The 56,728-nt window shown below is 43.7% G+C and overlaps 2 protein-coding genes across 3 annotated transcripts; one reads left to right on the forward strand and one right to left on the reverse strand.

Moving 5' to 3' along the window:
- Positions 1 to 210: 210 nt before the first annotated feature.
- Positions 211 to 32,419, forward strand: CCDC186 (coiled-coil domain containing 186). 2 transcript variants are annotated; one of them, XM_042818161.1, is made up of 16 exons: positions 211 to 343; positions 11,480 to 12,187; positions 14,044 to 14,170; positions 16,065 to 16,193; positions 17,219 to 17,431; positions 18,700 to 18,819; positions 19,362 to 19,466; positions 19,808 to 19,906; positions 20,589 to 20,675; positions 21,285 to 21,427; positions 23,283 to 23,538; positions 24,059 to 24,248; positions 25,347 to 25,427; positions 26,450 to 26,660; positions 27,616 to 27,835; positions 28,535 to 32,419. In XM_042818161.1, the coding sequence occupies exons 1-16, from the start codon at positions 234 to 236 to the stop codon at positions 28,616 to 28,618; spliced, it is 2,883 nt and encodes a 960-aa protein (XP_042674095.1). In that variant the 5' UTR covers positions 211 to 233; the 3' UTR covers positions 28,619 to 32,419. The 2 variants fall into 2 exon arrangements, with proteins under 2 accessions (XP_042674095.1, XP_042674096.1); XM_042818162.1 differs by having other exon boundaries at positions 221 to 303.
- A 21,595-nt stretch (positions 32,420 to 54,014) lies between these two features.
- Positions 54,015 to 56,615, reverse strand: ADRB1 (adrenoceptor beta 1). Its single transcript, XM_042818410.1, has 2 exons — positions 55,347 to 56,615; positions 54,015 to 54,483 (listed from the first exon to the last, which is right to left on the reverse strand). The coding sequence occupies exons 1-2, from the start codon at positions 56,613 to 56,615 to the stop codon at positions 54,301 to 54,303; spliced, it is 1,452 nt and encodes a 483-aa protein (XP_042674344.1). The 3' UTR covers positions 54,015 to 54,300.
- Positions 56,616 to 56,728: the final 113 nt, after the last annotated feature.

The following is a 56,728-nucleotide window of genomic DNA, read 5'->3' on the forward strand; positions in this document are numbered from 1 at the left end:
CACATAAGGAACGCCGGTGGGGCTGCGGGCAAAGCGATGTTCGCTTTAAACTTTTCACTACTCCATGCGAGGCTCGCGCACGCTTGAGCGCCCCCACCTCTCCAGCTCCCGCCCAGCCCTCACCTGCCACCTGCGCGCCCCCGCGCACCCCTGCGCGCCCCCGCGGCCCCACCCCCCTGTAGCCCCGCCCCCCTCGGGTCCCTCCGTCGCGTCGCCCGCCGCCATCTTTGTTGATGTGTCAGGCGGCCGGGCTGCGCGGCCATGGGGCGGTTGGTGTGCTCTCTGTCCGCCTCGTAGCGAACGGTGAGCGCCCTGCGCGGGGCGGGCCGCGGCGGAGAGGCGGGTGAGTTCGGAACGGGGTGCCCGCGTGCCGCCGGCTCTCGGCCCCGCTGCGTTCTGAGAGTCTGTAGAGCGGGCCGGGTGAGGCGGCGCGGCTCAGCGCTCGGGGGCCGCCGGTGCCCGCGGGTCTCGCGGCGTCTTCCTGGAGGCAGGCGAGGGCACTGAGGGAGGCCGGGGAGGCGACACCGGTGCGGGGCGGTCAGCGCTGCGCCCGCTGAGCCGGGGCTTCCCTGTCCGCCTGCTGAGCGGGCCGGGAGCTGCTTTGTCTCTTGACAGCTTTCTTCGTGCTGCTAATTAGGTCGTGCCGTCTGGTTCTGCGGTGTTCTGTGATTTCGCTGTGCGGTTACGAAGATCAGCGGCTGGTGCGTTAGCAGGAAGGTTGTGTTCCAGAGCCGCTGCAGCGCTGCGGTCCTGTCGTTGTTTCTGCAGGTGGCATTTGCAGGAGCTGCTTGTCCTTCTGGGTTTGGAAGCTGGAAGCTTTGCTGTGACTTCGAGATGGTCACGGTGTTGGAATGTGGGATTGGGCTTACGTCCTGCCTAACAACCTGCCGGGGTGGGTCTGATAGAGGCGCGCTTGCAGGGAGGTTGTGCAGAGCAGGACAGGATCTCATGTAAGACTGAGATCTGTATGTAAGGTGGAAAATGTAATAGTGTGCCTCTATTGTAGGTTGACTGTGTGTTGTAAAGTTGGTTTTCAGGACTTAAAATGTGACAATCGGAGCATTGAGAAATCCACGTGACTGCTGTGGCTTGCTGTGTAAGGTTACAGCTGAAACAGCATGAAAGGCAGCTGTATTTTTATATTGAAAAGGAAAGGTAATCACTCTAATCACCAACTCCTGGGAGTGCTTATGTTGCTGTTCACTTTAGAGGTGGTTGAGCTCTGAAAGCATAAGAAACTGGAATTCTGAGGGTGCTTCAAGAGGCGGTCCAACCCAAGAGGTGGTATTTATAATGGTATTTATAATACCATCTATTTCATAAAAAAAAAAAGTAAACTTGGACTGTATTGCCTTTGAGTTCTTCTCTTTCTGAAATCCTTCAGTTGTCCTTTCTTGGCTTTAAAACAATATTTTCTATTGGTTTGAAAGGCTTACTTGATTTAGAATTGTTGACAGATATTTATTGGTATGGTGAGATTTGCTCTTTCAAAGCATTGAGAAGAGGACCGAGAAATCAAAGAATACAGAGGATGGTTTTTTTTTGTCCTGATATTTATGTTGTTTATCACTGCCTTAGGCTAATATTGAACTTCCTCAAGCTGACTTTTTAAAGAGCTGTGAAAAAATAATAAACTTTTTTATGGATACCCGATTGCTGTTAGGCAAAAGGCAATATGCTGAATGACTAGTCTGCAATTTTTGTTAATATCTGGGCTCCAACAGTTGGTGACATCCTATACTTTGTTCTGTTTTGGCTTCTTCAGAATGTATTTTTCTCTGCAAAAAACAATATTGGAAAGCCTACTGGATAATTTATCTTCAAACTGTAGACTGAGACTCTGCTGCCTCGAATGAAAGCAAAAAGTCTCCTTAAAACAAACCAGCCTCTGAAGATTGGAAATGCAGGAGAAATCACAGTTCTGACTTCAGGAAGTGTATGAAGTATTGTAGATAATAGTTCCTCTCATATTAATTATCAGAAGTTCATTCTTTCTAGAGCAAATGGTTGATTCATTCAGATTTTTGAAGACTTCCTTATTTCTGTTTTTCTGTTTGTTTTTCCCTCAGGGATGCTGGAGAAACTCTGCAAGATCAGATTTTGAAACAGTAGTGCCTTACCATCCTCATGAGTGGTGTTTTTCAGTATGCAGAGGTCAGGCAGATGGTAACGCTGTGGTTGGTTGTGTTCTGGAGATGCCCTTTGAAAATAGCCATGGATTGCAAATGTACTGGCACTTTTGGTGCCCAGCAAGCTAAGACCAGTATCTTGTGTGACACTACAGTTTTGTAAGGTGTGCCAGTGTCTAATTTGTACCTTACAGAAAAGGCTTATTACTCAGTGTACAAAGGAGAAGCCCTGTCATAGAACGTGTGCTTTGTCTATGTTATGATCTCAGTCATAATTTGCATTTCTTTCCTTCCCTTAATGCACTCTGTGTTGCATAAATGATGATATCAGTGTCAGAATGTGAATGCAGACATGACAGCGATAATGAGTAGCTGGCTGCTAACTTAGCCTTGTTCTGAACAGAGTTGAAGGCGTGATGCTAAACCTCCTGCAAGGTTATCGAGGCGCTGTGTCTGGTACTGCCTTTGCTGCTGAGTGCTGTAGGTGAGACTAGTTGGCTTGGAAGAGTTATGTACTGAAAAATAAGTGACAGAAGATTACAAGTCTGTGCGTAATCCCTTAATTATTGAAGTTTTATTTGTAGTTTCAGGTAGAAGGACCCTGTTAGTAAATGTTTTTCCCTGAGACACGGGCTTCTAACCTTGTGTCTAGTATGTGAAACAACCAAAAACCTCAGCCTCGCAGCATACCCAATGACTTGTGTTATAATGGGGAACAAATCCAGTCCCGCTTGTTAAAGCTTAACAGGTAAACTTTATTTTAGAGTTGTGCTGTTACTTGGTTCTGAACATGGAGTTAATGTGACCATGATATTAACCACTTGAAAGAGATCAAGAGAAAAACCTAGCAATACCTTGAAGGAATTCATTCAATGCTCAACTACTTAACTGGTGACTTAAGCAAAGTTGAAATATGAGTAATCCTTGTACTTGACTCATGCCAAAAGAATTGGTGGTGATACTGAGCTTTGTACTTTGACACTGCCTTGGGGCCACACAATCAGCACTTATATAAAGATTTGAAGAAACATAATTGGGCTTAAGTATTAAACTGATAAAAGCAGCGAAATCTAGAGAGTATCCACTGTGTATACACACACATCTGCTTCTCTCTCTCTCCAGGAATGTAAATCAAAGCAAGTCTTTGTGTGAGCTGCAGCAGGGAGCTGTGTAAAGTTACTCGGTGTTCCAGCACACAGTCAGCTTTGCTGCTTCTACAGTGAATCACACAAATCCTGTCTGCACTGGAGTCCTCTAGCTTTTCAGTGTAGATGGGAACGTTGTTACATCTTCCCTCTCAGCACTATTGGCTGATACTTCATTAAGTCCTGTGTATTTTGCTCAATTTAGAACCAGTATCTTGTATTAGGTCTAGGGTGAAAGTAAATTAATGGTGAGGGAGTCCGGTACAGGTGGGACTCAGATGTTTTCTTCTGTTTGCTACATGGTACACTGTTGGCCTACCTGTGTTTTGGTTGCACAGGACCTCATGGCAATCCTCTGTCAGTTCTGTGTGGTAAGCAGGCGGTGTTGGTGAACATCATCTCTCCTAAAGCTGTTCAGTTTCTGGCTTTCTCTTAAATATTTTGATGTTTTTTCAACTCTATTCCTTATTCTGCTATTTCATCACTTCTAAAACTGGGTGGCATGCCGTTTTGCTTATGTAACTAAGAGAACAGGTGGCTTTTTTTTGGCTTTGAGTTTATGTCAGTTGCTAGTTTGTGAAATGTCTGGCCTTGTGCACCTTTCCATCCCTGTCCCTTTTGATTTAGCTGAATTGCATAGTGAAGGAGGTAAGTTTCTCTTACTTCAGTTTGCCACGAGTTCAGAAACCAGTACAGATAGGGAAGGTTAGTGAGTTTTACAGGCCATTTGAGGAGACTAAATGTTTAAGGGTGTTTACCCAGATTTTTATGGTGAATCTCCAGCGGAGATTACTTTGGTGTGATAACATCTAGAAAAGCAAAATAAATAACAGCAGCAATTGGTCCAGTGCAGAGCTTGAGAAAGGACTGAGAAATAATGATTTCAAATTACAATGTAGAGATAATTGCTGTGAAGCAAGTTGAGGGGGGGAACAGTTCTATAGATAGGTGTTTTCCTTTAAATATACTGACTTTGTTTAGAGGTGTCATTGTTTATTTGGTTTACAGTAGAAGCTGCAGTGGCACTGTGACTATATTCATGCTGAGGTGACATCCATCCTGAGATTCCTACCTTTGGCAATGTGAGCTTCTTGTGTCAGCGGCACCAGACTTTTCTGTTCCTTATCCATTTGCCTGGCCTGATCATGGTACTTCATACCCTGCTGACTCTTGGCATCATCTGCTCATGAGCCATGGAATGCTTAATCACTTCTCCCCTTGTTCCCCACCTACACTCTGAAATGTACCGCTGCAGCTTTGGGTCATTAGTCTTCAGTCCATTGCTTAAAGGAAGTCTGAGTACTCTGTTGTGACAGATATGAAATGAAGATAGTTTTGTAAATTCAGGTTATGCTTCTGCTTAAAAATAAGCTTTTTTCTAATATTATGGGACTTTGAATGCTCTTCAGGTTTCCAGAAGTGGAGAGCCCATGTGGTCGTGGCTAATGATGTGAGAACTGTGGCTTTGTGATTAATTTTTTAAAATTGTGTGCATGCTCATTTGGTGGAGAGGAGGTGATGCTGTCTTTGCAAGTGGCTCTGCTACAGGGTCTCATAGCACAGCTATGGGGGAAAGCATCTATCCAAACATGATGCAGACCCTTTATTGTCGAAAGGAACTGATGTAATTGATTGCAGCTGACCATTATATTGTCTGATGGGTGGTTGAGTATGTCTGCTGTTCAGTAAACAACATTTATCATACTAACTTCTTGCTAACAGAATGTTTACTCCTCATTCAGAAGCTTATATGCCTCAGTGTCACCTACCTCAATACTTTTCACTCTTTTAAAATCCACTCTGCTTTGAACAAATCTTTGTTAAATGTGTGCACTCCAGAAGCGTTGCTCCTTCCCTCCCTTTCTTGTCCCCCTTTCTTGACTGTGTAGCTCTGCTTTGTGGCCTGAATATGTTCTTTTTCTGTTCCAGCAGTGATTTTTATCTTGTGGGACCTTCACAGCCAGTCTGTTTGCTTACAATACCACCCTAGGCACACACTTCTGTCCTTCTTTGCTCTATTTCTGGTAAAAGTCCAAATGTGGCAGTTCCCAGATGACAAGATACAGTTCTTTTTTTCCCTTATTGACAGTAAATTTCCTCTACAGCCAAACTTCAAGAATACTTCCTGTCATTCTGTCATTTAGTTTCCTTTAGAAATGTCCTGAATTTGGCCAAAATAAAGCCTCTTTGTTCTCCGTTTTAGAAGGTAAGAATGGCATGGCCTGGCTCAAACTGTGTGTTTTATGCAGTGTAACATTAATAGTGCATCTGCTTAGGAAGTTCCTTGTGGTCCAGGATTTAAAAGAGTTGTGTTTGTGTTTCTTAAGGAGACCGAAAAGACAGGCAGTTGGAAATGGCATGGCATTGAATCAAGTGTACCAAGCTGTCAGTGCATGTCTGTAATATTAGGCCAGCAGGCTGTAGAAGGTTGTGTTCCCCTTAGGGTTGTGCAAACAGTGGGAAGCACATGGGGAATTACTTTCATTGTGAGTTATTTTTCATTGTCAGTTATCTTTCAGTGGCTGAGAAATATGCAGCAGAGAGTGAAGATTTTTAATGGTATAGTGGATTGCCTGATTCTGCCCAAGGCAGAATGTGTCCTGAACATCTTTAATCAGTAGGGTGTATGTACTTGTCAGCAGAGGAAAAGGCAGGATTGCATGTTATAGAAACAACTGTTTTTTTTCCCATGATCGGTGAATGGACTCTGAATTGAGAATTTGTTTTCGCTTTATGATTGATAATAAGCAGAATGAAACAGAAGAGGAGAGCAGGAAGGAGAAAATGCTTTAACTTGGAAGTTAAAAAGATAGATCTTAACTCTCTGTTAATACAGAGGAAATGCAGAATTCTTAAATTTTCAAACAGTGTTCTTCTAGTTAAGTTGGATAGAGGAATTAGAATGGTGGTTCAATGTAGGTATCATCTGAAATGTTTTTTATTCATAATCTTGTTAATAGAGTTGTACCTGCAAGAAGCTCCCCGTTGCTAGCATGTATTCTGTACCTATGCATTTATTGATAGGAATGTCTGATCATGTGTTACACATTTGTTCTATATATACTGATAAATCTTGGATTAGTAAACAGGCAAATAAATGTTCAAAGATACCGTCGCTGGCTCTGCTAATTCTTTCTCTTTCCCTGTAAAAATAGAATTATGAGCAAGTACCTAGCTGACACAATGCATCATCATAGCAAGGATACAGTACTGTAGTTATCTGTGCATGTTATTTCTGAGATCACACTGACATGGTGTAGCACATTATGCGCTCAGGTTGCAGAAGTGAGAGCAAATCTTGTCTAAGGAAAAGAGCTGCTTGACTTGTCTGCTTAGCAGCTGGATTTAGCGGGACAAGTTAAGACCTTTATCTTACTGGCTGGTTAGTTTACAGATCAGGACTGTACTGCTGAAGTAGCTAAATATTAAACATTATTTGACTTGATTTTTAAGTCATTTTAAACCTTGAGATAGATTGCTTGCAGACAGTGGAATGTAAATGAACATAATCCAAATGAATTCCACTAGACTATAAGTTTTGACTTCTTACATGCAGTAGTTTTGCAAGCATTTTTGTACATTCAGACCTTATCTGAGGTCAGGGCTTAATAGTCTCTTACAGTGCCTGCTGCTGAAGCAGACCTAGAAGAATTTTTGTCTCCGTCACTTTACAGGATTGTGTGTCAAGGTATTCAGTGTTCACTCTAGATCATCAATACCTGTCTTGTAGCAGATGCTTAACTGAAGAGCTTGAATGTCTGTTGCATCAGGGTTTCTTATCACTTGATTAGCAGTGTATAGAGATGTTTCTCTGTTCTAAAGACAGTGAGTGAAAAAAATACTGCTCATTTCCTGAGTCTCTGCTTGCTTTCACATATGGATGTGAGACATGACTTCCTTTAGAAGTTGCTGTGTTGTTCATTCACTGTATCTGCAGGCTATCAAAATCTTCCTGATTTTAATCCCAGTCAGTTTTGCTATCAGCAATTTGGCAGACAAGCACATCTCAGTTACAGTAGCATGAGAGAGTTGCAAGCCTTCCAGTGGCAGCCATGACTGTTCTGTGTGCTATGGCAGAAGTTAAACTACTTCTCCAAGTACCAGTGTAATAGCTAGACTGGACATGTGCTGATGCAGATTTAAATTTAATTACTGCAAATCCTGTGAGATAATGGTGGAGGATTGCGTGCTTCTTTGAAGAACACATCAGGGAGAATCAAAACAGTCTCTACAAAAGAAGAAAAACCAACCTACCCAAGTTTTGGTTTTTGTGAACGTGACAGTACTGCAGTGTAACAGTGCAGTGAGGCATTGGGTGGGTTGTGCTCTGTTCCTGGGCCCAGTGGGGCTGCAGGAGAGGCTGGCTGGGTGGCTGTTCCTCCTTCTCCTATCACCACGTTTTGAATCGGGCATTACCTCTTGCTTTGCTTTCTGTTTCTGCTGTGGGAAGACGCAGGCAGCTGCCTTCTTGGCATTGTGCATTAGGACAGGAACCTGTTCCAGATGTGTGCAGGTAGGGAGATGTGAGACAGGCTGGGAGGAGGGCTGCTCAGACCCTCTGTATGAGTGCCAGGCCTGGCAGGAAGCCTGAGGGCCAGCGCAACTTGGCACGTGTTGCACCAAACGTGCTGAGCTCTCGGAGATGACTGGGTATTCCAAGCATGTATGCAGGCATGCTGGGGCTGGGTCTGTCTTGAAATGGTAATTGGAGACGTTTCCTCCTTGGGTGTTCCATAGAGACTCGGTGGTGGTTACATCCGGCTGCGGTGCGGGCAGCAGAGGGCCGGTGTGCTGGTGTCAGGTCTCATAGGGAAGTGATGGTAGAGCAGGTACTTCTGTGCTGCTCGGCTTCAGTCACTGAGGAAGGAGGAGCAGGGCAGCTGCTTGAAGCTGGAGAATTCAGTGTGTGCCTGGCAGCACTTGGCTTTCACTGATTTCTAGGTGCAGGCCTGCAGGCACCTTGTGAAGATAATGCTAAGAGCACCAAGGTATCTTCTTTTCTCCATGCAGTATTGGGTAAGAAAGTGAAACCCTAGATTTTGGAAGAGTCATTTATAGCAATATGTTAGATAGTAGAAAGTGGATACAGAATATAGAAAAGCCACCAGCTACTGTCTAATTAGGTACCTGGCTTGGGATCTGCTATATTTGCATGTTTGATGTGAATGGGTAGCATTTCATTTCTGCTGGCTGCAGCTAGCTTTGTGGTGTCGATGCTGTTAAGTTACTTTAGCATGAAGAGTTTTGTGTATGAAGTGGGAGCCTTTTCTTGACAGTCGTTATTGCAGTTTTCTGTCTGGTCTTATCTACTCTATTTTGGTGCCTGATGTGGATGGTGGCAAACTTGGGATATGCAGGAGACCTATTTGATGGTCAGGGTGGACTGGAATTGGCAGTTACTCCAATATGAAGATAAACTGATGAAGTTTTATTTCTATTTCAAAGATAGTAGTTCAAACATGAAAACTTGTCCTATTTAGTGATGGTAGGAGAGGAGAATTGTTTAGGGCATGAACAGCTTCATATAGATGTGAGTGGATAAATGTAAAGTCCAGTATTTTGGCATTGGAAAGGCTGGGAATGCTTTTAATGTAGTAACTTGTATTCTGGGCAGCACTGAAATGTTAAGCATTCAGTGTTTCTAGACTTGCTCTTAATTTACTCTTCATGCTTTAACAGATCAGTGCAGTCACTGTTTGAATTCCCCATGAGTTAATTCAGAACCTAAACTTTGTTCACACTTGATGATAGCCCATCATATGTGGAGTCAGTGGTGTGTTATTGCTCTGCAATTACTTGAATTATGCAAATAATTTTATTTCTGCTTCCAGAGACATTTGTCTTAGTCTCTAACGTTAATTCACAGTTATATTTGCTGAAGGAAATAAGATGAAAAATGAGTGTTCTTGCTAATATACGGTTTCTATTTTTCACCTGTTGCTGTCTTATGAGGAGAAATATCATCTGGTTTGCTGACTGGACTGGAAATTTTAGATATGACAAGCAACCTGCAAGTTCCCATGCCTCATCTTACCACTTCTTGTGGGAGTTAACTGCGCTGGGCAGCAGGGAGCAGCTTTGAGGCAGTAACACATCTAACAGCGACGCATTTGGGGGATTTGATAATGCTTTAGGAAGTACATCAGAAAGGGCTTAAAATAAGCCAAAGATTCTCTCTGATCATTGCAGAGAAAGTGCCAGCAAGAACTTAGACAACATTGACTGCCATTGAAAAAAATTGTGCTTTGGCTTTATGCTAACACTGCAGTTTTCTATGGCCAGGTCTGCTGAGTGTGGGGACTGCAAGCTGTCTGTGACAGGAATGTGAACAACTGCATCACTTGCACATTATTTCATGGTTATTGACTCTTAAATCCGCTGGTCTCAAATCATTATTTTTAACAGCTTTTTAATGAAGTAGGAGCAAGTTCTGTTTGGCTGCTATCAAGCTGAATAATTTTTCTTTTAGCTGCATTCATTTTCTTTGCTGATCCAGGCTGTCCGTGGGTTTGGTTTGTTTTTAGAGCAACAACAGCATGCTGCCGTTTTGTTACTGGGAGAAGCTATCAAAAAGTAGAGATACCCAAAGAGCAGTTGTTTGGGCTGTGCAAACAAAGTGGATGGATTTGTTGGCTCCAGGACTGACTGATGTGTAAATATTTGGAAGCAAAGGCGTGGGGTGATGGATTTTGCTAATATCCTTGTAAAGCTTGGGAAACTTTCACAAGTTTCACATGGTTTGTTATGTTGAAAACACCCACGTTCCCACCTCTGTTTTCATTTGTTGCTTCACTGTTGTTCCTATTGATTTGTCCTGTTGGGTGGACATCATGGACAGGATGCATCATTCAGATTTGTTTTATAAACCAAAGAGAAGTTGTCTGCTTGTTACTGTAAGGTGTGGAATTGTCTTTTGATGATTTGTGACTATCACCACAGCGTGTTCCCTTTCTTACTCTCAGCCCTACGTTCAATTTATAGCTTCCTCTTGTTGATGAATGGATGCTGGGTTTGGGGGGTAGGAGTGGGACTCATTTGCTAGGATTTCCAGGTAGAAACAGCTCAGCTGAGGCTGCAGCTTTTTTCCTTATCTGATTGTCTTCCTAATAGAGAAAGATGACAGTGGTGGCGATAAGTCACAGTTATGATGGAATTTGTGTGTCCCACTGTCTTAGTGGTACAAGGCTCAGTACTTAATGTTGGTTAATAAGGCAGAGGCTCTGGAGAAGGCAAGTGCTACAAAGGGTTTCCTTTCAGGTTGAGTCCAAATGCAGTCTGCAGTATGTAGCTGAACGGCTTTGTGCGAAGCACGAGAGAGAAAGCAAGTATAAAAATGCCTTTTGTTGCAAGATGGCAAAGTTGTTTTTGATGTAATTGTTGGAAAAGCAATGCTGAATTTGTAAATTAAAGAAAAAATGCTTCTGTTTATACATAGACTAATTTATCCAGTATTAGCAGGATGAGATTGAATCTGAAAGTTATGACTGCTGTAATGAATTTCTGCTGATGGAAATAGTATGTTAAGAGCTTTGTGTGCTTGCTAAAAATGCCAGCAGTCTTTCCAGACACCTGACCATCTGGGATACTGAAAAAGATGCAGCATTATACCCAAGCTCTTCCAAAAACGATCTGGCTATCTGGATCACAGTATGGTGTCCTTCTAAAAAGAGCCCTTCCTACATAGCTTTTCAACTCCTCAAGTTTTTGCTCTGCAAGCTATTTTTTGAGAGCACAAATCTGCTGCAGACCATCTGTGCTTATCCAGAGGGGTTTCTGTTGCTTGCAAGTGGAAGGGGAAAAGAAAATGTCACCCTGAGCCTGTTTCTTCTGAGCTGTTGGGTACAGATAGGTTTGGCTGTGTGAATGAGTAGGTGGGGATGTGACAATAAGGAAGTGTATTGTGACCTGAATGAGGGAGTCACCCTGTTTTGTTTAAAACAAAGAGTGAGGGCATATTACTGCTTTCAAATCACACATAGAAAATGAAAGCATGGTTTCTGGAATTTTTTTGTTCTTTTAATGTTTGATTTTTTTTTTTCAGGAGTGATTACTTGGATTCTTTCTGGATTAAAATAACTAAAATCACCTGTGTCTAAATATTTTTGCCCGTTGCATTTTTCCTTTCGGTAGCCTTTCTTTCTCCTTTCTCAATTTTCATTTTGATTTGGATCGTAATATGTTGTCTAATGTGAGTTGTTCTTCTAGATTCTGCAGGGATATGATGGAGGAGTATTCACCAGGAATGCAGAGCACGCTGGAGCCGCTCGGTCTGTCAGAGGAGGCCTCTTACCAGTCATCAAGTAGCAAGAAGTCGGGTGACACAGCTGGAATGAAGGGCTGCTCAAGCGTCAGTTGCACTGGAGATGATGCTGGTGTTTTGGGAGCAGAACCGAGGTTGTTGTCCTCAGACCAGGATTCAGCAGCTGCTGACACGAGTGGTGGTGGAGGCCCGACGGAAAGGCAGGAGCAGCAGTGTGCCGCTCTTGACCACAGAGAAGGGCAAGCCTGTAGTGCCAATACCTGCTCTGAAAGAAGGGTGGAAGGCTCCATGGAAACAGGGTCCTTTTCTAGTGAAGAGTTTGGACGAGATCCAAAAACTAATCAGACAGAACAATCATTAATAGAACTACTGCAGGAGCTGAGGGAGGAGTCGGACTTTGTGAGAAAATCTAGTGATAAAATCTATTCGGAAAGCCCTTATGACACAGACTGCACAAAGAAGCTTATTTCCACAATACAACAGACTTCTTCACAGGAGGATTTGCTGAAGGAAATAGAATCTGAACTCTTATCTACGGAGTTTTCCAAAGAATGCAAATGCCCAAATGGTGTGAGGAAGGGTGAACATGCCTTGGCTGTGTTTGATAAATGCGTGCAAGATAAATACCTGCAGCAGGAGCAAACTATAAAAAAGTGAGTGTTTCAGTATTCTCGTCAGAAATATGGAGGTGTATACCAAACAATTTCAGTTGTGTGAATGTGACATTGTGTTAGGAAACAGCTAGTGTTCTGTGAGTTCAAAGTACAGTTAATGACTTTTAAGAATTTTCTTTAAACGAGGAATTATTTTTACCTATTGTGTTATGTACTTGTAAGGAAAAATATGTGCTTAGATCAAACTTTTACGCCTGCTTACAGAACTGGAAATGAGTGTAATGTTCCTCAAAAGAGACGTTCTTGTAGCATAGTAGGGGAGGACAGCAAAGGGACTGAAAAACAGGTGCAGAGACTCCCAAAAAGTAGAGACAGTGTTCTCTGGTATCTTCCCAGTTAACCTCTGGCATAGAATGCGAGCGGGGGAAGTTGATGACAGGAATGCTTGGATATGTGTGGTTAGGTGGTCATTAACTGTTGGGGAGGAGTGGGAATCTGAACTGTTGGATGTGTAGATGGTTCTAACTCCAGAAGATGGTAAGTGAACAAGTTAGGTTTAATGTATTTGTTGACAGTAAACTCAAAGGCAGGCCAGAATTTTTCACAGCAGTGGATCAACTACTTACAGACAAATTTCTGTGCAGATAGATGTAATTATTGCATACATACAGTTTTTTTTAATGTAAATCTATCTTCAGTTTCTCTTTCTTTGCCAGCTGTTATCCCTGGAGTAGTGACTTTTAGGGACTCGCTTCAAGGGTGCAGAGCTGCTGTGGAGCACTTAATATATTTGGTTCAGAGGGCATTCTGAGTGGTTGATTTTTGTCCCTTCACTTACGATCAGCAGAACTTCCTTTAACCTTGTTTTGGAAATAGCCCAGCTGTCTTTTATGATCAGAAATAGTATATAAGTGAGCAATAGTTGTGTGAATCCCAGTCTGCTTTTAGGATCTGTGATCTTGGAGTAGTCATTACTTCTGAACTGCTTTTTAATCAAAGCTTTCTTTCACTGCTGGTGGTTTTGAAGTCTTTGTAATATTAAGGCCTTGTTTGTTCAAAGATATTTCCTGAAAGGGAAGCTAAAAGCTTAAAGATGAAAGTTTGTATCTGAAGGGATGTTTCAATATCTTGTTTGGGTAAATGTACGTCTCTTGCAAATTCATGCAGTTAATTTGCTTAGGTCCTTTTGCAAATATCCACTATTCACCTGCATCTTCAGACACTTAAATTCATTTCAGACTATAGCAATTCTGACAGTCCTACTTCTGAGTTTTGTGTATGATTGCCTTATGTTGCAGTGCTAGAAGCTCAAGCTAAGCATGTTACTGTTGAGGTGTTAGCTTAAACTCAGGCTTCAAACAGCTGCAAGGAAACAAATTGTAGCTAAAAGAATAAACACTTTAGGAATATGAGCATGAACACCATCATTGTTGTATATGGAGCAGGGTTCCATTTCTTACCAGCTTCTGAACTTTGAGGGTCACTGAACAGTTCATGCCAGCTCACGAAGGAATACAGTACCTGTATTTTCAGACCTTTGACTGGGGGGAGCTGTGTGGTTGGAAGTTGGTGTCTGTGAGTACCTTAAAATATTAACCTTTACACAGCTTGCTGCTGCTTCTGTTAGTTGTGTGGAGGCATCAAATGTCTTGCTTCATCATGGACATTAGCAGCCCCAAAATGCTGGAAGCAAGCAGTTTTCTCACAAGGTGCTGGTTTAAGATTCAGCTTTTAGTCTTACTTTAGTCTTTTCATTTTGTAAGAGTTTGGTGGATTTAGTTAATGTTTCTGGCTGTAGTTGCAATGCATTTCCAAATCAGGAAGAAAAAACATGCATCTTAAAATTAAGACAAACAAAGGAAGTAGCATATTTTATTTCTTTTTTTTCTTTACAGACTGATTAAAGAAAATAAAAAACATCAGGAACTGATTTTAGAAATCTGCTCAGAGAAGGACAACTTGAAGGACGAATTGAAAAAACGGACAGAAACAGAAAAGCAGCACCTTAACATTATTAAACAGGTACAGATAACAAAAGAGAAGTGGCAGATTGTATCCTATATGGTGCCAGCATTTAATAGGATGTATTGGTAGCACAGGGATGAAGTGGGAATGCCCATGCTCAGGCGTCCTGAATGTTTTACGAGGGTGAAGCCATTCTTCCACCCATTGAGTATTTACTGGCTAAAAATGCTTTGCGTCTTTAGTTGAATGGTTTGAGTTCAAAACCTCAGGTTACATGTTCAGTATCTGGAAGTCTTTTGGAGTCAAGAGAGTCCCAGTTTAAGTTATGCATACCTTGGCTGTCTGCTAAAGTCAGTGTATGTTTGCTAAAGGCATCTTGTGCATTTTGGCAGAATGGCAGATTCAATCCCTTATCCTAATAAAGTGATTTATTTCTTGCATGTAAACATAAGGGGATCTTACGCAAGTGTTTCATCATGCCTGATTTCTTCATGGTAATCTTAAGTACTGCATCTGCTAATAGAAGTGAGTGAGTGTATTGTCTGTAGTAAATGCTAATAATATGTGGAATATCTATGAAGACTAGAGCATATTAACTATGATCTTACACATCATTTTGGTATTAGCAGTTAATGCATACAGGTATTTGGTGAGTGAGTGGTTCAGGACCATGACAGGCCAAAGAAGAACATGGGTTTTGCATTTTTGTGGCTGGCTTTAGTGCAGGAAGTATCAAAAATACTGCAACGGGTGTCACTGCTTTCTTATAACAAAATTTATGAAGGAGTTAAACTTCTGTTTGGAGTCAAATAAGTAAGATGTGTGACACTGCTTGCTTAGAGGTGATGTCACAAAATAATGGTTTGGAGTGTGATACTTTTATATCGTATCTGAATAGTGACTGGAGCTGTGTGGTACATTGGAGTAAGATTCACTTGAGGTTTTTCTTATTTATGAATTGTGTTTTTAATGTGATAATTCCTGACTTAAGTCTTTCCTGGTAGCTTTCAAGTAAACAAAAGATTGTCCATACTCACAACTGCAAGCAAAATGTGTACACTTGTAGATGTGAAATGTTTTCTTGTGCTAGGGAATGATCCACTTGCAAAATTGTAGAGCGTGTGATCACATTCGTTGTGTGGTAACAAATATTGTAGTTTGTTCTTGTCTTTTGTCATAGCTTGGAATTGCACAAAAATGCAGTACTAGCCCTGACAGCTCTACTTTTTTACACCCTTTCCCCTCACAATAAAATAAAAAAGGCAGACTTCAGTGAATGGTCCTCCCTGGAACAAGAGAGTAATCATTAAGGAACAATTGGAGCAACCTTTGGACAGCATTGCAGTTTATGTAGCACTTACCCTTGTGCCAGTGCTGCACTGCTTCCTGTTGTACTGCACTTGTGTGGCTGTGCAGTGGATGTGCTTTGGGAAGTGTTCCAGTTGGCTGTCAGTAATTGCTCTGCAGCTGGATCAGGACTCTGATCTAGTTTGCTGGGTGGCTAAAAATACGTGCCAGCACAATGACTAAGTGCCACCTTTGTATTTGCTGAGTTATTTTTCAATGAATTAATTGCTGGTTCAGTTTGGATGCGTGACGTCTCTGCTGGCACAGGGTTATGGCATGGGGATATCAACCAAAGAATGGAAGACAAAGTAACTCTGTACAGCAGCCATCTCTGCTGCATCTGCTGTCAATCTTATTTTTTTTCTGTAGTTCACTGTGCCTCTTGTTTTACTTCGTTTGGTGCTGTTGTCTCACGTAAGATGAAAATATACAACGTTCATGCTTGTACTTCAATACAAAGCTAGATGCTAGTATGGTAACTTGCAGCTTAAAGCACTGCTGAAGATCTGTTGTAGCATATAATTTTCTGTAACTGGTCCTGCCTGTACAAAACATGATCAAAGTCTTATTTTCCCTATAATTGTATCATACTATTGTCTTTTAGCTAGAAGCAAGAATAGAAGAGCTTAATAAAGAAGTGAAAGCTAATAAAGACAAACTTGTAGCTCAAGATGCAGCAGCCAAAAATGCTATTCAGCAGTTGCATAAAGAGATGGCCTTTCGAATGGAGCAGGTAATAACTTTTAATTACTGAACATCTCATGGGTGACCTTGATCTTTGTAGGAAACTTGCAGCCTTGATTGTTAAATCAAGTAGTTAAGTAAAAAAAAATCAAAATAGGCACTACTACCATGCAGTTACATATATATATATATATATATATATATATATATATGTACACATATTACATATATACATATATATATATATATATATATACATTTTCTTTATATTTCTTTCTCTATATTTTCTATATATTATATTATATACATATACATTTCTAAATAGCTGTTAATGTTATGGAGTGACTGATGCTTTCTTACAAATGCACACAGCTAGGTGTATGCAGTTCAGCCCTGCAGGACATCTCATTTTCCTTGCCCGAAAGCTGATCTCAGTTCAAGAGATGGTAAAAGCTCCTAGTGGCTCTTTTTTATCACATAGGTTATCATGAAGTGTTTTTCAGCTTTGTGGTGAAAAGCTCTTATTTTTTGTCTCATGACTTACTGAGAGCTTGGAATTTTCCCTTCTTAATATTATGCCATGTATTTATTGTATGTTCTAAAGCTCAGTTCCTGATTTTTTTTCTTTAATATGAAGCAGAATTTATTAATGCTGGGCAGAAGTGAATCCATCTGAAAAAAAGAGCCACTGAATTGTTGACATCTGGCAAGAAGACAGGACTGAAACTGTGTTTTTACAGAAGTATTGTTTTTATTACTAAAGCTTGTCAGATACACTACTTCTGAAATAACCAACTGAATTCAAAATTACTAAAATAGAGGTACTTTGCTTGAGGTGTTCAGCTATAAAGCTGCAGCTGCTTAGGTAGGTATTGACTGTTAGGAGTAATTCCAGTTGAATTGATTGAACTCTTGTCATGCTTAAGTGGGGATCTAACGTTAATCTTTGCAAAATTGGAGCTATTGAGCTACTTTGTTATGCTTGTCTATTGGATATTTTAGGTATTGCAGTAGTGTCTTACAAAAGGAAGATAAAATGAATCAACCTTGTTTCATATTTAAATATTTTTCAAGGCAAATAAGAAATGTGAAGAAGCACGCCATGAGAAGGAAACAATGGTGATGAAATACGTCCGAGGGGAAAAGGAGTCACTTGACCTCCGAAAGGAAAAGGAGATACTTGAGAGAAGAGTGAGAGATGCAAACAAAGAAATTGAGAAGCACACTAATAAGATTAAGCAGCTTTCTCAGGAAAAAGGAAGATTGCACCAGCTCTTTGAAACTAAGGTGCTCCAAGTGTTGCTGTGTGACTTGAGTGAATGATTAAAAGTACTATCAAACAACCTTATCAACACTAGTTTGCTATTATGCCTGGTAAAACAAGCCTGTTTTCATTCGATTTTACTGTGAAAACCACTTTCTGCTGTAGGAAAGGGAGCAGTAACTGATTTCTTACTGTCATCTTTTTGCTCGTTTGTATCTTTTTAAAGGCTGTAATGATATTAAATTATTGCAGTCTCTATTGAAGTTTTTCTGTCTGGACTTTGTATTTTTTACACTACTAAAAATTGGAGATGCAGCAGTAGGATTTCTCAGTCCTGATTCCAGAATATTGACATTCCTTTTTTAGAAGCCAGTATGATTCCCATCAGCCTTCTGAATTATCCAGATCTTTCTGTATTGGGTTTCACAACTCTGTTGCATGTGGAAGTCCCTCACATTGATAAATCAGTAGAGTTCATGCTGATTTTGGGTCCTTTTTGAGCAGTTTTACTAAGCACAATTGTTGAGCAAAGAAGGATCTGAAGAATGCAGTGTAATAAAAGCCATAAAAATACATTTGTGAAGCAAAAATTCATTTATCCTTTCTCACAAGTAGGAAATGAGGGCATGGCTTCAGGTTGTAAAACAATAAGTATGTTGATAATCCCTCGTAATTACTCTGCAGCCTTACAGGAATTGTGCTGCCCTCACATGGTGCTTCTGTAAACCTTTTTTTGGTAGGTGAACCTGTCACTTCAGAAACACTTTGGAAGTTTGGCTTAATGGCAGATCTGTGGATAAGTCTGTAATAGTGTGGGCCAGTGATGTGCTTCTGCTAAGGTCTTACTTGACACTGACTTACATGATGATGGTTTGACCTGCATTCACATACAGTGCTCACACTGCTCTGCACCCTGATGGTTGTAATGTCATTCATTTTCTATCTGTGGCCTTGTGTAATATACAGCTTTGTGCCTGTTTCCTCATCCTGTTGCCAAAAAAGCAACAAAAAGCCATCTTAAGGAGATATTTATTTTGTGCTTTGTCTTTAAACAGAATTGTGACATTAGTGTGTATTAACAGCAGTGCAGTGTTACCTCACTACTCAGACTAGAACACTGATGTGTTAGGTTTTTTTTGTGCACTAAGGTATCATGAGCATATTGAATTCTGTGCACGGCTTTACAAAGTCCAGACATTGTTAACTGTGCAATTTACCTTCAGCAGGAGTCTTGTTGTAGAAGCATTGGATGATTGAAATCCGTAAAATAAAGTTGATGAATTTTTTTTAGGATGCTGAAGTCACTCGACTCAACAAAGACATTGAAAAATTGAAAGAGGAAATCAATTCTCATGTTATCAAAGTAAAATGGGCTCAGAACAAATTAAAAACAGAAATGGATTCTCATAAGGTTGGTGAAGTACTATCGTGACATGGAACTGCAGTCAGAGCAGTGTAGTTGCTATATGGTTTACTCTTTAGTACTAAAATCTGCTTTAGAATATTTTCTATTTGAACACCTGCAACAAGTTGCAGTAGTGCTCTTGAATTTATTGATATTGAAGATGAAATGTTGGAGGGGTGTGAGGGGTCTGTGCTGGGGGGAATCGCTTCAATCTGATCATTCTTTTCAAAAGATCATTTTTTAATTTTGACTTTGTATGATAGGTTTAACTCTTTTTGCTTTATTAGTTATGTGATAGATTTAATGAGTTTGTCATCAGAAAATGCATGCAGGCCATTTTTGTGTGCTTTCAGTGCTGGAAGAGGCAAAATTAAAGCAATACCTGAGTAAAAGCAAAGGGGGTGTGTGTGTGTTGGTGAGCCGGGGGGAGCTGGACTTCCTGTTTTGATTCATTTCAAACTGAAGTAGATAACTTTTATTATGAGAAATGCTTTTTCTAAATTAAGACAGATAAGTAAGCTTAACCTTTTTCATTCCTGTTTGCATAGGAATCCAAAGAGCGCCTCAAAGATGCAACAACAAAGTTGACTCAAGCAAAAGAAGAAGCAGATCAGATAAGGAAAAATTGTCAAGAAATGATAAAAACTTATCAAGTAGGTATCTTTCCTTAGGAGGTGAAATTACTGTTTAGGATCTGTTTTTTTTTTTTTCTTCCATCTCTGCCTTAAGTTGTAGCAAGAAAGAACCATTCCATGGGAGCTGCAATGCTGAGGTGACCAATCACTGATTGATTTATCAACTTTCCAAGTAAAGCAAAGGGAAAAAGTTTGTCATGCTTGGCATCCAGTCTGCGTGAAGGCCTTCCTTCACGTGTTCAGAACTGTTGGATACCTACAGAAGCATGTTCAGTGATGTGAAAAGCTGTCTCTGCTCATAAAGCAGGAAAGGGGAATGTAAAACCATAAAACTGTCCTTGTATCTTCTATCCTTTTAGGAATCAGAAGAAATTAGATCGAATGAATTGGATGCAAAATTCAAAGTAACTAAAGGAGAACTAGAGAAACAAGTGCAGGACAAATCTGACCACTTGGAGGTAAATATGTGATTTGTGGAGACAAATGTGGACATAGCACAATTGCTAACTTGGTAGTTAAGAAAGCTGCGAGTTTCTAAGATTCTTGCCAGGCATCCCCTTCTTGGCCTAGTACTCTATTCCAGGTGTCTGTTTCCAGCCCCCATTTCTGGAGGATGTTTTTTAGTTGTTGCCCCAGATGAACTTTCTAAAGACAAAGCTATAGAAAAAGTATGGTACCATGAGAACAAAATAAGTGCTCTTTCGTTTATAAACATGAATTTTGCTATAATTTGGAGCACAAATTCTCAGGCAGATTGTCTTTCTCTGAGTATTTTGCTAAGAGTAGCTTCTTTTCTCTGTGGCAGCTTGCTGTCCCAGAAGCTAAATTCTCTAATGATTTAGTACCTGATCACATGTGCATATGTCACATTCAGTTAAACAACTGTCTCTTTGCTGTCAACATTTGCCAGGAGTTGTTGAGCTGTTGATCTTGTACAGCTGAAACCAAAATGTGGAATCCTATTTTTGTTCTCAGTTCTTCCTAAGAATCAGGAAACCTTTAGAGTACTTGTTCTTTATTAAACCCTCTGAGCTGTTGAGTTGACCTGCACTGAGCTAGATTTTCTTTGACATCCCAGGAAGTGTCATTGTCTGTTTAGATTTCTTAGGCAACATCTCACTCTTTTTTTTTTTTTTAAAGGTGCCTCATGCAAAAATAAAAGAACTGGAAGACTTGAAGAGAACGTTTAAAGAAGGCATGGATGAGCTTCGAACTCTGAGAACAAAGGTAGGGTAGTGAGTACAAAGGTAGATAGAGGAGCAAGAGGCAAAATGCTGGCTTTTGAAACAAGACTGTGTTCGATTTGTTAGTTGTATTTTTAGTTCTTTGAATAAATGTGATTAGGTACTGACTGGCATGAAACCAGAAGTACGTAACTGTGACTGTGTGGCCTTTATTGGTGGCTGCTGGCCCACAGTAAGTTTTGTTTCATGGTATGCACCTCATTAGACTGAGAAGGTACAAGAAACATTTGAGATCTGCTGAAGGTGGTCTGTGAGTTGTCTTGCTGGTCCCTCAAACTAGAGATCAGAGGGGCCTTAGAAAGAAGGGGTTTGGGTTTGTAATTGGGAAATTCTGTCTTTGAATGCATTAGTCTTGTAAGTTTGAGCTTCTGAACAAGACTAATGTTAGTCTCACTTGTTTAATTTGATGTTTTTTGCATCAGATTTTGTGTATTTTTCTATCTGTATTTTGTATTTTAAAAAAAAAGGTACTGTTGTTCTGATCTGCCTGGAATCATGGAAAGTAATGTGAGAGTTTTGTACAAAAATCCAGACATCTGATCAAAATAATTCAGCTTCAAAGCTTGGGAAAATTTTGTTTTTTTCTGTTTAGGTAAAGTGTCTAGAGGATGAGCGTTTAAGAACAGAAGATGAATTATCCAAGTATAAAGAAATCATTAATAGACAGAAAACTGAAATTCAGAGTTTGCTGGACAAAGTTAAAACTGTAGATCATCTGCAGGATCAACATCACAGGTACAGATACGAACTTCTAGGAATGATGGGACTGATTTTTTGGGAAATGGGAAGTTACTTATTGAAATGATGATGCGTTTTAAAGCATCCATAATGTGGAATATAATCTTAAATGTTTGTTTAATGTAATCAATACTGCTAGTAATAGAACATCTGTAGTCTCTTTAGAAGACAGGTGAGTTTAGACTCATCCAGTGGAAGCTTTTGTTTCAGTATACTGTCTAGGAAGTTCTGTCATGTAGGAGCCTGCTTAGTGCTTGCTTTTTTGGATGACTGGGGAAAGTAAGAACTAAACTGGAAAGATCCATTGCTTCAAAAATGTGATGGGTGAATTAAAGTATTTAACAGCTTCATGCCTGGCAGATACTTTGCAGACAGTAAGGAGCATTTGTGTTTATGGTGGGTTAGTATTAGTTGTGCTGTGTAGAAGTTTGCTGACTTAAAAGTATAAGGAACAAAGAGTTCATGGACAGCTGGGGAGTTTCTGTGTGCATGTGTGTTTCTGTATGAGTCGTGTTAACTAGAATGCGGAAATGCTTTCTGCTTCATTGATTCTCAGTAAGTAAAATAGCTGTTGGATAAACAGAACCACTCACATGTCCCTCCAGTACTTCTAAGGAGTTCTTACTTGTCATTGGAAAGTCCTTCAGCAATATATGTTCTCCTCGGGTTTAGAGAATGAAGCGTTTTCCATTTGCTCTGTGCTGGTCAGCTGTGCTAGCACTCTCATCAGCCTTCCTTTCTAAGGTAGAATGCATTCCATTAGAGACAACTGAACCTTACACTTCAATCAGAAGTGCAGAAAGAATCAAAATAAGCTTGGTGACCAGTGAGAAAACTGCAAATGTTTTTTTCCAGTTATCTTTTCTCAGTAATTCAGATGTCCTTGTAAATGACTCTATTTCTCTATTAAGTTAGGATATTTAAAAGCAAACTTTTGATCCAATGTCTGCAGTGCTCATTGCTGCTATATAATTTTTATCCAGTCTTTTATTTCTCTCTTAAAATGAGCCAAGCATGTTATTCTCTAGAATGTTTAATAAAGTTGTGGAATCTCAACAAGAGATTGAAAACTTCAGTCAGTAAATGCCTGTTATTTCTGAAACGGAAATCCTGTAATCTGGAACTTAGTTTTTCTTACTGTTGCTTAGAATAAATAAACTTAACCACCTGTCATCGTCTTGGAAGGAGCTTTGTCTTAATTCATGTAAACTCTCATCTCTTTTTTTCTAATGAGAAAAGGATTGTCTGAGCAGGTTTCCTTCTTTTAGAGAAAACTGAAAGGAGACTTGTGTAAAAAGATACCATAAAGTGGATGTTCAGCTATTTTTTGTGCATTGGAGGAAGTATTAAAATATTAGGAGTTTTGCAGGAAAGATTATTTTAGGGGTCCCTTAGACCATCCTGAGATATGTAAACATTTAATTTTCTATTTCAAATCTGACTGGCAGGTGTAGAAATGCCTCTCATCATAATGAAAGAATGTATTTTGAAAAGCAAAGCATGAGCATATTGGATTTGCAGGCTTTTCTCTTACCTGCAGTACTGCTTCTGAGAATTTTGTTTAGACATGCTGTACAGGGCACAGTGAACAGAGAGGTTGCCTTCCTTGAGGATGCCACTGGCTACAGCCTTAACATGAGATACAGTTTTCTGTGTTACTTCATCATTGCATCATGTCGTGAAATGTGGAATCCGTGAACTCTTTTGGTATTTAAGAGCACCCAGTGATATGCCAGGGTCATTCACTGTTTTTTTTCCCTTATTTGGTCTCAAATGCTTTTATTTCAGTAAGGTTTCATATCTGATGACTTCAAGCTCAGTTTTCCCTAATAAAATGCAATTGTTTTGACAGAGATGAACAAGATATCAGTGCTTTAAAGGAAGAAGTAGATGGTCTCAATTCTCTTATTGCTGATCTCCAGAAGGACATTGAAGGTAGTCGGAAAAGAGAATCTGAGCTATTGATATTCACTGAAAAATTAACCAGTAAGAATGCACAGCTTCAGTCTGAAAACAATTCCTTGCAGAGCCAATTGGATAAGCTTTCTTACAGCGAAAGAGAGCTGCAGAATCAGCTGGAATGCGTTCAGCAGGCTAAAGATGATTTGGTGAGTATAGCATGCAGCTTGTTTTCTGCCCTACTGAGATGTCTGGAGGACATGAATTCCACCTTTCCTTTCCCAAAACTCAAGTTCTTGAGTTTGCCAATCTGGAGAGGAAAGAAATGCCAAAGTACACTGGGCTTAAATGAGGTGAGGGTGTTTCTGTGTTGCTCAATTTGTCTTGGAGGGCAGAGTTCTCTGTGCAGCTGTCATTGGAACAATCAAAAGCTTGTAATTCATGTGTGAAATTTATTACTGCAAACTGTTTTTTATGTCATCTTTGAAAAATGTAAGGTGAACATCATTTATAATGAACGTCTTCAAAAAGAAATTAATGTAATGTAATGTACAGCTCTACATAGCTCTCTGCTGCATTGTATACGTGTTTTAGAGTTCAGGATTCTCTTACTGCAGCATTGCACTGTTGTGTATTCATTTGCAGAGCTAATGTTTAGTAAATTTTAAATGCAAGATATTATCAGGTAAAAAGTGCTTTTTTTTTTTTGCTTATGACCTATAATTTCAGACCACCAAGTTGCAGAAGGAGGAGGATCAACGAAAGCTAGAAGTTGAGATGCTACAGGCTCAGCTAGCTTCAGAGCAGAAAGAACTCACAGCACTGAAGACCCATGTGGATGAACTGAAAGATGAATTGACTACGCAGAAGCGCAAGCATGCAGCAAATCTGAAAGATCTCACAAAACAGCTTCAGCTAGGTTAAAATTATTTTCAGATACAATGAGCCAGCCTAGTCTGTAAGCCCCTTTGCAGGGTCTTGTGGAGATTAGAGTCATGTCAGTATTTGTATTGAGTGCACTCCTTTAAGATCTTCTTGTCTCTGAAGAGGATGAGAGTGAGCGAGCAAGTTAGATTTGGGGGAAAGTGCAGTTGGAGTGAACAGCACTTAGTGTCAGTTGTCAGTCTTATTAGACTAATATCTAATAACTTTGGCTTATTCATAATGGGCTTATTCATAAAATGAAAATTTTATCTCAAGAGAGTTTGCTCTTTGTTACCCTGTGTGTCACTAGCTGAATGTCACTGTGGGGTGCGTAAGGATCCTCATGGTTGGATGAGCATATTCAGAAATTGCTAGAAGTCTTCTCCTGGCTGTATCAGGAATTACTGCTGAGGGGTAATGTGTAGTGTATTAAACAGAGCACTTCAGTTGATAAAGATGGATGTAGAAAGCCCAGTTGTTTTTTTTCCAATAAACGGAAATAATTACTTGATAGTTGGTAAGCTCTGAATGCAGATAGCTTTGAATACATTCAGATCTGTTTGAAAGGGAAAAACCTCCTACTGGCGTTTTGCAAGAGAAGTTATTTGTCTCTTTTTTTGTATGAATATGAACAGCTGTGCACTTTCCCTTTTCATCCCTATTGAATGAGTGGTGCTTCTGGCACAAGTAGTACTTTCAGCTCCCAGTAGTGATAGTCATGAGATCCTAAAACAGAGCTGCCATTCTGTCATTCAGCAATTATAAAAGAGGTAAAATCAAATCTAAGTCATCTTGATCTGAATTAATTTTCTGTGACATTCCCCTGTGTCTACAAACTGCTGTGGTGTATTAGGGGTCTTAGTGGATGTTGCATTCAGGTACTTCATGCCTAGGGGAAGGGAGAGAAGGAGGGCAGTTGTTTTGCAGGTGGTAGTTCTCCCATGCCCCCACGTAGCTTTTAGTTGCAGCCTTTAAGTGGTCAAGCCAAGTGAAATTATTGCAGGTTACAAAGGATTAGAGTGTTTGTTGTATCATACTGTGGTTCTTGATTTTTAATCTCCTGTTGGTAACCATAATTTCATTATACTTTTAGCTCGGAGGAAATTGGATCAGATTGAAAATGGTAATTATGACAAAGAAGTCAGCAGCATGGGGAGCCGTTCCAGTTCATCAGGTAATACAACAAATAACAGGGCTGCCACAGCAATCCTTTCATCTTAATAAGGTTGCCATGGTGTGCTGCCATGAGCTTTTGTTCTTTCTGTGGTTTGTGCATATGTGATGTGTGGGCAATCTCCCACTAGAGCTGACAAAATAGCCTTCAGACACCAAAATGCACGTGGCTGAATGCAGTTAAGGGTTCTTATTTCATGAAGCTTGATGTTTATATGTTTTGGATCTTCTTAAGCACCTGACTTTGCTTTTATGTTTGGAGGAAGCTCAGAGCTCTCCAGTTTGTAGAGGACCCTATTAAGTGCAACCAGGGACAAAACAAAAATTTGCAGCAGCTTTCAGCAGTGTTTAACTGCCCTGTGGACAGTTGTAACTGTGTAAATGATAAAATCAATTAGCATGTTTAGAAGCATCAGCGTATTTGTGTGAAATTCATGACTTTCTATCCAGTTAGCTGTAAAACAGTTATGTTTAGTGCTGAAAACAACATCTGTTTTCTTCCTCCATAGATGAGGGTTTTAAGTTGAGTTAGGTCTGCCAAATTATTGTGTGATCTTGCTGTATAAGAGAGAGATACTTAGAGAGTTGAACAGAAAGCAAAAAATATTTCAGTCTCTAAGTGATCAGTGCTGCAGACTATTTGTAATGTAGGTGTCTGGTCATTCTGTAGACAGTTCTCATGGTTGTATGTTTAGTGGACTCTAGAGGAAATCTGTTTAACATCAGTTCAATCTTGTGTAAAGCAGTATTAATGAATATGAAGGTACTTCTACAAAAGTATTACCAAAATAAACTCAATTACACTGATGGGACTGTGCCTATATTAGGGGACTACGCTGCTGTTTCAGCTTGCATTTAAATGGTACAAATACTACTTACATAAAAACCTGCTCACATGTAAGGGAAACCAGCATTCTGAAGAAAACAGGCTATTGAAATGTAATGAATGCATTGCACTGGTGAAGTTCTGTTTTACCTAGGTTAGAAATAAAAAGAGCTTCTAAAATTGGGATGTGTTGGCAGGGTCCCTTAATGCACGCAGCGGCAATGAGGATCGGTCTCCAGAGAATACTGGATCTTCAGTGGCTGTGGATAGCTTCCCAGAGGTGGACAAGTCTGTCCTGGTCGAAAGAATTCTGAGGCTACAGAAAGCACATGCTCGAAAAAATGAGAAGATGGAGTTTATGGAGGATCACATTAAACACCTAGTGGAGGAAATCAGGAAAAAAACCAAGTATGTTCTGAGTTTGGTTCATAAAGTTTTCAGTATTGAGTATGCATAAACTGTTGTGTATATGAGACTCTTCTTTAAGAGTTCTTAGTGTAGTTTTGGTATTGTCAGCTTTTGTTGAAATGATGTGGGAAGTCATGAGTTGAACGAACAGTGATGCTTCAATGGCTGTTCCAACAAATGAGTCCAACTGTGGGTGCTGGCTGAAAAATGAAAAGAAGAAAAGGTTGCTCCCCAGGCTGTCTTGTACTTTGTTCTCTTATGGATTAATGTCATGTAGCTCTCAGTAGCAACTGAGAACTGACAGTAGTGCTGCAAATCATTCTCCAGAAACTTGAGTCAGGCAGAAATAAAGTATGTGGTTGGAGTTGTTGCTAGAAAAGTTGATTTAAACAACTCTTTCATGTATGAGATCTCTGAGCAGTTTTGTGTACAGGTCATTAATGTTCTACTGTCCTTCCTCTAGCTCTCAAGGCTTACTTGATGTGAGTTTCAGCATGTGTTGCTACACTAATGTAATATATCTTTCCTGTGAGCTGAGGGAGATGGTTTCTGTGGGATCATGAAATCATCTTGAAATTGAAGCCTGTTGTCATGTTTCATGAGACAAGTTCAGTTGCTCATCTTTCAGGATAAGTGGTGTTTTCTAACAGGTCATTCTATCTTTCAGCAAAGAAAAGTAGATGGGGCGCCTTTTAGTCCTTTTATTTTTGGCTGCACTAGCAATATTATTTTCTCAAAGTACTTCTAAGTACGTATAACTTGCACACTGTAGTGACATGACCATATACCACAGGTGATAGATTTTCTGCTGCCATAAGAGTTGCAGGACTTGATTGCCTTTTCAGTAATACAGTTGTGATTGAAAATTATTGTATGTCACGATTCTGAAGTTAGTTTGGTGTCTGCCTTTTCTCTACCTTCTAATGCCATGATGTCTTTTTTATTTTTTGCTCAGAATTATTCAGAGTTACATTTTGCGGGAAGAAGCTGGCGCACTGTCCTCAGAGGCATCTGACTTCAACAAAGTACACTTGAGTAGGCGGGGAGGAATTATGGCATCTCTGTATACATCTCATCCTGCAGACAGTGGTCTCACGTTAGAACTTTCCTTAGAGATAAACAGAAAGCTGCAAGCTGTGTTAGAAGATACATTACTGAAGAATATTACACTAAAAGTGAGTATCTGCCTCTTTTGTTCTGTGAGTTCTTGTGGTTCTGAAGTAATCTCTTTGAAGAGATGTGTGCTATTGAAGGAGGAGGCTTTTTGGATGTCAGATCGGTGTGAATTGTGACACTGATAGCACTGGGTTAAATCTAAGAGCGCTGTAACTTCAAGTACTGCTACCTCCCCGTGACTCCTGTCATATACTGCACTGGTGGGCTGGTTCTCAGCAGTAAATGTTGACTGCGTGTGCGTTTTGTGGAGAAGGGGTTTTGCATGTTCTCCCCAGCTGTGCAGAGCTTGTGGCGTGGGCTCCACCTGCCAGGCTGTGTGCCAGGCACTGGGTACCACGCTGAGCTGGGGCAGCACGTCTGCTGTGAAGGGATGGGAGGCTGAAAAGAGTTGTGTAGGCTGCCAGGTGAACTGCAGTGTTCTGTAGAAGCTAGAGATCTCTTTCAGTAATTGTCATTCTTGAACACTGTACATTTTGGAGGCAGCCTGTAGAATCTTAGTAACCATAACGAAGGCTTGCTCAGAGGTTTGCATCTTTAATTGAAATGCGTTTGGTTTTCTCTACCTTTCTAATCATTTGCATTTGTTCTGAGTACTTGTAAGTGTCAATCTGCTGACATAATTATTTTAACTTGTTAGTGTATGTGCTGATATTACTTGTTTTCTCTGTGAGTTAACCTACACTTTTTTTTCCCCTAAGGAAAACCTTCAAACCCTAGGAACAGAAATAGAACGGCTTATTAAACACAAGCATGAACTGGAACAGAAAATCAAACAGACATAACTAAAGCTTCTGTGGAATAACTGGCGTGAAGATGCAGAAAAGGCAGGTGCTACAGACCACTATTTTTTAACATTTTTCCTGAAATTTGATTGCCTGCCAGCACAAGCAGTATTTTGTGTACACAGCCTTTAGTCATGCAGGCTGTCCTTACTTTGAGAGATCTGCAGGCATCTCTGTAGTTCTGTCTACTCAGTACCAGCCTGAGGTGTTTCTGAGTTTTACTGACACTATGTTGATCTAAAACTTCCATTTGGAATGACATACAGACGCTTTGCAGTGCATACTGTGTTTTGAGTGAGTTGCAGTGAGACTTTCATTTCCGCTGTGTAATTAATCAGTCTCTTAATGATGGAGCTTGAAAAAATAAACCAATTATGTTTTAAATGCTGTCGAACATATCCAATGTTACTGAGCTTTAAGGGCTTTCAGACGTTATTTCTTGCATATTAATTCTGATGTTTAGGTTGATGAAGAGCTTTTGACAAATGCATGGAAAAATGCTTTGTCACAAATTGTTTTTTTGAGTGATGATCATGATATTGTTTATTTTCTGTATTGGATTAACATTCAGCTAATAGATTCCTTTATTGAAAGGAAGTGAAACAACAGTAAAATTAAGGGTTCGAAAGACTTCTTGATGCAGTTGTTGAGTGTGTGTAACATAAACATCAATTCAATAAATCCTGTAACCCCTGATCTTCAGATATATAGATCTAAAGAAGTCTGATCTCAGATGATTGTCAAAAGTTCTCCAGCATTCTGTGTATTTAACAGCATTTTAAAAGAGTTCAGCTGCCCACTGTTACGTTGTGATTGCATCTGTTTTCAGACCAAGGAAAAAAGCTTTTTTTTCAAATAGAAGCTTACTGAGTTTTCTCATTACATATGGATAGACATGCCAGTGAAAGTGATGGTAAGAAGTGGAACCTAGAACTTGTGGGATTTTTTGTCTGTTGATTGAACTGTAAAAATGGCATAGAAATGATGTGACTCCTTAATTTTACTGTTGTGAAGAATTAGGTGGTCAGTGTGGCATGAACTGAGAATGGTTTAATTGTTGGTGTTTGAGATGGTGATAGTAGAAGAGGAACAAGGTGACAAGGTTCTAGTTTCACAACAACATATTCACATTTTAATTCCAGGGTAAGTAATCTACAGAATCTGAAGTGTCTATTCCAGCAGTAGATGCACTATTGGTGCACTTACTGCCTTTTGACCAAAACATATTGACCAGTTCACACTGTAAATACATATTTTGGTTTTTTTTCTTAATTACTTGAACTTCCTATTATGGAAAAAAGGTTGTGTACACTTACATGCTACAGCATTCAAATGCTCTAGCTATTTGAATTAGGGCACTTTGGAGGGGGGGAATCTGTCTTACTCCATGCACAGTTTACATCATATACAAAACAAGGGCTTGAATCCTGCAGCATACAGGGAGGGGAGCTTATGAAAGCATCTCATGTGCCACTGAGTCACTTGAGTGTTGTTCTAATGAGCCAAATTGAGCAGAAGGGTCATGTTTAGTGTGAGTAGATGGTACAGGATAGTGAGGCTTCCTGGTCATTTCAAAGATAGGCATTTCTGAAAGTGCGTGCAGGTTCAAGACCCACTTTGTGGTCCAGAGAGCTTCAAGGGTCTTTGGATAGCTGGTCCTTTCACTGTCAGTGGATTTCATTTAGAAATGAGGGAGTGGAAACCAATGATTTAGATTCTCATGAGCTTTGGAAAAACTGTGACTCGTTAATCTGGGTGGGTTTTTATGCATACATATATATTTTTTTAAACTCCTGAGAGCAATGGTTGTGCAAAATACTAGGGAATTTTTACCAGCACAGTCATGGGACTACCTCTGCTTTACCATTGCTTAAGTGATGTGGAGAGGAAAATTCCTGGCTCTGCTGGAAGAGGCTTGTCACCAACTTCTGGGAAGCTGACATCTAATGCTGAGCAAACAGGCAGTTGGTCTCAGCTGAACTAGACCTTCTGCTGAAGCAAAGGATCTTGAAAGATCAACCTGCATGTCAAGACATAGCTTAGCTCTCATGTATTTGCATTTTTGTGCTCTAATGTACCAGATCTCTGGATATTTTCAGGTGTTCAGCTGAATGACTCCAGTATTTTAGATACCGTGTTAATACTGTAATCATTTGATGTGTGTTCTTCAGGTGTAAAATGTGAATGAAGGAGAGGTGTGGTGCAGATGGAACAAGTGCAATGACATTGTGGAAATTTTTATTTCTTTTCGGCATGGTTGTTTCTCCTTTTAAGTTATTTGAGAAGCCTAGCTAGTTGTCCTTCTGAATGCTGCTTTCTTTCTGTAGCACTAGTAACTTTCCAGAGTTTTTTCCCTTGGTTGTGGAGACACAGAGCAGCCTAAATTTCACTCCATGTACTGTGTTGAGTACGGTATTCACATGGACCAAAGGCATCTTCTAGAAGCTTTATTTTAAACATACCTGTTAGAGATAGAAATTTCATCAACTTCACACATTGGCAAGTGATTCTATATGCAGTAAGTCCAGAATATGATGAATACATGATGGAGTCAGCCAGCAGCTTTGCTAAATGATGTTGCTCATTCCTGAGAGCCAGTGGTGTGTTAATCCACATAGATGTGGCCAGGCCTTTTATTTTGGTGGGGTAAATTACCAGCAGTGTAATATTGCTCAGCACACATCACAAGAACGTGTCTGAAAAGGTGTGTTTCTGTGATTCACACAGGTGAACAGCAGTGGGTGCAAGGCTTGTTTCATTACGTTTCACTTGCACTTTTTGGGATGCTATTTATATCATGAGCCAGACATAGAAAACTGTCCTCAGCTTAAATAAATTTTGCTGATGAACCAATAAGCCAATTTTGAAGACAGCCTGGAGCAGTTAGCTTACATATCTGTCACTGAAATTCAGTGTCCATTAGATGTGTGATTGCCACAGGCTTCATCTGAAAGTTCCAAGCTGGTGGCTTTTTGTATCCTACTGGTTGAAACAGCTTTTCCTAAATACTCAGGGTGCTCCTTTAATTGAAACATCACACATCCAGATGTTTTTAGAGGCCCTACAGGAGAGCTGCTGATGCTTTCTAGCCTCTGTAAAATCCCACACTGTTGTCTAAAGCTACATCCTATATACTGGACAACACCATTTTGTGCTGTAGAAATCATTTCAGTCTCCAGAATGCAATGGAGATCAATTTCTTCGTCAGATAAGCTCTTACCATCCTCACTTTTTACTGGCAACACCAATGCTAGCTCCAGCTACTGAAACAAAAATATACACTTCTGAAATAGTTTTCATTACAAGATTTTAGTTCTTAGCTACAAATTAAGCAGTAGCAGATTTCTGGCTTCCACCGAACTGAGCGTAAGGTGAGCCTTTATGCTGCAGGGAACGGTTCAGAGCTCAAAGCCTGACACATCCTATAGGAATGTACGGACTTGGGTCCTTCCGGCTAAGCAACTGTGATGGGAAATGCCAACGGTAGGTGGCACTAGAAATCAGATTTACCGCGTCTCCACAGCCACCTGGAACCTGTCAGAGGGCAGGCAGCTGAGCTGCAGAGGAGGGAGTTGGGTGGCATTGAAAGCTGTTCTAAGATGGATGGCGTTTCTTTCCCATTTTCATGTTCTAACAAACTATGTTAAATCTTCCAATATGTATACGTATGTTGTCTGAGTATACAGAGTGTCTATTGATTAAATTTTGTAGATACTTGCTTCTGTATAAAGTTTTTGAAAATATCACTATATATTCTGTATATACTGTACTTTGAAATAATAAACATACACACGCGTGAAAGTTGACTTTGAATCTGTGGTTTGTGCCATTGCCTGCGTGCTGCTGCCCACCTCTGGGCTGTGCAGGTTCCTGCTGGACTTCTCTATTGCACTGCCTGAACAAGAGGTGGCAGTGCCTCGTTGCTCTATGTCTCAGGTACTGCCAGCCAGGCTAACAGTGAGGCCAGGAGAAGTAGAGCTGCACACCTCTCACACACCATGCTTCGTCTCTAGGAAGCTGAACTGGGACTTTTCCATCCTGAAGGCAGGTGATAGGCGTGCTGTAGCTATACTGCTTGAGTTACCAATTCCAGTAACTGATCGTAGTGCTGGATCTTCTTTTTTCCTTGTGTAATGCAAATTCACAGAACAACAGAATCACAGAATTGTAGGGGTTGGAAGGGACCAGAGATCATCGAGTCCAACCCCCTGCCAAAGCAGCTCCGTACAGCAGGTCGCACAGGTAGGCATCCAGGCAGGTCTTGAACATCTCCAGAGAAGGAGACTCCACCACCTCCCTGAATAATACAGAGCAGCAAACATGGTACTGTGACTAAGACTGTGGCACTATAGTGTTAGCATCAAAGGACAATTCCCTTTGTAACAGCTCTACATCTGAAGTACCATGTTTGCTGCTCTGTATTCAGTTACACAGATGGAACATGTATTTTAGTCATCTTATTGCTGTTTTTAAAACAATGCTTTGAGACTAGGGGCTGTTCATTGTGGCCATGCTTATATTAAAAGATAAGCCCAGGAATCAGATTTGTATAGTCTGTCCTGCCTTTGCAAACTGGTTGTATGAAGACTGAGAAAAAGGAAGACCAAGAAGGGGATAGTTTACAGAGTTTATTCTGATACTTCATGTGGAACATTAAGTGAAAGGAGAGGAGGTCTTTTCAGTTGAAATTTAATGGCAAATTAAATTAATACTTCTCAGGAGTAGGCTAAGGGTTCCCTTATAATTTCTGGTTGCTGTTACTTGTATTGCCCTTTGCTGGAATTATTTTGTGATTTTCTGTCTCATTTTCTACCTTTTTTCATTGGGATCAGTTCTAGCTGACAGATGGGACCAAAACTCAGGATTTATTTGTGCTCCCAAATACTTAACAGTGCTATTTGGAAACAGCCTGAAGCAAAACCTCCTCCTATACAAGTCTTGGGCTTGGTGGTATTTGTAAGTATTTGTAAGTTTGTTAGCAAAGTGTCTTCTCACTTCTATTTCAGACCAGCACAACTGTATTTGCGGAAGAAGTGTTCCCATGGCACAGCCACCTTAGGTACTGAAGCCCTCAAGGATGACAGTCTGATACTGGAGCTATTGGGTGATAAATCCACAACCCAATGCTGGCAGTCTGCTGCTCTAGCCAACTGTGAAAGAGGAAATCAATGCTTCTCTTTTTTTCTCCCTGCCTTATTTTAAGGGCTTTTTTTTAATAGGCATGATTGGGGTTTTGTTGTGGATTTTTTTTAGGCTATTTTGCATTAAACCACAGTGGATCTGTGCCAGATTTTGCAAGATTTTTGCATGTGTGAAGTAACCCCCATCAGAGTGAGCACCGATGAACAAGTTCTCAACTGCTGCGTATAAATTTGCCATTGGATTTGTTTATGGCTGTTCTGCTCTGCTGAATGCTCTGTGGGCAGGAAAACTCTGGCCTTCAGGTGTTGTAGGGCTGCACGCTGAGTGCAGCCACCCACTGATCTCAGGGCTGCCGTAATGCCTCAAGTGAAGCACTGCTCTGGCTGACGGGCTGAACTAATACTGGTCTGAATGCCTGTGGGCTACCTAAGAAGTTTCTATTTAAAAAATAATCCTCTGGGTGTGGAATGAGGAAAAGCAGCATGTGAAAGCCCTGAAAAGTGTGTGACCTCTAACAAAATGCTGGTGTTTTGACACAAGATAGGTGAGCACAGCCTTGAAGGCACAGCCTTTCCCTTTGGGTTCACTGGTACTTCCCTCAGTACCGCCCTGGGCTGTCTAACAGCAGGCGTTCAAGAACAGGAGCTGCCTTTGAAGATGGAGATGGCTTGAAGCAAGGTGTGAATTTAGGGCAATGTTTTTCAAGCTGCGATCTGTAAGAGGCAGCTGATCTGATTTCAGAGTGGCTTCATGCCTGGCTGCTGATGGTTCTCACATCACTGCTGGAAGGAGCAGCCTACGCAGCGGCAGCAGTGTTTGTGAACTGTAAAAGCAGCTGGTTAAAATTACTCTCAAAGAAAATTATTAAAACTGAAGTTGCTTTAACTCCAGTCAGTGCCTGGCACACAGGAGAAGGAGACAGTGAAAATCTCTCACATCAACACTGTGTGTGGAAGCAGCGTATGGCAAAGCTATGGGTGAAGAAGAGCAAGCCTAGTACTGCCCAGCCCAAACCTGCTCTATGGGTCTGCAAATCCCCTGGAAACTTCAACAAGTCAGAGGTGAAAGCACTGAGTTTGTGCTCTGAGTTGTAGCCTATCAATGCTGTAGTCGTTGGATTATCAGAGAAATGTTGATTAGATGGACTCTGGAAAATACTTACAAGAGGACAGGAGTCCACCACTTTGGGGACAGAGACAGGATAGGCCCAGGGCTCATGCAGAAGGCAACGAGGATATTACCTGCAGCTCTCTACCTGTTGAAGTGTGTCCTACCTGCTGCAGGTCACTGCTCAGTGTTTGGTGGTAAATTGAGAAGTGAACATCCCTGTGCTATATGCAGCGTGTTTGGTCAGTCACGCAGCCCTGGTCCTCACACTGCAGGGACAGGAGTGCATTGAGCAAGGTGGGACAACTGGCAGCAAATCCACTGCATGGCTCTAAGTAACACCCACCCTGCAGCCCCACTTTTCCCCTGGCTTTATTCAGGCATTACTGGGTGCTCAGACTCAGCTGGAGCTCAACAGGTGTTCTCCATCAAGGACAGGCAGAGGGAAGCTTCAGCTTCGTAGACCAAGCTGGTGAAATAAGTAGCAACTGCTCTGAATGTCCACAGACCTGGGGATGCTCTGAAGCCCCTGTGGTCTTCCTGAAATCATGCAGCTCAGACTTTGCAATCCTGACACCAAATGCATTGAGGCAAGCTGCTGGTTGTGAATGGCTACTGTGCTGGCACTTCAGAAAAGCAGGTACACCTCTGCACCACAACCTGACATGCTTCTAGGGCAGGTGTAGCCCTTGGAAATGAGATGATGGATTTGGCAATAATCCTGTAGCATGAGGCTGCCAGTTTACTTTTTGTTACTTGAATTACGTCAAAAAACTTCCCTCCTCTGGACTTTCCTTGCAGTCTTCCAAGGCTACATGTTGACAGTGAAAGACTGTTCAACTACTTCAGACCGATTTGACTCAGATTGGTGGCAGAGCCAATACTGTGCTGGCAGCGGTCACCTTGTAACTCCAAACAAAGTGTATGTCACTGAAGAGAAACTTTGGGCAACTGCAAACTCTACTGAGGCATGTTGGCAAGCAAGCTCACTTCCACTGCACCGAAGGAAAGTGTGATTAATTTTTCCTTGACTTTGATAGCAGCTAAAACAATAGAACCATCCCCAAAGGTTGAGGCATGCATGCCAGCACAGTTTCTCCAGAGGACAATAAAAAAAAAAAAAAAAAAAAAAACAAAAAGGAGGGAGTTTTGTTTAATTGTGTACATAGCACACACTGGAAAAAACCCACCAAACAACCCTCACACCGGGAAGCAGCCAGCTGAGCACCAGGGGAAGTTTCTGGAAGGGGAGGCTGGGGCTGGCGGGCGAGGAAGTGAGGTGCTTCCACCGGCTCTGAGTCACCTGAGCCACAGGCTTCCAGCTACGGGGCTTCAGAAGGGCTCCAGTGCAAAGCCATGCCCAGGTCACAAAGATCTGGCCTCGTAGGCTTCCTTGGGAAGTGCAAAATCCCGTCTTGCACTGAGGTGATGAGGCAGGGCCTCTGTCTGTGGGGCTGCCTGTGAGAGGAGTCGGGCCCGGCCGCGACATATGGAAGCTTGGCCTCAACAAAGACTGCTTCTGAACGCCTCATACTTCCAAACAAAATTCCTCCTTTCAGCTTAGTTTTGTGCTCTGAAAATGTTTCGGGGGCAGCAAGCTTGTGGCTTCTGCAAAACTGGCTGGTCTGACGTGCATGAGCACTGGCCAGAAATTGTGCAAGCTGCCCCCAAACCGGGCTTTGTATCTGTGCTGGGTGAGGAGAAGCTGCTCGTCTTGGATAAGCACAGAAAGGCTTAACAGCAAAGCACAGTGCAGAGGGGCTGGGGTGAGGCTTGCTGGAGAAAGCCCTGTTTTTCCCCATCTCTTGGCCTATTTTTCACAAAGGCAGTCTCAGCACAACGGCAGGGGCCTTGCCTGCCCACGCCTGGCATACGGCCGGCAGCACCATCTGAGCCACTGAACCCCGGGCATCCCAAACATCCACGACTAAGTGGATATATATATATGAAAAAGAAACAGAAGGGTCTGGCTGCTTTTGGCAGTGTGGCACAGGGTTTGTGATGAGTTTAAAGCAGGAAAAAGCACTGGGGTGTGTGCATGTTTTGGTTTTGTTTTAGCGTTGCAAAAGGCACTGCTAAGAAATGTAATTGATAATAGAGGAAAATGGACAACTCCATAGTGCCAAATTATACGTGTCCAAGTTGACTGTCAGCTCTTAGCAGAAAGGCTGGGTTACGTTCCAGTAGCATTGGGGATGGAATGCTGGAGGATTTGGATGTGAATCCCGCGAGAGCCCATGGTGGTGCTGTGGGAGGCTGGAGGCAGAACTGCCACAAGCAAGGACCGGCCTTTGCTGAATTGCTGAGGGAACAACGCAACCCCAAACTGCCTCTGTTAGGAAGGTGCACACCCAGGGCAGGAAGAACAAATCATGACGCTGTCTGTGGATGCAGTAAAGAAAGAAAGCAACAGAAAGATCGCCTCAAAAGTACTTATTTACCCTTTGCAGTTCTGAAATCCATTTGCACTGCCACTGACAAAGGTCTGAAGATGGTTTGCATGCCAAGCACGTACACCTATCATGCTGGGTAATGCTGCATCATCGTTTCCTGGTGCTCCTGTTTTCCTGCCCGTATCCATCTGTTGTCCTGTGTGAAGGTTAGATCAGCGGCACTTGGGGGCTGGGAGGGCTGCGTGTGCTTGTGCAGAACCAGCACAAACTGTTCCTGATCCTTGCCTGGATCAGCTCAGAACTACTATCAAAAAAGAAAGTTTAAAGATCTCACGCGTGTAATTAAGGACAACTTTAATCCAAGATAAGTAATGACGTGCGAAAATTACAGAGGAACAGAAATTGCATTAGCCTTTGTGCACAAGCAAGGGAAGAATTGCAAAACAAGTGCTCTGCAAAGTTTGAATATTTAGAGGCAAACACAAGGTGCACAGAAGGGGAAATGGAGTATGCAGCTAGCAAGTGTGCACATCTGCAAAGATGCCCTATTTGCAGCGCCAAGAAAATCAAAACTGCAGCCAAGAAAAACATAGTTAGAAAGATACAATGACATAGCCCTACTGCTGCTAGTAGAGTTGTAATTACATGCTGAACAAACAAGAAGGAAAACACCAACAGCATCAGTTAGTGCAACAGGGATATAGACCTCACAACCCACAGGCAAAGGGGGAACCTGCAGAGCTGTAGACACAGGAGCAGACTCAAGCCACAGCAGCACTTCCCCTGGATGAGGGACTTGAACCCTGCTGAAGGCATCAGCCAGCCTTTTTTCTAGTGGTGATGCAGACCTAAGCATGGGGGCTGCATGCTCAGGTTGGTGAATTTTTCACTGATTAGATTTAAATCCACCACACCTGAAGCTCCCACTAGAACAGACACCTGGTGATCAGAGAAAGCCAAGAAAGCTGTAGTTCAGCACACTGCATCTTGAGCAACCAAGACATTCTGTAAGGATGCGCTTAGCACTTTGTGCTTTTGAGAAAAGAAGGAATACGCTTTGTGTGGGCTTTGAGATCTCTGACCAGGCGAGGTCCCACTTGTAAGGTAAGTACTGGCAATTGCAACGCATTCGGGAAAGAGGTGTGATTTATGTTCTCCAGATGTCTGTTCCCTGCCTTCTGAAGGCTGTGCCCATTTAGATGTGCCAGCACTGCTTATGCTTGCAATGCACTCAGGTGATAGAGCTAGATGTGACAAAGTGCAAATGTGGAACTGCACAAAGATAGGAACATCCTGGCTCAGTCTCAACCTTACACTTTGCTAAAAAGCAGGGAACAAAAATGTCTAGATGTTGAGTAAAAGGCATTCTATTAATCCTTTATTAACAAGCTGTTCTTCAGGGGTGTCTGCTCATGAGCAGCATTTTTTACTTGTGCTTCACAGCTTCATGTATAACTTAGGCTTTAATATAATCAACAGGGTGTAACCCCCCTGATAAGCAGGAGAAGGGAAAAGCATGCATGATGCAAGATGTTCCCATTGAAGTCTCGGTTCCTCTTAGCACAAAGAGACCTATGGGCACAGAATGACTAGAGCTCAACTATTCTTATGCACGCCTCAATTGGGGAAGGCAGTTAATCTGGTGGTGTAACCACAGACCTCAGCTGCCACTTCAGAGATGCCTGGGAGACCACAAAGCAGGGATGCAGGGCTGAGATTGGTGTGTGATGACACCAGGCCCAGGATCATGATCTGAGGCCTCTTAAGTGTCTTCATCCCACAAGCAATGGGAGACCCAGAGGTAAGAACCTCCCTGCATGAGCCTCCAGACCCACAGAGGAGCCACTCCATCCCTGCCTACCCTGTTCTGCCCCTTTCTGCTGCTTTGGGACCTACAGATCTGTAGGTCAGAAGGGAGAACTGATGCAGTAATCAGACTACAGAAGGTGCTCAAGAACAAAAGACTGATTTTAATGTCCTAGCTTTGAGCAAGTTTGGCTGTTACCTGCAGGAAGTCTTCATCGTTTGTGTTGAGGAGGAAGCAGATGGAAATCACAGTATTAATTTGATCTGAAGAGGTTGCGTTCTGGAAAAACACGTGTGTCAGGCCCCGTTACTCAGGGCAACTGAGCTGGGGACAGATCGAGCCATGTGTGGCCTGCAAGCATGCCCTTCCTCCAGCAAAAAGGTCAGCTCTTGCAGGAGCACCAAACCCTGCACAAGGTCTCCTGTCCTTCAAGGAAGGTGAATAGCAACAGGAATGTCCCCTTGCAAAGCCCCGTAATTAACAAATTGATGGTGCTGTTAGTTGTCTTTGGGTGAGATCAAAGCAAAGCAGAGTCTGGAGAGAGAGATCACAGGCTGCCAGATATCCACAGGGTTCTGCTGCTGTACCCTGGCATAACCCAAACCTTGCCTAAGATTTACTTCACAGATCCCATCTTTCCCCAGATCTGAAGGTGTACCTGGCTGCAAAAGGGTTTAATGAGCTCATGCTGCAATAACTTGAACACCCATTTCCCTCTGGAAGCACAGGCTTTTCATAAAAAGCAGCTGCTACTGGAGATGACCCTGCAGGCGCTGTATCTTCAAGATTGTCGTCATCACGATCTTGAAGTCGCTCAGCAGTTGCTGGAACAAGCGGATGATAGCTTTCCTACTCCCTCCTACCCGCTCTGCTTTTGGATCCCATGATTTCTTTCTTGTTTAAAATGATTCAGCAATAGACTCTCAGATAGTCTCTGTCTGGTTAAAAATAGTTGCTTGCCTCATACGGGTTTAGCATGGTGCTGTCAACTGTAAAATGTTCCACCTTCCAAAAAAGTAGAGTGAAAAATGAAAGTGAGTGTTCGCACCCTATTACTCTCTGCAGTCAGACCCCTGCATTCAATCCAAGCCCATTGCAGGAGGAGAAGCGAGCTGGACAGGGCAGGCAAAATGCTGGGGCATTGCCCAGTGCTTGCGGAGCTCTACACCATACACAACATCACCAAGGCTGATGGTTCACTTTTGTTTCTTCCACCAAAAAACACCAGTTTATTTTGAACAAGTATTTATTTGTTAAATTTCCAAAATACAAGAAGAGTTCAGTCATTGCAGATGGTGTCTCATGATGCCAGCTGGGAGAACATGCTCCACGAGGAACCAGTATAGCCCAGTTAGCTGACCCACATCCAAAGCCATAACACTGGGGCAGGAGGGTCCTGTCACAGATACAACTACCATGTTCCGTGTTCGTGTAGAGCCTGCACAGGATCATCAACAGGCCTGAGCCTTGTTTAGACCAATGAACTGAACATTTTGGGAGAAAAATTAGACAATCTTACAGCAGTCGCGGCTTTTTCATCAGTTTCTGCTTGGCTGGAAGCTGAAATGTGTTTGCACTCAGTTGGGTTTTTTTGGCTGGTGGATGTGCACTGGGACACCTTTGCCACAGTAGTGTCCTGGGCTAGTGTTGAGGCAAAGCAGAGGGACAAATGGAAAGGGCCTTGGGTTCAGCCTGCTGAGCAGTGCTGTGAGGTGACAGACCCATGCTTCTGCATTGCCCCCAGTCCGCTCCTGATGCACTGCTGAGCACCACAGCCAAATCCTGGCCGCCATCTGTGGGGCAGGATTTGACCTCAGAGTCAAAGGTCGCACAAAGGCCAAGCCAAGTGCTACATCCTGCAGGCTGGTGCTCTGAGCCCTATCCTTGTGGCAGCTGGCACTGCTGTGGTGTTTGAGAGGCCATACAGCACAGCCTATGGTTACAGCTCTGTCAAATGCATCAGCTCAAGGTTGTTCCCAGCAATGCAAGGGATGAGCCTCGGAATGAACTACTGCAACAGGAAAATGGGCACCTTGAGGGAATGCAGACAGGGGCTTAATTTTCTAGCCTCAGATACCTACATGTGCTAGACCCAAGGTCACAGCTGTGTTTATGGGAAAGGACGTTTTCACAGGCCAACAATGTTAATGCGCACCAGGCCTTATGCAATTTTCCTTTCCATTTATAATATTATGCATTTTATACGATAAAGTTTGTAGTGTGGCTTTTGTGCATGAATGATACAGTTTCCACAATATTTTTTAATATGCAGAAACACTTTATTTTGAGCTCTCGGGGCATGAGTCAACTCCTATTTCAGGCCACTGGAGTCCTTCCAGTGACCTCCCTGAGACCTGGCTCACGGGGCAGCTGAGGCCTGATGCGCAGAGCTAGCAAGACCTGCAAGGCTCAAGGCAGCTCAGGGTCCACTAACAATTCCTGGATTGGGAAATTACACTTACAGCATCATCAGCCTCCCCTGGGCAAGCTGCAGCAATTGGCTTCAGCCCTGCAAGATCCCCTAATTGACCCACCTGGAGCAGATGCTAAAGTTCCTCAATCTCCAGGCTCTGGTGAACGACAGAATTGCCCAATTGCAGGATGACTGCCAGGCCAACAGCTCATGACTTAGAAATCAGACGTGTTTAATGTTTATGAAACATCTCCAAAGAGTTTTAAGAAGGGATCAAAAGTGTTTATACACAAGCTGGATGGACTCCAAAGTGCTGCATGCTGTGTTGTGTCAACTCTCACACCTGCATATATGTTAAAAAAATCCCTATGAAACAAGGGAGCCAAGCAATCGAGTGAGTCTAACTAGCCCCCTCTTGGTGCTTTGACTAGAGCCACACAACATTTTTCCTATCAGAACTGCAGGTTGTTATGCAAAACCTCTGCAAGGAGACCAGGCTTTCTCTGAATTTGGGGTGCTGTGGGGTGAACTCCTGGAGGGGCTCTGAGCCCGGCCGTGTGACCCCAGCAAAGAGAGACCTGACCGAAGAGCAGTGGAGCTCTTACCAAACCTCCCCTTCCTTGTGCGTTTGGGTTTTCTATGCCAGAAAGTTTTTTTGAGCCCTTTGTAATAACGCAGTTTCTCCTCCTTCTGCTATCACTCGCAGAAAGTTCTGCCTTGACCGTGTTTTTACATAGGATGACAGCAAAATTCAGCCCATAAAAGGTTATTGACCTGGGAAGAGAGAGTTTATAGAATTTAAGGGTTGGGCATTTTCTTGGAAATTGTCTTATCAGCACGGCTCCAAGCCTTGCTGAGCTGTGTGTTGCTTGTTCCTATTCCTACAGCTCTGTACACGTTTTATTTTGCAGTACGTTATTTAACATAGCTTCTAGCTAAGATTGCCACAAAGTAGAAAGCCAAGCTCAATAGTTTTGCTATTTCTGAAATTAGGTGTCAAATGGGTCCTGAAGCAAAGGAGCACCCAGGGATGGCACAAAAAGTGGTGCTGCAAACCTTATGCTTCCTCTTTCACTGGTGGAAAAGGAGTGGCTAGGGGCCAGGGGGTATCAGTAGAAGCAAGAGGGCAAAACAGGAACCTCAGTTCCTCAGGCTCTTGGCTTTGTGTAGCAAGGAGTGTCACCAGAGTGCGTGCTGGTCACTGAGGGCAGCGGAGGAGGACTGGCAGGGAGTCAACTAGTGCAACACACTGGGGATTTAAAACCAAACCAATGATATGCTGCTGTCTGCTCTAGGCATGAGCCTCTGTGCACACAAGGACAGACACTGCATTTTCACAGAGCCAGGAAGGACTATAAACTATAAACACTATAAACCTGCCCTGCCTATCACTCTATTCCCACATAGGAATGGCAGGAGCTGTCGGAGGCATTTCTCCATGTGAGCAGGGCTTTGCATCTTTGATCCAGACTTCATCCCCAGGGGATGTGAGGAAGGAGTTGACCATTGAAACCCTCTGGTGCAGGCAGTTCAGCCACTGCCTTGGTTGGGGCTGGCTGCTCAGCAAGGCTGGTGTCTTCCTTCAGGACCAGCTGAAGCCTGCAGAACTATGGACACAGCTCCAGTAAGCTCACCTCCCAAGCCGCTGCTCTAATAATCCTCTTTGCTCAGTCTTAGTGACTAAAGTGAACCACAGCCAAGAAAAAAAACCAGAAAGATTACCCTCCAGCACCTGCTCGCACTGAAAAGATTATCACAGCAGGTGACACTGGATGATGTCCTTTGCGTGTCTCCATCAAAGCATCCTGAGCCACCTCCTTAGCAACCCACCAGAAGACATCTCTCTCTTTCTGCATGCCCCTTGCCCAGGTAATTTCAGCTCAGCACCCGGAGGCTCTGAGCAGATGGAGGGCAGTCCACAAGTGTCAGTACTTGCACATCTCCAGCATACGTGGCTGCTCTCCAAATAGCATTGTTTCTTGATTGTCCAAGGGGGAGGAGGAGTGGGCAGTATGGGTTGGATGATGCGGAGCTCAGAAGATAGACAACAGCTCCAAAACACTTCAAAACAAATTGTTTTTCCTGCTCATTGTTCCTTGTACTTTTCCTGTGTAAGTACAGGATCTGCCTCACCTCACAACATATAAAGGCTCTGTTTTGCTGCATTTACATCCACGATCAATAGTAACTGATGCAAGAGGATGATATTTTACTGGAGAATGAAAATGTTTCTTTCCAGAAAAAGAGATCTTCCTCACAGCTGTTTACACAGGAAAGCAGGAAAAGTAGAGAAGGTCCAGAGAAATTCTGGAGAGACTTAGAACTTTCGTGGAAAGCTCAGCAACAGAAATGCAACCCTCTCATAGATGGAGATCTTCTGTTTGACCTCACTTTCTGGACATGAAATCTCTCCCACTCTTCCCATTCTTTCCGTCTTTCCTTTGGCATCACCTTGAATATCAAGCTTAGTTCAATGGCCAAAAATTTGCCTCCGAGTGTTGTAGCAGTGCCATGAGGGCCTGTTCTGTGACTAGCTGCAAAGCTTCAGAAGCAGCCTTTGTAAGAAGGATGCTCTGGAGTGAGGGAGGTGGCCGTCATCTTAATACTGAGGAGCATGATTTAAGAGGGGAGGTTTGAGCGTATAAGTCACGTGTGCCACTGGGGCTCTAGGGACAGGTTTTCTGTCTTCAGCCACTGCACAGATGTGCAATTTCCTGTAGCAGTGTTAATGAAGTACTGCCATGCCTCAGGCTGTGACCGAGCACATGTGTTCCAGTTGTGTTAGCAGAAGGCCAAGTGCCCTGGGCCCCTTCAAGCAGGGGTGGCAACTGTCTTTTAGTCTTCTGCGGTGCAGAAAAATGCTGTAACTGCCCCAAAATTTCCATGGCATGAGCTAACTCCTCTCTTGAGTTCTTCTCATGAGCATTCTCCCATTGCTTAAGCAGAGATTTGGTGAACAAATTACTGCAGTCACAAATGGTTTTTCTATAATGGAACGTGGCATTAAACTAAACACCGGAGATGAAGACAAACAAAACAAAAAAATCTGGGAATAATCCCTAACTTGCAGTGAATTTTGCAAAACATTGTTGAAATTAGGTTTTACTGGAACAAAAATGTATTTATCACATCTGTCAACACTGGAAAATTATGTTTAAATTAGGACTTTATTTTAAACCCCGAAGATGACCCAGAAGTGATATAATATTTATAAATAGCTTAACATACACAGTATAAAAATACATTTAGCCTCATACTATTGAGTCAATATTGAGTCAACAATATTCTTGCCATTGTCAGATACAAGGGGAAATTAGTTTTACCTTCCTTGCCAACAAAACAGAGAAAAAAAATTAAAACTATGGAGAGGAGAGCAACAGCAGCCCACAGGACAGATCGTGTTGTGAAAAGGGGCACGAGAAAGCAGTGCCCACTAGAACGGGCCACCCTGATGCTGAAGGTTGTGTAGAAGCAAGCCAGCACCAAAGCTTCTGAGACCTGCCACTGTGCACCAGCTTTGAAGCTACAGTCTGCTCAGATGCTGATCCCTGCCCTGAGCCAGCCTGCTGGGATGCACTGTGGATGGGTGGCTCTTTTCAATGTCTTCACTCTGTTGTTCTTGGCCATGGCTTTGACTGGAATGCAGACTGCGGGCAAATTTTTGTGCCAGCTCAACTTCAAAGTAAGAAATGCTCTGTGAGTGCAATACAACACACTATGCAGGTTCCTCTGACAAGCCTGAGTAACGCAGTGTGTAAATTCAGCCTAACACCATCCACTCTGCTGTCTTATATGGCCAGGAACACCCATGGGGCCACCAGCACCGACATCATCCCCAAGTACTTGCTCAGCCCTCATTGTGCATCCTGGAGGCTCAGGCACTGAGCTCAGCTACTGAGTGGTACCAGGATGTTTCGGGGTGTGAAGATCTTAAGCATCCCACCTGCTGGCTCCATCAGGATATATGTTGGGGATGGAAGCAGTGGGCAGCAGTGGAGCATCATGGATGCATCTGGATGGGATGCTGGCTGGCTGCACACAGAGCTATCGCTGGAGTAGCAAGGAGCCAAGCAGAAGATCATGAATAATGCTGTGAATCCATTCAAAGAGAAGAGACGGTGGGAGGACATTGGTAGCAGGAGGCTCTCAGTGGCCGGGAGCCATGTGGTGACATGGGGAGATAAGGCTCATGATGGATGGACCTCAGAAGGTTTGAAGGCTTTTGTTCTTCTTGGGTAAGCAGTCAAATATTCACACAGATAAGCTTCAGAAATGCATCTGATCAGAAACTCTTTGTATGTAAAAATGCAGGGCTGGAAATAGCACAAGATATTTCCTCTGGCACTTCATCGTTCAAGGGCTTTCCTTCACCAGCACCAGCATGCTCGGACCCAGCCATGCAAGTAACTGCGGGTCAGAGCACAGTGTGCTTGGGCACTCTGTGCTTTGTCATTGTGGCCCAGGGCTGCAGGAAGCTCTGAAGGGACCAGTAGGTATCCTGAAACTTTAAACTGCAGTGCTTGAGAGGAACGCTTTTGGAGAGTGCATCATTTCCTTGGAAATTAATTATAACATGCTCTACCCCCGCGAGTTTCCTTGTACCATAAGTTGTTTAAACAGTTTCTCATTACACATTTCCCATTCAGATGAAAAACAAACCAGAAGGCCTGAGGCATCAAGACGGATGGGAAAATGGAAATCCTGCTCTGAGCATTGGAGCAGGCACGGAGCAGCTCCCAACTTGGGACCCAGGAAGGTTTGGGGTAGGTAGGGGTAGGTAGGAGCAGTGAGGCTTGTGTCTCCATAGAAAGTTTTTGGGTGACCTAAATGCATTTTGAGTTCACCGTTAACCAACCAGTCAGTTATGTGGGGATCCTGTTGGAGCATGCCTAGTCTTGGGATGCTGCAAGGAGGACCAGATCCCAGCCCCAACGGTAGTGCAGCAGAGGACTTTCAGGGAGACCTTCACTCATCTGTGCTCAGGGCTCATAGCTTCCCTGTGTTCCTCCCCAAGCTTCCTGGGTTGCTATTTATATCTTTTCCCTAATGAGTCCCCCATCCTCCCCCAAGTGTTAACTTCTTCCTTGCTAAGCAGTGCTTGCAGTTTACATTAGAAAGTTGTTTATGTTATATAGTTTTGTGATAGTTTCCTCCTACACCCCCCTCCCTTCCTTCCCCAATAAAATCAAAACGGCATGCTTGGCAAGGCCCATGAATAAAGGTGGGGGGCTGAAAACCCAAACACTTTTTGGTGAACCCAGTAGGAAATAACGTCTCTCCTGAGGGACACTAAAGACTGAGCTCATAATAGTAGGAAATAAGTGTCCACCCTAAGCGACGAATTGCCTACTTACAGCTACCTAGTGTAAAATACAGATGTCATGCAGCAAGCCATGAGCCCTCATGGGATGTAGAGGTGTCTTCCTCACTAGTTGGAATGGATGGTAGCAAACCCATTTGTGTGCAAGGCTCTGTGTACTAAAAGTTGTATCAGATTTGCAGGGAAATGAGAGAAAAATTAAAAGGCAACAGTGTTTTGAACTCACCTAAATGGGTGAACAGCAGCAGAAGGCAATACAAACCCATTATCCTGACTGCTCCCTGCAGATGAAAAACATGCACACAAAATCCTATTCATTATTCTCTTTCTTATTTAATGCTAAGTAAGTCATTGAACTTTACTACTTGATCTATCCATTTTCTTTAATAGTAGTGCTGCAGGAAATCTTTTGCTCCTCAAAGGGGGTTTCAAGTTCCTGACTGATATCATACAAAAAATACTTGGAATGCATGAGTAAAAAATAACTGCGTTTCAAAGGGAGGTTGAGCCACGCCAATAATGATAATTTTTCTCTTCTGAGATGCAGCACCAAAGAGTGGAGGTCAGAAGGAATTCAGAGCGCCACTGTTCTCCTTCCAGGGACTTTATCTGGAGACAGGCGCAGTGACAGACCCCGCATTATCTGCTCCTGGTGTTAATGGCATGCATTTGACAACCTCAACAGTTTAATTTATAAAGTGTCTCATAACATAAAGGCAAAGAAATCCATACCATGCAAAAGTGTGAGCACATTCAGTGCAATTAAAAAGTATCTCATCAATGCCCAGCATGCTCTGCAATGTTACCTTCTTTATTATGGTGATACACAGATGTTCCTAAAAGGCACCTGAGATGTTCTAGAGTGATGAAAGCATTATATAATGAGATATATTAATGGAAACAATCCAGCCGTGACATCATTCCAGGCTTTTTTTTAATCATTGCATTCCTTGCTCCTGCATGAGTGGAGTGCACAGAAATAAAAGCAGTGACGTTTCTTCCACCAGAAGACATGCATAATGTGAATTGCTCAAAGTCACTAACAGGGCCCATCAGTGTCAGAACACTGTGCAAACAGAGCTGCTCCTCCTGGGGAATTATTTATCTGCTGGCTGTGGTTTGGTGCCATGCCACCCCCTCGCAACTGTGGACAAGCTTAGTTCCCAACTACTGCTGCCACCAGCTACCTGAGCTGCACTTCCAACCCCCTTGGTCCAAGGCACTGCCAAGGGCTGATGAGTCAGTCTCATGATCTTCCCTTGGATGTAACTACACCCTGAGAAGGCAAAATAACAGTTCAAAGGGTACTTGTATGGATCTCAGCTTCTGCAGCATCACCAGACACAAAGCTTGTGATCTCATCCAATAGATCGACATCAGGGCTGCAAACAAAACAGATTGTCTCAGCCTTGTCACTCTGCACCTTCCCATTTCCCTCGGGCCATTATCCGTGTTCTTGCAATCCATGCAGACCAGCTGAAATAAACCTTTCCTGGAAGGCCTTGTTCTCCCCCCAGTGAGCCTGATGCTTGTGTGTCTCCAGAGGCTCTGCCAGCAGGGACATGCCATAGGGTTGGATTGGCACTGAAAACTGCAGATGTGCTCACCCAGCTCCCAGCTTGCTGGCAACCAACCAGCAGCAAAAAAGAAACAAAAGCTCTCGTGTGGATGCTCTTGGGATGATATGAAGCGCTGTTACAATACCTGTTGTTATTGGCAATTACTGCATCTGCAGCTGTCTTACTCTGAATATTATGTTAAAGTTCCAAAAAGCCTGAATATTTTATGCAATCCTATTGGTCTCTGTTGGTGCTGAGAACACTTTAATGCACTTTATTATCCTACCTCTTGTAAGCTACAGAGTGCTGCTATCAATCCTCCTGTTTGTGGTGACCATGGAAAAGAGTGAGGAGTGGCTGCAAGTGGACCTTGGTGTGGCCATCTTAGATCCATGTGCTGCAGCCACCATCCTGGAGCCAGGTGGGCTGCCTGTCCTGTCCAACACCCGCTGTAAGGCTGGTCAGTGCCCTGTGTCAGCGTTTCTGGCTGCCCAGTTGGGTTACACATGATGTTCTAGCTTGGGCTGTAATCAGGTCTCCCTGCTACCCAGTTGTGAGGGCACTGCCTGCCAGGGAACTCATCCTATGTTACTTTCAGTGGCGTAAGCGAGCTAATTGAGGCTTTATTTGAAGGCTCCCAAGCGAGTAGTTAGGGGAAGAGCAGACAAACATCACATCCCTCCTTGAAAGCTGGGCTCAGAGAGCAACCGGGACACTAAACAATGGTAGCTTTGTGGACGTCTCCCAATTTACCTGCTCCTGTCCAAGAGGAAGCACCCCTCCCTCCCCAGCACAATGGTTGGTTTGGTAATCCTGAGCAGGGGCGTAGGTTGGCACAGGTCTTTGTGTCACCGCGCTCGCCTTCCTGGAGTGGGATTGGGGAAGAAGCGTCCAAGTTCCCACCTCCACCATGGGTAGAGCACCCCACTGAATGTAGCAGTGAGGGGAACTTGGAGGGAACAGCAGCCTCAAGCCCTCAGGCTGCATGGAGGAGACCAGCATGGAGCAGCATGGCATTGGAGAGGCACTGAGGAACTTCCAGGCAGAAAGTTGTTCTCTACTCCCTAAGAAAGTGTGCCGGAGGCTTCTCTGAATCTCTTGCTCTTAAGAAGTCCGGAAATTTTGACCACAAAGTACTTAAAAGTTTTTACCACATTGCAAATTGTTTGTCAAGAGCTGCTCTGTTACGCCAGAAATATTTTATTGAAACCAGAGGGTATTCTGAAATCCCACCTGAAGGAAACAACTGCCAGCCCCTTAAGGGGAGCTGCAGCATTCGCCATGGCCTTTAAAAATGGATTTTTTCTGGCTGCAATATTTATCCAACCAGCAGCTGCTGAGATTTTGAGCCCCATAGTGCCTCTTTGCTGTATTCCCTTAAATATACCTTTCACAGCTCTGTGCCAATGAGTTTAGGACCAATTATCAAAATCATTTTGGTGAGAAGTCTGAATAGCATGGCTTTGAGAGAGACATGAGGCAAGGTACATCATTGCCTGGAGGTGAAGAAGAGTGGCTGATGGCTGGAGCACAGAACCAGGAGAAAATCCCCATTTAATCTCATTAAGGGTAACAGGATTTGGCGCGTTACACAGGATCAGAGAGGAAAGGCACACCACCATGCCCACAACACACCACTGCCTTCAGCAGCGGCAGAATCCAGGGTACACACTTCTGCTTTCCCTTTCAGGTTACTGACCTCGAGGTCAGCGTATTTTCTATTTGTTTGGTGTGTTTGCAGCTGGCACTAACAGCATTGAGCACGGTGCCCATCAGGACGGGGCACAGCTCCTGTCTGGGCAGAGCCCTGCTGGGCGCCAAGGCAAAGCGAGCAGCCAGCAACATGAAGGAGCGTGCAGCCAGCTGCCAGCAAGACAAGATGGCGGTGGGCAGGGGAGGGAACGCATGCCTGCTGCAAGCTGAGGCCTGTTTACCGTTAATGAGTCCGAACTCTCTTGTTTACTGTCCCTTGTTGGGACCACAGATGAGGCATGAGGCCAGGCCGGGGAGGACTCTGGGTCACAAAGCTCGGCGTGCGGCGATGGCCTCGGCAGGAGGGCAGCTGCTGGGGGAGATGCAGCCTCCACAGGTTTGACAGGCATGTCTGCTGGGTGCTGCTCAAAAAGTGTCAAAATCGTTTAGGAGTGCCTGGGGCACGTGTCAGCTGCCAGGCAGCAGGTGGCACCTCTTAGATCATGTTTCTGCAGCGTGTCAGCCTGATGTCCCCCTATCAGAAGTTGTGAGACTTTCCCAGAGGAAGGCAGCACCTCCAGTATGGTTCCAAAGCCCCCAGTTTTGCCATTTGCAAACAGGTTTGCTTGCCATCACCACCTCTCTCATCCTTTTCCCATCCTGTGGCTTTTCCCAGCCCAGTCTGCCAGCCCCTGGCGAGGGCGAACCGCCTGCTGCGGCCGTTCCTACCAAGTGGGCAGGCAAACAAAAAGCGTATTGATTCCTTCCGTGAGCCCATGATTACAAATAGTGTTGATCTTACATTACGTGCGGCTGTTTACCCGGAGAGGAGGACTCCTTGCTTCCTCCCCGGGCGTTGAGGAATTTGGCAAGCTGTGAAAGCGAGTCAGTGGTGCATAGGGGAATGCTCCTCGGGGAGAGCGTGCTGAGCGCGATCCCAGGAGATCGCATTAGCGCTCCTGACACGATCAAACAGAAAGTTCCAGCTGAACAAAGGGTTTTGAGGACTCAGGCTGAAATATTAGGAAGGTGTGTGCGTCTCGGTGAATTTGCTTCACTTCCCTCGTTGATGGGGCTGTAGCAGAACTATTTTTAGGTATAATCCTTCAAACAGAACATGACTTCTCCTTTCTGATTAGCACAAAGCTGGCTGCTAGTCAAAGGATAATTATTTCCCAACACATCACCTAACACACACCGACAAACAAAACACTTATTATTCAGCTATCCAGCGTTAACTGTTGGTTAGCGGTTAACATTTTCTTGACAGCTTTGAATGGGACTAATTGCTCCAGCTTCATTAACAGAGGTCATTTACTGCTGGAAACAATACTTTTGTGGAGATAGTCTCTCCAAAAAGATTAGATTATCAGGTCAAATTCTGCTGCCAGTGGCAGTGATGCCTGACCGCATTTGGCCTCAAGAAAGCCTACTCCTTTAGTTCATAGCTGCACAATTTCCAGCCCTGCAATTGATATATTACATAAAGGAAGTTAAGTGCACTCCTCTAGACAGGAAATTACAATAAACGAGGAAAGCGCGCGGCACAAGGAAGGTTTGCAAAATAGCCATTTAAAAGTTATTAATAAAAGTCAACTTCAGATAGGGTTTAGCAAAGAAAAAAATAACAAGCTGCTGAAAAAGTTGTCCCTTTACTTGAAAACACATGCTTACTCAGAAGGGAAAGCAGCTGCTCACAGAAGCAGCAGAGCGTGCTGCATCACCAGCCAACGGCTGATGCTGTCAAATCCTGTATGTACTGTGGGTGCTGCTCAGATCATAATTTTAAGCCACATTTTTTGGGCACTGTTTCATTGGTTCGTCAGTTATTGCTTGGTGTGAATCTACAATCAGTTGACGAATGGAGTCAGTTTTGAAGTGCAGTGAGTTTTCAAGCAGCACTTCAGTACATTCAGACTTTGGAAACATCCATCTCCACTCTTCCTCAATTCCCTGCAGACAGCCAGAAGTAAAACCGGGCTTCCTACCTGACATTCCCACCCAGGCACCTGGAGAGCTGCAGGCTGCTGCTCCATCCTGCTGCGCAAATGCTGCCAGAAAGCCACCGGCACCTTTGAGGATCCAGCCCTGACATGCACACGTCTCAGGCACTCACAACAAATGATTTGGGCCCTGATAGACACCTGCTGCCTTCCCAGCAGGGATTTGTTTTGCCTTTCCCCATTCCTTGCAGCCCCGTGCTCTTGGTGGTGACTTTTCCGCACACATACACGTGCAGCCATGTGCTGCCACCTGTACTTTCTGACACACAGCTCCAATTGTTAATCCACATCTGGCTTTCTTCAAAAAACCCAACACACTGAGCTTTTGACTCATTTTCTCCAGATCATTTCAGGAATCCTGTTAGTCTTTGTGGGCTTGCTCCTTCTCCAGCCATGAAGCACAGCCTGTCCCAAGCACAGTCCATGTCCTGGGGTCAACAACAGCTTCCCATGCTCATGCACATGGCCAGACAAGCATCCCTCTGTGCTTACAGGGTCACCGTGCCACCCCTTTGGTACCCCCTCATGACAGACCCCCATCTGCTACCAGTTGAGTCCTCTTCACTGGCTATTACCACTCCAGCTTGCAGGCTCCAGGCTTTCCCAGCGGGTCCTTGACTGGCCAGACCTCATTGGGAACACCTCCTGACCGCTGTGCTCATGCAGTTGGTCCTACTGTGGTCAACGGGCACCACTCACCCTGCCTTTATCCTCCTTACTGCTGTGATGCTCTCCCAAGGGATGACCCAACACAGCTATTCAGCAGGATGAGCTGAGTAAGCTCTGGCCCTGAATTTCCCACCTACAGACCCCTCTGACCCAAAACACTCATTGCTTGCTGAAGTCTGAGTACATATGTGCTGGGGCCAGATCCTGCCCTGTCAAACCCAGTGATGGGGTTAGAGGGTTAGTGCTGCCATGCCCTCCCATCACATCCTGCCCCATCCTATTCCATCTCCAATGCAAGCAGCCACCACTTTTCTATGCCACTGTCCCCTGCACTTGCAGCGCCCTGCTGATTTTGCTGGAATCACAGACAGAACCAGGGCTGCAGGGTGAAAAACCAACATACCTTGTGGTAGCAGAGCAGAACTTGCCCAGCACCTGACCTGCCACTGCAGTGTCTTAAAGACCCTTCCCCACTGTTAGCAAGGGAGAAACCACTAACTGCAGCTCACAGTCAGACTCCAGCTAAATCAGCTCGAAAGGATTATTTCTCCCTAGTGCTGCTATTTTGTTCTTGCATTAAATATACAACTTCTTTTTTTTTTTACTCTTCAAAATACATCACTAGAAATTGCTAAAGACAAATTCTTTAACTTAAAAAAACGCAACAAATGATTTCCAAAACAAACTGTTGGCTGCTCTCCTACAGATCTCACCTTGGGAAGCACTCTTCCTAGAAGCTGATTTCTAACTTAACTCTCCTTCAGAGTCTAATAAAGCTAAAAACGGCTTCACTTTCATTCCGCACTGACGTGAGCTGTCCTACGCTGCCTTTTTGCTACTCTGCCTGCAGTAGTGCACTCTGCATTCATTGCAGTAATGAAACATTGATACAGCGTACCTTCACAGAGCACTGAGAGCGGGCAACCTTCTGCACCAACAACCCAGACACACAGCTCCCTTGCTCACAGAGCCCTGAGTGTTGCAGTCCCCTGACTCTCTGCCTCTAACAAAGCATGAATACAACCCCAAAAGGCACGGTTACAGAAAGCGAGCGTCCTCATTATCAGGCTGGAAACACCTTGTTGTTAGCACTGGTTCTAAGGGAAGTCGGCAGACTTTGGTGCAACAGGAACGCAAGCCAGTTGGGTTTCAAACACGGTTTTACAATCCCGCGTCAGGCAAAGCCATTAGATAAGTTCTGTTGGTAATCTGAGCCATCTCTGGGGAAAAACAACACTGCTCTTCCCTTTATAGGCAGGTATTGTTTCGAAACCTATAGAGACACGCTTGCTTGTGCTGCAATGGCATTTATTGCACATCGACTAATTACTTACACAGTAGTAAATTGCACCAGAGTATAAATAGGTTATAAAACACACACAGAGGAGAATGGAAACGACACACAAGTGCTAAAATAACAGCAGATTCACGCGGGCACTTGGAAATAAAAATAATAGAAGTCCCTTCAGATATTTTAATTTATAATACGGATGTATTTACAGTACCTTCATAAAATAATATAAAAAGTCACTCTCTCAATAAACCCATAACAGATCAGACAAAAACAGAGATCACTTTCAGGCTTGGTGTTGTTTAAACCTCCATTTCATTTTTAATTTGTGTGTGTGTGGACATGTGCAAGTAGCATCTTCAAATAACTTTACAATCCTTAATACTGTGCAAAAAACAGCTTTGTCGCCGTTTCCCAAAAATGTGCAGTAAAATCTTGTTGTTGCCAGGATGTTTTTTTCCCTCTCCATCTGTAATTACAACGAACAAGCTGCAGAAGGCTCATTAACTCCCCCCTCTCCCTTTCCCCTAAAATACTCCTAACTGTAGGCAAATATGCTGTTTAATATAAACACGGCCCATTTATTCCCCTGTACAATATGCACAGTTTGAGGTAGAAGTTTCCCAGCCTGACCGCTATTGTCTGGCCAAAGAGATAAGCACAACAACTCACTGGTTGCTGATGCAGAGGGGAAGAAAAAAACAAAACAAAACAAAACAAAAAGCAGAAGAGTTCGGGTTGTTCGGGGTTTGGTTTTTTTCCCTTTAAAAACAGATCTGTGTTCCTCATTCTTAACTTTGTCATCACTTCTGCTCAGCAGAAGAGGGGAGCACAGTGACCACAGGTTTCGGACAGCTCTCGCATTTCGGCAGCTGAAGCGCAGAGCACCTGCAGCTCCAACCTCAGTTGGAGGTCAGCTGCTTTGCCGTGTGCGTGCAGGACCACTGCCAGAGCCCTCGGGGTCACGACTCGGGCTGCTGCTGCCCTAGGGGTGCAGCCCCAGCCACTGCCCAGCCTCATGGAATCATAGCATCACAGGACTGCTCCTGCTGCTCCAGCAGCTACTGGCAGCGTCCAGGGAAAACTCACCCATGCGATGGGACACAGCTAAGCCTCCTTCCGACCCAAATATAACCTGGTTAGCTTTGGGACAGGCTGTTTATTTGCTCCGTTCTCCGCTCAGTGGGCTTCCTGTTTGCTTTAGGTTCAGATGAGGTATGTCGAATACAATTCACCTGCTTTTATTCATCAGTAAACACGGGCTCTCTCCCCGCTCGTCCCTTGCCTGTGTCCCCCAGCCATGTCTGGCCCCACAAACCCACCCCCCTATACCTTGGACTCCGAGTGGGATGTTTTGCTATGTCTCTCCTCCAGGCTGGACTCACTGCCGCCCCGCGTGCCCCCGTTGCAGTCGGACCACGTCCCCCCTGGGCTGTGCTCAGGGGAGCCCAGGGTGCTGATGAAGCCCCCGGGCAGCGGGGCGGGTTGGCCGCCGGCATGCAGCCGCCTGTCGGCTTTGCGGGGAAAGCAGAGCAGCCTCTTGAAGGCCTTACGGAAGTCCGGGCTGCGGCAGTAGATGATGGGGTTGAAAGCAGAGTTGGCGTAGCCCAACCAGTTGAAGAAAACAAAGAGCCAGTCTGGCACCAGGTCTCTGTTGAAGACGTTGACAATGTTCACCAAGAAGAAAGGGAGCCAGCAGAGGGTGAACACCCCCATGATGATACCTAGTGTCTTCAGAGCTTTGTGTTCCCTCATGGCCATGACACGAGACGTCTTCCTCTTGCTGGCGCGGCCGTTACCAAGGATGGGCTGGTGGTGGGGGAGCGGGGGTGGCTGTGGCTGCTCCTGGCTGCCATAGAACCGGCCCTCGCAGCGGTCAATCTTCCTGATCTGCTCCTTGGCCTCCCGGTACACCCGCAGGTACACGAAGATCATGATGAGGAGGGGGATGTAGAAGGAGATGATGGACGAGGCGATGGCGTAAGCCCGATTGGTGACGAAGTCGCAGCAGCCCGGGTCCTGGTAGCACTTGAGCGCCTGAGGGTCCTCGTCCCGCCACCAGTGCATCATGATGGGCAGGAAAGACACCAGGGCGGAGATGGCCCAGACGGTGCAGATGATGCCCTTGGCCCGAGCCCTGGTCATCAGGCTCTGGTAGCGGAAAGGCGAGGTGATGGCCAGGTAGCGGTCGATGGCAATGACGCACAAGGTCTCGATGCTGGCCGTCACGCAGAGCACGTCCAGCGATGTCCAGCACTCACAGAGGAAGGAGCCCCACAGCCAGGTGCCCCGCACCACCAGCGTGGCCCCGAAAGGCACCACCAGCAGCCCCATCACCAGGTCGGCGCAGGCCAGCGAAGTGATGAAGAGGTTGGTGAGCGTCTGCAGCCGCTGCGTGCGCCCGATGGCCGCGATCACCAGCACGTTGCCGGCCACGATGAGCAGCACCACCAGGGCCATCAGCAGGCTCATGCCCGCCTCCCACTGCTGCGACAGCAGCTCGGCGGACACCTGACGGCTCCCGGTCGGCGCCGCCGTCTCCCCGCCACCTCCGGAGCGGTTGTGGGGGCCGCAGTCGGGCGGCAGCCACCCATCGCCCATGGCTGCGGGGCGCTCCGGTCGCGCCGCGCCGCGGGCATGCAGGAAGGCGGCGCCGCCGCCGCTGCCGCCGCCGCCCCGGAACCGTCAGGGCCCCGCGCCGCGCCGCCGGCCCA

Source organism: Centrocercus urophasianus, unplaced genomic scaffold (assembly GCF_019232065.1).
Source record: "Centrocercus urophasianus isolate 14NV4802_14NV808 unplaced genomic scaffold, USGS_Curo_1.0 seq_17, whole genome shotgun sequence".
NCBI classification, from domain to species: Eukaryota; Metazoa; Chordata; class Aves; order Galliformes; family Phasianidae; genus Centrocercus; species Centrocercus urophasianus.

Excerpts from the sequence above, each read along its gene's own strand:
- ADRB1 (XM_042818410.1), bottom strand. The coding sequence starts at position 56,615 with ATGGGCGATGGGTGGCTGCCGCCCGACTGCGGCCCCCACAACCGCTCC. Across the intron at positions 54,484-55,346 it reads CATCCCACTCGGAGTCCAAG|ATGGAGAGGGAAAAAAACAT; the intron begins GTATAGGGGGGT and ends TTGTAATTACAG.
- CCDC186 (XM_042818161.1), top strand. The coding sequence starts at position 234 with ATGTGTCAGGCGGCCGGGCTGCGCGGCCATGGGGCGGTTGGTGTGCTC. Across the intron at positions 19,907-20,588 it reads ACAAATCTGACCACTTGGAG|GTGCCTCATGCAAAAATAAA; the intron begins GTAAATATGTGA and ends TTTTTTTTAAAG. Across the intron at positions 24,249-25,346 it reads CACAAAACAGCTTCAGCTAG|CTCGGAGGAAATTGGATCAG; the intron begins GTTAAAATTATT and ends TTATACTTTTAG.